The following is a 71,828-nucleotide window of genomic DNA, read 5'->3' as shown; positions in this document are numbered from 1 at the left end:
AAAAATGTGGATGTGTCAAAAATATAAGAGGTTGTGAGGGGCAAGGGGGAGGGGGAAAAGGGTGAGAATTGAACAACAGAAGAGGAGATAGAGAGGGAAGATGGAAGGGGAGGGGAGGGGAGGGGGGATAGTAGGGGATAGGAATGGTAGCAGAATACAACAGTCACTAATATGCCATTAGGTAAAAATGTGAGTGTGTAACCGATGTGATTCTGCAATTTGTATTTGGGGTAAAAATGGGAGTGTATAACCCAATTGAGTCAAATGTATGAAAGATGATATATCATGAGCTCTATAATGTTTTGAACAATCAATAAAAAAAATGTGGATGTGTTACCGATGTGATTCTGCAATCTGTATTTGGGATAAAAATGGGAGTTCATAACCCACTTGAATCTAATGTATGAAATATGATATGTCAAGAGCTTTGTAATGTTTTGAACAACCAATAAAAAAATACTTTGAAAACTTGTTGGCATTTTCAAATCACCAAGGGAGAAAATGCCTTCTTTGACCAAAAGATAATAATTAGAATTCCTGGGAATATTGTACAAGCTGGGATATTATTTTAAAATGTAGGTTTTCTTTGGATATAGGTGTATTGAGGCCCTTGGAGACATTTACCACTGAAAGGATGGTTTCTCAAACTCACAGATCTAAGGAGGATCCATTGCACAGCTCATTATGGGCATGTGTGGGACACACAGGAGGCATCAGGGTAAGTTAGGAGACAGCAGGAACATTGGGAAAACATGGGAAACAGGCTTTACTATGGTTTCTACAGGAAGAAATGGGCAAGCAAGGGCCAACAGGGTTATGGTTAGCTAATGTGAATAACTTCAGGGGCCCCAGAAGTTGTCTAGTACTTGGTCCTGAGGCGATTAGGGTGGGTGGATGGTGGTCCATGGTTTGAGAGCCTTGAGAAAGTACATAAAAAGAGTGGGTGGGATCTAGGGTCTGGATGTCTTGGTTTAGGGATAAAAGATGTGCTTGGACTTGTAAACCAGTCCTTTACAATCTCTAGGCACTGGCTAGCTCTAAGAGAAGTAGTCCCTTCAGGACCAGCAAGCCCAAGTTTTAAAACATCCAGGACCTATGGTTCAAAACAGATGTTGAAGCTTATATCCCATCTAGAAGAGTATGCTTCCTGAGCACTGTGACACATACCCCATTGTTTCCAACAGGAGAAATATACAATGGATCTTCTCCAGTGTGAACTACAATAAAACACACACACACACAAACACATGCACACATACGTGCTGATGAGGTTCCCATTTCTCTCACTAAAAGAGAGATTTAAAGAGCCTCTAGTTTAAATTAGAATGAGTAAGAATTTGCCAAACAGTAAATAGTTCTACTTGGAGAGATCTTTGACATAGGCAATGATGGTAGACAAGTTTTGATTTTCACAGTAATGCAAGTAATTCTGACTCATATATTTGCCCTGAAATACTATGTGTCTTCTAAAAATCTTTTCACATAGGAAAAAAAAGTTCAGTTCATGTCAAACTTTAATTAAAACAAAGTTGCTATTTAAAAGTGTGCTGGAAGACCATACTGCTACTGCTTTTGAACTCCTCTTTCTACCTTTTTACCACAAATGCTTATTATTCCTCTGAATGATATCCAGGCAGCTTCAAGAGAAAATTCACTAATGTGCCCAAATTTGCATTTTTATAGCAGTTTTTCAATTTTTCAACATAGTACAGGAGAACACATTATGACAGCTACCATGCACCCTTCAAAGAAACTGATGGAAAGTAGACAAGACCTGTGGAGAATTTGGATTCACTTTTAAAAATCACCTGTGGGACCTGCCAAATTGCTACTATCTATCTCAGACATGGTGCTCATTAAGAAACCCCATTGGCTCATGATTTATTGATTAGGACCAAATATCCTGGAACACTCATAAATTACTCTTGGAATGTGATTTTAAACATCCTTTCCCAGATCCTACCAATGAACTATACTTCAGATACATTTGTTCATGACTTAATCTATATGAAAATTGTTCTGTTCTTTCTAGTTCATTACTTGGATTGTTTTTATAACGTTATTATGCTACTGGAATAGATTTAAATAACATAATATTTGTTATGAAATATTATTAGTCATATTAAATATTAGAAATTTTTAAAGAGATGTTATTTAGAACCCAAGTTTTAATATTTCAGTAATTTACTGAAGTGCTTTCTGGATAGGAATTAAAATATTTACATGGAACAAGCTATAAACATTTGTATTCCAAAATAGAATTTCCTTCCATTTGGAGGGGGAAAAACTAGATTATTATATTTCTTTTTCTTTCTGTACTGTCCCAGAGATGGGGGACATTTCTGCAAATGCTAGACTCCAAAAACAGTGCCTGTAGTCCATGCCAGTATGGGTTATAAGAAATAAACAAACTAATCCCTAGTTTCCAAACAATTGAGAAGACTGACACTAAAACAATTCAATGCAATATGGAAGCTGAACATAAGTACGACAATCAAACACAATAAAGAACAGATGGACAGATAGCATGATGTAAACAACAAATGTGATAATTTTGTTATTCTTTCTGCCATTCTGGGGATTGAACCCAGAGCCTCACACATTGTAAGCAAGTGCTCTACCTCTGAGCAACATTCACAAACTTTTAAATTTTTATTGAGACAGGGTCTCCATTCTCACTAAGGAATCCTGGCTGGCCTTGAAACTGTGATCCTCCTACCGCAGCCTCCCAAGTAGCTGGGATTACAAGAATGTTTCACTACTTCCAGAAAAGAAGATAATTTTAAAATCTACATTAGAAAAGAAGGAGGTGGAGGAGGAGAAGGAGGAGTAGAAGGAGGAGGAGGAGTAGAAGGAGAAGGAGGAGGAAGAGGAGGAGGAGGAGCAGCAGCAGCAATGGCAGCTGAATGTGGAATTAAGTTAGCAGAAGAAATTTTTTAAAAAATGGAAGTATTTTAAAGATGTGCATTCCTTGCAGGAGCTATTCATTCATTCATTCATCTTCAAGCCCTCTTTGAAAAAAAAAATGTGACTTATTACCTATTATGTGCTAGGATTGAAGAAACTATTGAGGAAAACTCAATATTTTCTTCATCATGAAATTTAAACATTATCTGGGAAGATGAACACCATAAAAGTTACAAAAAGAAGAGGGTGAGAATGAAGTATGTTGGGAGTCTATAACAGGTCAGACGACTGAGGAATTAAGGCATGTGTCCTGAGATGATGACTGTAAACTGTAACCAGAGATATAAAGAATGCATGGGCAGTAGAAAGCAGAGTAGGTGTGTGGAGCAATATAGAGGTGAGTGTGGTCGCTGTGAATGTAGCGGTGGATTAAAGAAGAGGCTCCAGGTAGCAGAAAGAATAGCAGGAACACAAGCTCTGAGGTAGAAAAGAGGATGGCTTGTCCTAAGAACTGGACGGCAGCGTTTTTGGGGATGAGCATGAAGATAAGATGAACAAAAAGTTACAACATGTAGTCTTAAAGTGTCACTCAGTAATATTAGCTTTACACTAAGAGAAATGAAAAGCAATTAGTGAGTTTTAAAGATGAAAGTTATGGAATGACCCTACATTAAAAACAAAAACAAAAACGAATAAAACCCCAAAGGACCATGCTGTTTTTAATGTAGAGGCTTGTTGGACGGCAGAGATAAATGTGTGTGACTAGGTATGAGACTATTTCAATAAATCATACAATGGATAGTTTTTTGGACTAAGCTATGGGACCAAGCTGGGACTATAGAAGCAGAAAAAAAAAATAAAAACCATAACACTTGTATATTGACAGCAGATGGGTAACAAGAAAATAGGAAGAATCAGGAAAGATCCTTAGGTTCTTAGATTAAATAGACTCATCTGTTGGATGCTTTTCTGAAGAAAGAAACAATGGGAGAACAATTCGTGAACAAGTGCAGAATCAATTTTAGAACACTGAATTTGGAGTGTTTTTGTGACTTCCCAATGCCATGCCTTGCAAGCTGTTAGGTACATACAGTATAAAATGTACAGTCAGGAGAGAGGTATATGCCTGTCAGCATTGGCTAGATTATGCCACAGACAAAGTTGAAGGAGTTAGAATAAAAGGTATTTTCTTTTGCTTCTTCTGTATGTCCATTGCTTTAGCAAAGAGCTCCTTTTCAAAGTACATATTCAGGTTCCTGGGCTGCTAGAGATCCTCCCAGTTATGATGCTGCCATCTCCCTTTGGGGCTTCAGTGTTCACTGCAGCAGGGCAAGAGAGACTTGTAAATACATATCAGCTCAAAAACACTCCTGTCCTATAATGACACCTGTCATTTCCATTTCCATTCCATCAGGTGAGGGAAGTCATATGACCTCTGTTGACTTCTAAAAAGAAAAAAGTTTTCCATTACTATCTAGGAGAAGAAGGAAATCAAAAAATAATTGATGAATGCTAATAATGACTATCTCAAGTTGGGTAATATTAATCAGGTGTTCTTAACATGTAGTCACACTCATCATGTAGTGACACTCATCACTAATGGTAGTTAACTGTTTTCCCTTGTGATTCTTCACATTAGTCTGTCTTCTTAAGGCAATGTCCAATAAATTTATGCCAGACTTTTTTTGCAGTTTTAGATGTTAGAATGTGACCTAGATTTTTTTTAGTCACTGGAACCCACATAAGATTTGCATTAGTAAGTGAACATATGGCATGGTTTGGGTATGAAATATGGTTTAGATATGATTGCTCTCCAACCCACCCACATCTTGCACCAACCACCATTCACCTAAAGACCCACGTGCTGGAAATATGATCTCGGTGTGACAGTTTTGCAAGGTGGTGGATCTTTATGAGGTGAGGTCTGGTGGGAGATGATTAGATCACAGGGGCACTGCCGTCATGAAGAGATTACTAAAGCTGTGATTAGATCAGTTGAGTTCCCAAGAGATTGAATCCTTATAAAGTGAGTTTGGCTGTATTGACTCACTGTTTTGTATATGTGCCCAATCTGCATGTGGCTGGTTCCCTTTCTGCTTCTCTGTCATGTCAAGACTCAGACATAGGACCTTTGCCAGGACACACATGCTGTTTGAACCTTCTAGCTATTATAATCTTGAGCTAGATAAACTTCTCTACTTCATAAAGTATCCAGATTCAAGCATTTTGTTGTAGTAACACTAAACTAGCTAGTATCTCTTTCAGAGTAGCTCCTGCAATATGTTGTCATTGCTTCTGAGAGGTTAGTTTCAGAATCATGCCCTCTAGCCCTTTCCAATTTATATAAGTTCCATAATAGCCCTTAAAATTATTTTCTCCTTAAATAAGCTAGAATAGTTTCTAATGTTTGCAACTAAGGATCCTGACTAATATAATATTTGGCTCTTGGAGAGGTACTAGGCTCTTTAGGAAATGAAAATCAGTAGATGGGTCATTTAAGTTGATTGGGCTTGAAGGCATTGAAGATCTAGTTACTGCAGAATTGGGAACTCTAGTGGTTAAAGGCTTTGCATACGAATCAGTTATTTAAATTCTATAAAGTGAAATAGGATTTGTAGTCAAGTCATGGGGAAGCATGTACCTATTTGTATAAAATAAATAGGAAGAACCAAGGATTATAGGAAAAGAAGGAAGGCTTCTGCTTCCAACTGCACTAGAGAGCTTGATGACAGAAAATGGTAAGAGTTCAGACTTAAATTCCTAGTTTGAGGTATAGTAAGAGAATCCAGATCTTAATATGCTAGTGACCAAAGCACTTCTTGTTGTTGCTATTGTTACTACAGCAGAATTGTCATAGCAAATAATAAGACATCCTATCTGTTCTGGGTAGCTGAATCTCAGCTTAGATTGAATCCAAATCTTTGTCAGATTTCTTTGTAACAACAGATTGCATAGAAAAGAGAAGCACCATAGAATCAAAAGAGATTCATTCCAGAGAACCTCAAACACCAAAACCTCATGGACTGTTTTGCCTGCAAAACAGAACTTTTTTACCACTCTATTCAAGCCAATGATGCCTTGCTTCTACATCCTTATGATATGTTCTTTTCAAGGGAAACAAATTTTTTTATGTCCTTTCCTATTATCATCAGTGTTTGTTGTCCTATAGCTAGAATGATCCAAATATTTTAATTGTTTGTTCAGTAATCTGACTGAAACTTGTGTACAAAGATGGCTTATGATGAAAGAAGTAAAGATGTCATTAAATTCCTTTAATTAGAATACATAAGTCCAATAAATTATGAAAATTCTAGCATTGAATTTATCATGAATTTATAAAATTGATTTCTAACTCTAAATCAATTTCCTAAAAGGATCCAGATGATTGAAATGCAATTATTGGTAGAAATATACTGGGAAGAAGAGTCTTATCTGAGTCTTAGTGAAAAACACAAGCACACAAAGCACAGTGATAAGTTACTGAGATTTTCTTGTTTGTTTTGTTTTGTTTTGTTGATGGGGAGATGAGAGTAGGCTTTTGAAGCTACAGGGATTGAAACAAGTTCCCTGATTCCAACCCAATTAATAAAATAAATCTACAGAGCTTGGCATAGTACATGGAATGTAGATATTCCTATTATATACGCCTTTTTCTTATATTAATAACCAGAGACTAACAGAAACGGCTTTCACCTGGTATAAACAGTGGTGCATCTTTATTATTTTGTCTTAGAGCTGTATTAAATATATAAATCTGCGTCATTATTTATTCTAGAAAGAACTTGATTTACTCACAATTTTGTAGAGCATTATGCAGATTCAATATATTGATGACCTCATGAGAAAAGAAATTGGAGATAGGTATTCTAGATTCTTTTAACAATTCATGTATGCATGTATTACATGTATGCAATACATTCCATGAAAATACTGAGTTTAGGATAATTCTCTTGGTCCAACCCAGTTCCCTAGCCTTTCCCCCCTTATTTCTTATAGTTCTCAAGAATAACTGTAAAATACACAAGGAATATAATAACCTGAGATAGTGAGAATCTGACCAGATGACCTAAGTCTTTTTCAGTGTCCTTTGGAAATAGATTGTCTTTGAATTCTTAGCCAAGCTATCACAATGTCATGGAGTACAAAGTTCATGGTGGTCTTTTTTTGTGGGATCTCTCCTCTGTTGTACAAGTGGGATTTATGGTTGAGACTCCACCTGCCCCAGGTGGAATTTTGAGTCTTTGGGACCAGCTCATGATGAATTGTAGGGTTTTGTTGTCCCTTACTGCTTATCTTTAAGTGATTAAACCCATTTCACGTAACTTTTTGAGTTTGTGTATGCTGGGTTTCATAGGACTCAGAGAAATTGGTGACCAGTGCACAGCCTGGTTCATACAAGGATTTTCCACCTTGGAGAACATTCTGAATATACTAAAACATAGTACACAGTAGGATTCATATTCAAATGCAAGGCAAGTTCTTATACTTTGTCCCCTTAATCATGAAGGAAGAAGCACAGTTAGTATTTTTAAATGTGGGGAAAAATAATCAACACATTTCTGTTGGCTTTTAGGATGTTACTTTTTAAATGGCACCTCAGCAAGAGAAGGCTTTTCAGCTGGATCAGACTACATGAGAGCAAACCTATATTGGCCTTTATTACAGTGAATCCAATAATTTCCAAAGTATCTGTAGCAAAAGAGATGTTATACAGAACCTGTGTAAAGTCTTAATAAGAGAATCATTCCTCAGGCACCTAGAGTTTTAGAGCAAAGAATTTCACATTGAACTATCAGGTGAGCAGGTGAATTTAAGAAGAGAAAGATGTGTCAGAGAGGGAGGGGGCCAATCCAAAGAACACAGATCATGTATCCAAAATGAGAGTTTCAAGAGGAAGATGGTCAGTCTGTTAAATGCTCCCAAAGAGCAATTGGTGAATAATAATTATCTAATTGTGATATTGATCTCATTTCCTCATTTTATTATCATAAGAACCCTATCAGAGAGTTAACATTTACCAGAATAAATTAAAGAGAAAGTGGGGAAAAGATAATTAAACAGATAACTATTATGAAATAAATAGATAATTATGATGAAAAAGACAAAATTGAAATTATTATCTGGAAGAAGATGTGGGATTCAAGAAAATATTTTGTTTGCTTATCTGTTTGTAGTATGGAAGGTTGGGACAGTTTAAAAAAAGACTGATGAGCCACTTTTTTTAATGTAGAGAGGATATGACCCAAAATATAGGTAAATTCATCCCTTTGATAGAAGGAAGGCACATATATTTATGGCAAAATTGATAAAGAGGTGAACATAGTTGTATATAGTATGCAGGTTTATGTTTGGTAACAGAAAATTAATAGAATTCTAATTTTTTCTAATGTGTATATAAAGTAGGTGCTGATTTGAACATGTCCCCCAAAGAATATGTGTTAAAACTTAATCCTTATTGCAAAAATATTTAGAAGTGAGACTTTCAAGAGGTAATTAACTCATGAAGGCTCTGCTCATGTGAATTCTGAAAAGTGGATTAATATTATCTCTGGAGTGGTTTCATTATCATGAGATTGAATTATATATAAAAGTGATTTTGGCCTTTTCTTCCCCTTGTAATACTTTTTGCCATGTTTTGACATAGTAAGAAGGTCCCATCAGATGTAATCCCTCAGTCTTAGACTTCTCAGCCTCCAGAATCATAAGCCAATTAATTTTCTGTTCAATTTAAATCCCCAAGTCTGTGGTATTCCATTATACAAGCACAAAAATGTACTAAGACAGAAAATTGGTTTCAAGAAGTATAGCTGTTGTTATATAACAGACATCTGAGATTGTGGAAGCAGTTGTGGAACTGTGTGATCAGTAGGAAGATTCTGGATGAATAGGCTAGAAAAAACCTCCATTGTCATGAATGGAACATGGCGAGCAACTGTGGTGAGTATCCAGAAGAGAAGAGCCTTAGATAGAGCCTGATCTTCTTATGGATTACTTAGTTGATTGTGAAAAGACTTTGAGTAGAAATATAGCTAGTGAAGAACATTGTGATGAGGTCTCTTGTAGAAATGAGTTACAGGTGTTTGAAACTAGAGAAAAGGCCAAGTTTGTTGTACAGCAGCAAAACATTTTACAGAACTGTGTCCGTAACCTCAGACTTGAGAAAAGGAGAACTTAAGAGCTATAGATTAGGATATATGCAGAAGAAATATCCAAGTATCAAAATAGTCAAGGTGCTGAATGGCTTCTTTTAATCTCTTATAGTAAAACAAGAGAAGAGAAAAATGATTAAAGGTTGGAATTCATAATTAAAAGGGAAATAGAACAAAAATTTTTGGAAAACTCTCATTATTGCTATGTAAGGAATAAGAAAGCATGTTTAGGTGAGAATACTAACTACTTGCTAAAGAGGTTAATATGGATAGAAGGAAGCTAGGCTATGTTCATCAAGGCAAAAGAAATGAATTTAAAGGCATTTCGGAGATTCTCAAGGTAGGCCAGGACCTTGAAAGCAAGGTTTCTGGATAAATGCTTGTAGGACCTCAGCATTCACTGACCTAAGCCTCAGGGTTCTGCCCACTGCTAGTGCAGTGCCTTTCAGTCACTTCAGCCATGGCTCAAGCAGGCCCAGTTGTGGCTTGACCCACTGCTTCCGGGAGGTACAATCTGTAAACCATGGTCATGTCTATTTGGTGTTAATTCTGAAAACAGGCAAAATGTAAGAGTTATGGGTTCATACCAACCTCTTTCTGTTTTTCAGAGGATGTCACAGACAGTCTGAGACCCTAGGCAGAGACTTATCACAGGGTTGGAGTCACTGCAGAGAGTCCACATTAGGGCAATGCCTAGTGGAGCTGTGGGTTAGGGGTAGCCCTTGAGACTCCAAAACTTACAGTCATGCTCTCCGTGTAAAACCCTAGCTTGGGAGAGTTGCAGGCACAAAACTCCAACTCATGATAGCTGCTCTGTGGATAGGCCCAGCAAAGCCATGGCAGAGAGGCAATCTGAGACCTTTGGAAGTCCAACCCCCACCCCAGTGTGTCCAAGATATAGGACATGGAGTTAGACACTATTCTGGCATCTTAAGATTTATAAATCTTTTTCTTCTTGGGTTTTGGACTTACTTGGAACAAGTTATCCCTTTCTTCTTGCCTGTTTCTCTCTTTGGGAATGGCAATGTCTATCCTATGTCTCTCCCACCATTGTACTTTGGAAGTGTCTATCTTCTTTAATTTCACAGACTCTATCTGTGCAGGAGGAGACTCTATCTATTTGCTGCAGGAGGAATCATGGCTTGAGTCTTAACCATATCTTGTTCAGATGAGTTTAAAATTTTTCTGGAGTTAAAAAATTTGAGTTGATGCTGAAACAAGTTAAGACTTCTGAGAATTATGGGATGGAATTAATATATTTTGTATGTGGAAACACAAATGTAAGGCCTAGGGGTGGGATGTTATGGCTTGAATGTGTCCCCCAATGTTTCTATGTTTGAAACTTAATCCCTAATATGAAAATGTTGAGAGGTGGTATCTTTAAGAGATGGTTAGGTCATAAGGGCTCTGTCCTCATTAATAGATTCATATTATTATCACAGAATTGAGTTCATGTTGTCACAAGAATGGGTTTGTTATGAAGGTGAGTTCAGTCCTTTCTGTCTCACCTGCACGATGACTTCTACTGTGTTATGACACAGCAAAAAGGCTCTACCAGATGTGACCCCTTGATCATGGACTTCCTAGCCTGAAGAATAATAAGCTCCTTATAAATTACCCAGTCTGTGGTATTCTGTTACAGAAGCACAAACGGACTAAGATGGCAGGGGAAAGGTTATCTTCTAAGAAAGAGGAAAGTGAGAAGTCAGAGGTGTGAGGAAAGAAGAGGTAGTTTGAGAGATGCCTTGAAGTGATGAAACCAAAGTAGTGAGAAGAACAGAAGAGATTCAGTGTTGTGGCTAAATTGAAATTGATAACAATGAATTTTAATCATTCAGTTAGGTTTTCTTATGTGATTTTCTGCAGGAATGTTCATTGGATAAGTTAAGCATGCAGAAGACAAATATCTGTACACATTCTGAGATGGAAAACCAGAGACATACAATATCTGTCACTTTGTCAGAGGAATGTAGACATGCACATGCTAAGATAAAAATCAGTGTGAGCACAATGTAAGCAAGGAGGAAGACGTGATTTATACTAAGGAGGGGTATTTTGTAAAGAAGATGACCATTGAGTGTATAAAAGCCTTGGTGACTGTGTGTGTGTGAGGGGGAGAAATATTCAGGATAAAGGCACAGATCTGTGAAAATATCTTAGACTTGATAATCCACTCTCTGTAAATTCTGAATAATGTAGTTGAAAATGGTTTCTAGATATTGCTCATAAAATAAATATTAAAATATGATTGCAAATTCAATTTATTTAGGTATATTGTATTGCTTTCTTGTCAGTGATACCTGGATTAACTGGAGAATCTAGGTAGACTTACTCAAGATATTATAGATACATTCACACATTCAGTAATACAAAGCAATAACCAGTATGTTGATATGGCAACATTTAACTGTGCACAGAGCCTCGGGCACACAGATATCACCAATTGATCAAACAAACCAATAAACTAGCACTTAGCTTTAGATGACTGTAAACAAAACAAAGCAACAAATAAATAAACAAAAACTATGTTTCTTAGAACATGCTGGGATTTTACTTTGCAATGAATGGTCAGTGCTAAACACATCAATATTTTAATTAAAGATTAAATAAATGAACATTACATAAATGTTTCTTATTCATAGATTACTTAGGGGCCCTGAATTATGGCCAAGGTGTCTGAGCTTCACTTCTTAAAATGAAATACCAAATTGAGTTTACTGAGGCTTAGTACAAACTAGATTTGCGTAATGTACAATTTGCAAAAGTTAAATAATTGAATCTAGTGTATTTTACAAAAACAGTCCTGTGTATATAGAAAATTTTCACTTTAGTTCTATTATTGGTGCTTAAGTATGTTGGGTTTTGTTCTGCACATTCACAGATTTGGATCAATCATGATCTTTGATGTCTTTGTCAGTCTTCATTGCCATGACTAAAACATTTAATAAGAACAATTTAGCAGAAGAAAGACTTACTTTGGCTCATGGGTTCAGATAACTCAGTCTATGGTCAGCTGCCTCCAAGGCAGAAACATGATGAAAGAGCATGCAGAGAATGGTAGCTCAGTTCATCTCAGCAGGCAAGCAGAGAGAGGAAAGGGCTGAGGAGAAGATAAACCCTTCCAGAGCACATACCTGATGACTTACTTCCTAAAATTAGATATCTCCCAGTAAGTCATCCAGCAATCAATGGACTAATCCACTAAATAGGCTAATCCAGTGATGAGGTCAGAGCTCATGAGATCTAATCATTGCCTAAAATCCCCACCTGCTTCTTCTGGGACTATGCTTTCAACACATGAACCATTTAGGGGACATTCTAGATCCAAGATGTAACACCTCCTGGGTCATGTCACAGCCTTATTATTCATTCATTCTAGCCTTCTTCTCTCCCTCCCTTCCTTTTCTCCTTACATTCTTTATTTCTTTAATGATCTTTTTATAATAAAACAACCATTCATTAATCCAAAACAAAACTATGAAATCACAGACATCACTTACATATCAGTGTATGTTTATCTTGGCTAATCCATTCTCCCACCTTCTGCTAACCTGGAGTTAGCATCATCCTGAAAGGAGAGGAGATATAGGAGGTTGGATAATAGGTGCTAACATTGTTTTATGTTAACTGCTGGACAATATTCCATCTGGTGAAGATAACACATTTCAGGTATTGCTATCACAAACAGTGATAGCATATTTTAAAATTAATAAATGTTCCCTTTTGCACATTTTCATGGTTTCTTCTGAGTATTATACTTATCAAGGCAATTTCTGCATCATAGGATACTCATTTATATTTGCTATGAATCTTTTTCAGGCTTTAGTTGTCATGATTTAACACTAAAATAAGGGAGGAAAAAGAATAGGGTGAAGTTTTCTTCTTCAGTGGCATTTTGAAAATAACATGGTCACTTTTTGGCTTGAAAGCATCCAGTAGTAAATAATGACTGTAGAAAGGTTACTTACACATAAATGGGCCTGCTTATACTTTGAGAAGCTCATTTCATCATGATGTCCTTCATTTCCCTGTACTCACTTAGAAGTAAATAATTTTAATTATAAATAAATTTTCATACTGACAGAGTTGTAACATAATATTTGGCAGGTACATGGTTCTACAAGGAGATGAATAAAGGTCAGTTATATCTGGAAATATTTAAAATGTTTACTCTACTATAAAGTAAAAGTTTCAGGGAAGACCTCTGTATTACCAACTACATCACTTCTTGCCTTCTTAACATTTAAATTTTTAGGCATTAATTTTTCCATTGTAATATACTTTTGTTTTGGCATTATCTCTGTCCATTTCATTATTTTCATAATTATTAGGATGTAAGTAATTTTATTTCCAAGGATGACGCTGGTGAAAGTGAAATCATGTTACACTTTCTGGCATCAGGAGTCAAGGGTAGTTCTTGTTATGTAATCATCTGTTCAGAAGTGTACTCTGCTTGTAAGCTAACCTCTATGATTTATGTCTTTTGACATTCTAATGGATTTTCCGCATTCCCTTTGAGTAGCAGCCTGACTTGATGGTAGTTCTTCAGACTATTAATAAGTTCTGGCATCATTCTGCCATAATTGATCCATTTACTCCTGTGCGTCATTTGCCTCATTATGAGAAGAAAGTATAGGTAAAAAAAATATTTGAATGTAATCCCTTTGTGATGACATTTAAAGTTGCTATGAACTACCCTCTATGCTATCAGCAGAAGTATTCATGAGCAAAAAGGAGTCATCTGTTCTTTGAATGATACCAAGTTTGTAACAGCCACAGCAAACAGTGACTGTGAAAAGAGATATAAAGTATTATTACTCTGTATTTTTATAATTCCCTTTTTAACTTCTCTTGAGTAATGAATGGAAGTGGGAACCTAATGTAGTTCCCTGTGTATAGAATACTAGAATATGGAGCAATTAATATTATGCTCATCACTACCTGGTCCTTCTCTCTTACAACTAAATGCATCTCACAGAAAATAAAATATGAATGTAAAATGTTTTCATTTATTTCCTTACTCAACATTCAAAATTATATATACCCAATATAAAAATCTTATGTCCTTCTTCCCTTTATGTCTGAACAATACATAAAATCTCAACCATTCTTTTCTCAAAACAGTACTTCCTTTTAGGTACAAAATGAAAAGAAATAACATGACACTTTTGTCACAGATAGCTGTACAACTCCTGATGCAGAGCTGTCCTTTAGTGACCTAATTAAAAATTAAAACAACAGCAAATTGTCAAGGGTGGAAAAGATTGGAAGTCCTGCAGTCTATATATTGTATTGATAGTCTATATATAAAAATGAATTGAAACACAAAGCTAATTTTAAAGAGGATAAATACAAAATAGAATGTGTTTTAGTACAAAAATTTATTTTATACATGGAAATGAGGTTTTTATATCAGGACACAAACTCAGCCTAATGTATGATGAACTTAATGCACTTTGTGCTGTTATTTTACTTGTAATTACTCACAACTCAGTTTTTTTTTCCAAGGAAAAACACTTTCAGAATTTCAGCTCATTCTTCACCAAGGAAATAGAATCTAGAAATAAGCCAGCTAAATGAGAAAACACAATGGTTACATTTCTAGATATGGATATTGTGTTCAGTATGGACTCTGTGAAGGAAAGGAAAGCAGAGGTCCTAGAATGGAAGTGGTGGTGGGTGCTTCAGAGTTACACCCACCAACTTACTTTTGTGCAGATCATTTACAGTGTGCAAAGTGGATCACCATTGAGAATATGCTCCAACATTTCTAACTCCCATGTGAGAAACCAATAATGTTTACAAATTAGTATAGTAACACAGTCAACAATTATTGGCCACTTATATGGGCCAGAAACACAGGACTTACCAGTGTGAGACTAGTTTGAAACTTGCAATACCTGTCTCAGCCTCTTGAGTTGCTGGGGTTTATAGGCATATGCCACTATGTACAGCCTCACATTATTATTTTTTTAAGCAGCTCTTGATCAGTCAATTAGCTAAAATTATGACTTGGGCTCATTGCTTAATCTTTCCTGTATTTGTCTGTCATCTATAAAATGCAGGCAATGAACTGAATGGTACCAGGGTTTTTTTCAGTTAATAATTTGAAATTTTCAAACATACAAATAGTATTATAGGTAATAGCTTACTGGAGAAATTGGAAGATTTCTGTTAAGAGTTCTTATATATTCTTGGATTTCAAATCCAAGGGACAGAGGTGGTGTATCTTGGTCTTCCCATTACTGAATTGCTAGTGATGCTTTCAGTATTTAAAATTCACAGGGTCCAAGGGTATAAAGAATTCAAGTTCAGTTTAGGCAGCCCAGATTGGGAGATAGTTAGTGCATGGTAGCTTATGCTTCAAGGAGTAGTGATGTTTAATACAAGGTTATTAACAATATTATGGTTCACAGGAGATCTATTCTGATTAATGCAGTTGTCAGCAAGTGGCTGGGGTGTCACTGGACGTCTGGGAGCTCTAGAGGAGAAAATACTTGAAAATTTGTTCTAGCTATGTTCTGGAAGGCACTCATAGGAACAAACAATGGCAAGAGTACTAAAATTTAATTTTAGGTATTTTAGGGATCAGCAACCCTAAGCTAAAGAAACTGTAGTTAACATTAAGCAGAAAAGTGATGTTATTGCTTAAAGAGCATGTGGTAAATCATAGGTTTTACTGGAAGCTGGAGGATCAGGTTTAGGAAAAGGCATAAATAGAGTCTAGCAGCAAGGATTGCTCAATGGTCTCATAAGTATGTTGTCTTCATAATAAATGAGCCATAACTTATTTCATTGATTCTGTACAGAATTCAAATTCCAGACAAGAATTTTCCTCAGCTCTCAACTCTATATTATCCAAAACAGCATCTTGATTTTTTTTTCAGTCATAAGAAATGACTTTATATAGTAGGTGAATGAAATTAATAAAAGAATATTAGGGTATTATTTCCCAAAGAAGAGAAACTAATATCTACTCTTCAGCTGAACACCCAGAATCTACTTCACAGCTTCTTAATTGGTAGGAAAGGGGTCTCCTAAAGATTACTGATTTCAGATCTCACTCCAGACCCCTGAAAGACTGATATATCTATGGCATATTAGCAGAGTTAAATGACATTGGAAGTTATGAAATTTGCTAACAATTATGGTTTATTAAAAATTATAGCTAACATTTATTATCATAATCATCATTCTCACTATTAAATATAAGCTGAATGGGAAGAGCTTCAGGCAGAAATGGAATTTCAGTTTGGTTTAGCTCTAAGTTAATTTAGACTTAATGTAGAATACTTGGAGTAGAATAGAATATGAATAAACAAATTTACTACTACATCTGTAATTATCTCTGTGACTCTGGACAAGTCACATAACCTCTCTGAAACTGTTCTTCATTGATAAAGTATGACTAATAGAAATAATAACATGGCCTACTGTATGGAGTATCATGAGGCTCAAATGAGGTAATATATTTAAAGGTCTTGAAATGGTCCCTTGCACAGAAAAACACTATATGTCAGCTCTTATTCTTAGTGGTACGTTTAAAGTTCACAAGTGCTTTTCACATATATCACTTGATTTCACTTACATAAAGAATCCTATGATAAGATTAGCCTTTTTAAAAATTTTAATGATGACAAAGTGGAGGGTTTACTCATATGAGAGACTCATTTCTTCATTTTTAAATCCTGTTACTATTTTCTTTTAGATCTTATTAGGTGTATAGACATTTTCTCTGAAATACCTCCATAAAGATAAATTAGGAAAGAGACCAAAAAATGTTGACTTTTAATGTTGGCTAAGGATATTTAATAAAAATGCATAGTTACATTTTACAATTTTAGTCTAATCATTTATGCATGCATTCAAAAGAAACACATTCTCTTAGCAGAAGTACAGATACTTTTTGTTCTTCACACTTTAAAAGTGAAAGATAGATGTCATTATAATGAGATAACAATGGTATTGAGTTCCTTGTCCTAAGATACAAGATGACCTAGTCAATAATGGCCCTCTGTCTTCTGCTGTACCCCCACCTCCATTCTTTTATTTGTACCTTCTACAACATGCTCTCTTTTAGGATTCACCATTGCTTTAGTGGTAAGCACAAGTTCCCCAAAGATTGTGTAATATATTGCCAGTTGACAAGGCAGAGAACAAGTAAAGGTGTTCATATCTCTTTTTTCAGATTTAAAGAAATGGAGTAAACAAGGGCTACTTAAATGAAACTTTTGGGAACATATCGTAGATATGTTTTTAATTAATTACTTCCTTATATGTTTTTCCTGATGGTCCAAGGAGATACGAAGACATTTTCTTATTTCACAAGATGGTTTACAATATCAAGTAATGTCAATAGGATCATGCTGATCAGTTCTAATCATGAAATAGAGATAAATTTTCTTGTAAGAAAAAAGGTATGATTTTGGAGCCAGTTTAGAGAAGCTACGCTTCAAATGTATTATTTATTTTCATGTCTAAGAATTGGGAATTAACTCTAATCCACGTATGGATGTCTGATTTTGATCCTTGCATTTTGAAAGATTTAACTTGCTTTATCCTCAGAAAGTGTTACACTGACTTGAAAAACAAACACTAGAGTAAACTTACAGCTATTTCATTTAAATAAATGCCAGCAGTTGGAAATCTTTGCATCTTAACTGCACTTATTTTATTTTCCCAAATGTAAAGGAATGTTTCCATTATTCAATTTTATTTAATCTTGTGCAAATTTACCACCACTATAATTATTGCAAGCACATGCTGCATATATCTAAAAAGAACATTTTGTGAAGAGTGCAAACTGGAGTTTTACTGTCAGATTATTTTATTTTTTTATACTGTTTCTACTGCCAAATTAAGATAAGCTGTTTGTAGCTGAGTGTCAGGAGTGCAGAGAGCTTGTTGACATTGTTGCTTACTGCCTAACTCAATCCTGGCTCTGACCAGTTCCATGACCTTAGGCAAATTACTTGAATGGCTCTGTGCTTGCATCCTCATCTATTTGGAGATAATAATATATTTATCAGGTTGTTAGATGGATTAAGTAATCAATATTACTTAGTAGAGCTCCAAGCACATACTCAATAAATGTTAGGTGTTACTATCTATCTGCCTTAATCAAGAGAGGGTGCAAAGGTGCATAGCTTGTGGCATATATGAAAAGACATTCGAATAAAAAGAAAAATGCCAAGATCATAGTGACCAGAGTTTTATTTTTCATGTTTCCATTGGGAATAGTATCCTCATATTCATTTGGAATTGGAGACATTCTTTCATTTCTAGATATTTCCAGTTCTATTTTTTGTTTTGTGTTTTTACAATTGGAGGGCTGCATTCTCTCAGATATGCTCATGTTTTCTTCTAGGTTTTATTAAGTTGAAAGATAAATGTGTAATCTGCGGTGACAAACTTCACTTCCACATTGTAAAGGTCATCTTCCCAGGAGAGTCGGGTTCTGGAGCTCTCCTGGAGGGAACACTGTGCCGGGTAACTCCAGGGTCTGCTCTATGTCCTCCAGGCAGGTGAGGGCAAAAAAGCACAACAGTGCCAATGCTGCTTATGATGCCATCTCTTAAAAGTCAAACAGGAACCTGAAGTGGAATGGCTTGGTTCCCTGCCTTTGTGATTATGTCAGGGTGTATCCTGATGTATCACAACTAAAGAGAATAAATTTAAAAAATAATAAAATAAAAATAAAGTATTCTCATTAAAAATAAAAACAACAAAAACCCCCAAGCCCTCCAAAGGAAACACAGGTAAAACAGAAGAAAGGAGACTTTTCCCAAAATTTTTAAACTTTGTTTCAGGGGATTTGGTGCTCTTACAAAATGAATGCTGAATGTTGAGAGAAGTCTATCCCTTTCCTTGATGGTTGAGTGTCTAACATTTCTCATGTCCCTGAATGATTAATCATTCATGATCATGTCTTAGCAGTTGTTAAATCTAACAGCAGCCCTGTCCCCTCATAAGGTGTCAGGGGTGCTATGCTTAAACTCTGAAGTTCACATGGCATGGCAAAGGCCCAAAGTAGGAGAGTTAAGTTAAACACAGGAGTAAAATTAAATTAAGCATCATTTATTAATTATTTCTATCATACTATGTTCCAGAAAGATTTAAGAAAGCTAGAATTTCATCTGTAGGGTTGAGAAATATGTTTACAACTAAGTTATAATTACCATATATATAATTATTTCCTAGAAAAAGAGGAATTTGATATTATTAGGGTAAAGTAACATCAAGTCTGAATGTCTCTTCATGTTCAGTACTCTATGCCAGGTCTATGAAAAAGCTATAACATCTCTTAAACACAGATTACAATAATTTTTAGAAGTACTACTGATGGGAAATCATTATGTATTTCAATAAGGGAATTAATATCTAAGTACAAACTTGTTAATTTTTTAAAGTGCTATTACAGTCAACTGATATATTTACAAATTTATAAATTCACTTATTTTTAAGTGAATCATGAATAATCAGTTTCTAAAAAATCTTTTTTTTAGGCATACCCAGGGAAGGTTAAACAATCCAATTAAGTAACTTGAGGTGATTGAATTTCCATTTTCTGAATAATTTTACATGTATATTCAATCCTTCTGTTTAGCAAAAACAATGAGAACACATTGGTAGACATTGGAAGCACCTGTAAGATTTGATAAAACAGATCACTGAACAACAGCATTTCTGATTATGCAGTATGTCTTGGTGAAGGTTTAAAATATGTATCGTAGAAGTTCCCAAATTATGCTAATACTGCTGGCCTGGAGATCACACTTGCTCAGAGACAACTACGGTTAGTATAATTGCCAGGTAATATTCTTGCCCCCTGGGCTGGCTATGGAATACTTACAAATACTAACTGAAATAAAGTAAAAGTTCACAAACCATATAAGCAGCTGGTGCAAATTTATGTTAAAATATCAAAAGAAAATTTTACAAATTCAGTGTATATACATATCAATTATAAAACTGAGTTATTTCAATGTCTAAATGTTAGAACATTTTCTTCTCACAAGCTTTGTTTCTTATTAGTGATACATCCTTAAAACTCCTTTTATATGCAAAACGGGCTGATGACATTTCCTTTGGCAATTTTCTGTGTCTGTCTACTTAGAATATACTTAAAAGACTAGGCTATTCACTGCCCAAATACATTTAGTATTGTCTAATTCTACAAAAACTTGAAAAGAAATGAATTCAATTTTAATAATAATCACAATTTTCTACACTTTTTTCATTACTAGTTAAACATCACCACAATTTTCTCATTTAGCAAATTTGGATGTTTGCTTTGTATATTGACTGTTAAAACAATTTTAGGAACCTGACAAAAGATAAAGCTTGGCATTTTTAAAAATTTATGTAAATAATTGGTTTGCACAAAAAGTTGGTGCCTAATATTTGAGAAATAAATAAAACTAGTTACCATAAGCCAGAGCCATTAATATTTTCCCCCTACAACATGGCCTTCATAGAATCTATACATATACTTGAAAATTTAGAAATGAGTATGGCTTTTCCCCTCCTTTATAGAAACATACTTCCTTTTGCTATATAACACCAAAAAATACACTTAAAATTTTAACAGTTTGTGAAATAATTGCATCTACTTATAGACTCAAGAAGAAAACAATCATTTTTGTTTTATTTTCCTGTTTCACTGAGCATTGAGGCTATGTTCTACACTTTCGCACTCATTTAGAACATTATTGTTTGGAGACTATCTGTAACTTAGCTAGACTCTTGATTAACAAGAAACTACAACTCAGAAGAAGCCAAATTTGCTGTTCCTCAAAACAGTGTTAGATAGGACAGCTGGTCTACAGGGTTTGAAGATACCAAAATAAACTAATAATAAGCTAGGAATTTCAACTGTTGTGCCATAAGAGTCATACTTGAGGGCATGTACTACTATAAAGCACAACTGCAAAGAAATTTCATTTGTGAAAAAAATCTCATGAAGTACCAGGATATTTTGCACCTAACAAGCAGTGTAGCTTAGTAGGACTTTGGACTAGGAAGATGGAATTCCTAAGGATAAAAATTAACTCTGCTACTTTCTGTTTGTGTGGACTTGACCAAGTTGTTTAACATTCTTTTATTTGAATTCCTCATATCTTAAATGGAAATAATAATATCTACCTCATATGGTTGTTGGGAGGACCAAATAAATTGTTATATGTAAAATGATAATTGGATGTTATCACACAATAAGGGGGATGTAGAAAATAAAAGCTCATTGGATTTGACAAAGGGAATGAAAGGAAGGGAGGTGGGGATGGGAATAGGAAAGTTAGTAGAATGAAACGGACATAACTTTCTTATGTTCATATATGAATATATGACCAGTGAAAATGTATCATGAACAACCACAAGAATGGGACCCTAAGTAGAATAAGTTATACTCCATGTATATATAATATGCTAAAATATACTCTACTATATGCATATCTAAAAAGAACAAGTAAAATAAAATGCTTAACTTAGTGCCTCACTAGTATTATATATTATTATTATATATGTATCATTTATTATTATTATTCATTTATAACAATTTTATTACATATTTATTTAATGTAAATACCTCATAATTTAATTAATCATGTACTATTAATTTATTATCATATATAAGAAAAACTGTTAGTATTAGCAATTATTATCATTTTTTATCATTTCCTCCATTTTTAGTATTATTTTATGGTCTTCATTTCCCAGCCTTATCCAGTCTCAACACTGCCTAATTCCTACTGTCTCCATTCTTTATATCCCCCAAACCTTAATTCTAAAATTAGAAATTAGCCAAATCTAAATTACTATAATATTATTAACTACTATAATTCTAGGTTGACTTTCTTACCTTTCTTCTCTTTCCCTCCCTCCCTTCTTTCTTTCATTTTTCTCTCTTTTACTGAAACATTCAAAAACAAAAATCTCATTTTATTTTCTTTTTTAACAGCATATTTAGACCTCAACACTAAATTTATTGCACATTTATCTCTGAAATTGATTGAAACAGAAGATAATGAAAGGTTGGGTATCATATTCTTGCCTGAAGTTAAGTGCTTACATAAAAAGAAACCAAAATGGTGATAAAATATCATTCTATTTTATATAGTAAAAATGATCCTTGGGGCTGAGGATGTGGCTCAAGCGGTAGCGCACTCGCCTGGCATGCGTGCAGCCCAGGTTCCATCCTCAGCACCACATACAAACAAAGATGTTGTGTATGCTGATAACTAAAAAATAAATATTAAAATTCTCTCCCTCTCTCTCTCTCTCTTTAAAAAAAATGATTCTAACATCTCGAATCTTCTATAATAAATAAGATTTGTAGTTTAACTTTCAGACCTTGAAAGCTTGTATCCTACTCGAATTAAAAATTTGTTCTAGTCACAAAAGTTTCATAGTTTCATAGCTGATCATTATGTTGGTTGGGTGCAGTGGGAAAAGGGCCACTGTGATGCACAGCTACTTAGGAATCTTGTTAAATAAATATGGAAGAGAGAAGATGGACACGTCACAGGAAGTGGGTTTTGTGTAATCTTACCAACTGAAGTGACTGATGGAAACCTTAAGAGGTTTTTGTAGGATCCAAATATAGAAAGACCTCATCCAGGATTCAGAATTTTTGTGTTCAACTGGTACTTGTGTTAGAATAAATTATCGGTCTCTAATCTCCACTCTCTCCTGTATTCATGCCTTTAGCCACATAGCTTTGCTTTTTCTCCCACTACATGTGGAGTGTACTTTGCTATTCCTTTTCTTTGGGCTTGGTTATTTGATGTACTTGGGCCAACAAGTGTGGGTGCAAGTGACAATGTGATATTTCTCAGCCCAGCCTTTTTCATCTTGCTCAACTGTCACTGCCATAAGAAGAGCTTCCTCTAAATAGCTGCTTCTCTGTCAGCCTAGATCTGAGAATAATCACATGCAGAAGAGACCAAAGCTTGACTTGTAGCAAGAAATCTAACACAGTGTGTTAGGGCTTTGTGCATGCTAGGCAAGTGGACTACCACTGAGCCATAGCCTCAGTCCAAGTCTTTATTTTTTTAAGAAAGCTAAACACCCACCTCCCCCTATAACTCTGGCAGATGATATTTTATATATATTGTAGAAGGAATTAGCAAGGTTTTTTTTTTAGTACTCATGGCATTTAAAAATGACAATTAAAATAAAAATCACATATAATTAATAAAGCAAGTTTATATTTGGTGTACTTCAAATTGCACAATAAGAAAGTATATAATGTGTGCTATTAAGCTTGTTGGTTGTACTTTTAATAATTGAAATGAAGTCAATTAAATTGCATAACTGAAAAATTCAACCAACACTTATATAAAAGTATAAAGTGAATTTTCTGGTTGGATATTAGAATTTATAGAAGCATCAATAACAATTATATACAATTAACTACATTTAAATAATCATAGGAATTTTGTAATACAATCAACAATCAAAGCATGTATTTTTTGAGAAAAAAACAATGCATATTTTAAGGAACTAAATAATACTTTCAAAAAGACTTGATGAATATGTTCATTATATAAAATTAAAGGCTCCGAGTTTTCCAAATATTAAAAAATTTCCTCCTTCTTTTTAAGTACGCTCTATGGTGACACAAGAGATGTAAGCACAGTTATGTAAAAAAATATGTTTTAAAAACTGCATTTATAACTAACTGTTTTAAACACTTTGTATTGATAAAGCCACAAAATTCTAAGATCTCCTTCATTATCTTTTAGAATCTATTACATGAAAATCTTTCGCAATTTAAATATTTGTTATGAGAAAGATAATTAAAGGTCCATTTTTGAGAATAATATAGCTAGACTATATTGAGTGACATAAGATACAATTACATGGGAATGAGGCAAGTAGTCTCACCTGAACAGACTGATTTTAATATAGAAAGATGACTCATAACCTATTTAGCCACAATTGAAGATGAACCTTTAAATTGAATTAATGATTACATTTAGATAACAATTTAAAAACATTTATTTAAAATATTCTTGAAAATATTTATGCACAAGATATTCTGATATTTGTAAATCATTAGGGAATTGAGTTATTTTCAACAATTTCTATCTCTCCTGAGTTCAAGAGAATGCCCAGTCTCCATAAATAAAAAGTAAACAGAGGAAATGCATCAGAGAGCTGGAAGATAGTTTCATCATGGATCTGAAGAAATCTCTTGACTTCCAGGACATCATGCCTTATATTGGCAGTGTGGTCTTTGGTTTCCATTTGAAGAAGCTGCTACAGAACCCAGAACAAGGAGAAAATATTTTCATAGCGTGTCACATCGTAACTGGCTTGTACCTACAAATAAATAACAAAATATATTAAAAAATAGGGATTGATGGGGAAGGAGAAGGGACAGGAAAAAGAGGAAGGGTGGAATGAAATTATGTTATGTACATACATGAATACACCACAGTGAATTCCAGATTGATTTATATCTATGAATCACTAATTTAAAAAAATATAAACAGAACAAAGACCAGAAGGAAAATGGGGAGAAAGGAAGGAAAGGAAAAGGAACGTATTGGGGACTGAAGTTGAGAAAATTATATTCTCTGCTTACAAGATTAAGTAAAAATGTACCCCAATACTATGTATAATTCACTATTAATAAAAATAAATAAAAGAAAAAGCATTTTAAAGGAAAATAAAATCATTTATTCAAGTCCAGTTGATAGTCTTATTACATATGTAATTTTCATAATTGGTATTTTGAGATGTTCTGGCTTAATTAAATTTATCGTGGTCCACAAAAAAAAATGTGAGTGTAGATTAGCTCATTAAGATGCCAAAAAAATATTTTGAGAAAAAGTACAAGTTTCGGATTTATTTAACATTTTCTGTCTTCTTCTCCCTTTGATTGGTGGAGGAGAGGAGAAGAAAGAAGAAAATTTCTTATTTTCAAAGATTTTATAATCATAATGAATGACTGATGACTTATTTTTCCCTTGACAATTTGTAAAGCTTCAAGTTTTTTCTCTGAACTGCCAAACACATTGAGCATCCCTAAACCCCAAATTCCTTAATCCAAAATGTTCTAAAATCCAGAACTTTTGAGTGTCCACATAATAACCAAAAGTAGAAAATTCCATACCTGACTTTGTTTCTGGTTGTACTCAAAATGTAGGTGCACTACAAATACTGTGTAAAATTACTTTTATAATTGCATAGGGTATATATGAAACAAATCAATTCTGTGTTTAGACTTGGGTTCCATCCCCAAGATATCTCATTGAGTATATGCAAATACTTGGAAATCTGAAAACATCTGAAATAGGAAATATTTCTGGTCCCAAGAATTTTGGATAAGGAATACTCAACTTGTAATTAATTACTCAGATTATCTGAGAATACTTGGCATAGAGCCTTATACATAACAATATTGAATGTTGAAGTCAATATTTTCTCAAAGATTTCCAATACATGATTCTTCTGCCAATGGTAATATGAGAATATTTGGGAGTAGGATTTTAGGGCTATGTTTGGATGAAAAATTTACTTCCAGAGCAGGTAGAGTTATGATCATTAAGTGACTAGATGTGGTCTCATGCTAAGTGTATGCAAGGCCTAGAGGAGGAGCATTATACCAAATCAGGTACATAGACATGAAAAGAAACATAATTGCACCTTATAAAATTTATTTGGCCTAAATATAAGGAAAATAAAAGGAAGGCCTAAAAAAGTGGACAATGGTAAGCATAACATGAAACAATAGCAGTATCAGTGCAAAAGCAGAAGGTAGCTTTATTATTTGCTTACTAATTAAGAAATATGCCAGAAGCCCTGTAAGGTAAACAGAATGCTTATCAACATTCTACAGGCAAGAAAACTGGGCTTCTGAGAAGTAGACTAATTAGAACATCGAGTCTGCTGATCATAACCAGGGACATTGTTTTCTTATACATTTCATTTGTTCATTAAAAGTCCATTACCAATGGGATAAAAGAAAGAAATGTGTTAGAAACATTTACCAAATATATTCACTCTGATAGTACAGAAATGAAAGAACATTCTTTTAGATTCAGGGGAATTTACACTTCAACAAGGTGGTCTGATAAACAAATATACCTTTATCATTGAAAATAAATAGTTTCTTTAAAGCTTATAATAGGACCTAACTCCCTTCTGCACACAAATCTTCCCCCAAAAGTAGCTACTATTATGCCACTTCAGAACTGAGCCATCACCTATTCCAACTACAAGCCACAGACTACCTGTGAGTATGGATACTCCAGATATGTTCTCTGTGGCTACAATGCAATCTCTCACATCTTAGACAAAGTCCCTCCTATAGCAAGAGAGTTTGCACTCTGGGATCTAGAGCCATGGTCTTTGAATGTGCCTATGTTTTGGATATTAGCTCAGATAGCATACAGAACTATGCCCTGCATTAACCCTGGAACACTACAACTCTGACCAAGACTGCTCCCATTCTCAGTTTCCTGTTTCACAACTATTCATGCCTTGCATACTGTTAGCAATGCAGCAGTGTGTACCAAGAACCAGTGCCATCACTGGCTGAGGTATCACAGTAACAGTCCCTCAATATGTCCCTATGTTTCAAGGCTCAGGTCTATGGATGCTTTCTACTCCTCACTCTTGTGCTGAGAAAACCTTGAGAAAACCTCAGCAGACTTTCCTGGTGGAAGAAAAGAGTTTGGAAGTACCATAGAAGACATTACCACAAAAGATGCCACTCAATAAGGATCTCAGAATATTCATGAAGACTGATCTCATTAGCAGAGCTGCAAGACTACAAAGCTGTGCTGTCACTGGTGTTGGAACCACTGCCCCACCCAATAAGTATCCTCCTTCTCCATAGCACAAAGGGGAAGGCTTTCCCACACCAAAATTGGCTGTTAAAGTTAGAGATGACTGTTCTATCAAATGCACAGATAACAATGTAAGGCAATAAAAATGTGAAAAATTAAGGAGACATATCCCTAAAAAAAGACATAATAATGTCCCAGTAGCTTATCCCAAAGAAGTGAAGATTTACAAGATGTGTGATGAAGAATTCAAAATAATTATTTTAAAGAAGCTCAGATAAATAGTTCAACAAAATCAAGAAACAATGAATGACCAAAATGAACAATCAAGCAGATAAACTGAAATTGTTTTTTAAAAAATAAAGAAAAATTGAAGCTGAAAAATAAAATAAATGAAATAAAAATGCAGCTGATAGTGTTAATAGAAGTCATCGGACAAAAGAAAAATTTACTGTAAATATAAAAAGAGAATGCAAATAAATGAAGAAGTTGAGTATGATTATGGGATATTATCAACAGAGTAAATCAAGTCAAAGGAGTGAGAAAAGAGGAAGAGAAGGACAAATAAACAGAAAGCATATGCAAATAATTAATAGCTAAAAATCTCTCCAAATTTAGGCAAGTATATAAACATCCAGGTGCAGGAAGAACAAGTCTGCATTCTCACTGATTCCAAACAAAAGTGCACCAAGACAAACTTTAATCAAACAGTTAAAAATAAAGACAAAGAGGATTTTGAAAGCTGCAAGAGAAGCTTATCACATATATGCAGAACCAATATAAGCCAGGAGTATATTCAATGTACTAAAGGAAAAAAATACAAATTCCAACCAAGAACACTTTATTTGGCAAAGAAAAGAGTTCATCATCATCTGAATTTTCTAACAATCAATGCTAAAGAAAATTCTTTAAGCTAAAAGAAAAGGATGTTATCTAGTAATATGAAAGTATAAAACTCAGTGGTATAAAAGTACACAGTCAAATTCAGAATATTCTAATGCTATAAAGGTGACATGTGAATTGATTATATGTTCAATATAAAGGTTAAAAGAAGAATATTTAAAATAATAATATCTACAATAACTTGTTAATGGATACAGAGTATAGAAAATATAAACTATGACACCAAAAATACAAATTGTGGAAATTGGAATAAAATTGCAGAATTTTTATAAGACCAAAGATAAGTTATTTTCAGGTTAAAACAGCTTATTTTATAAACTATAAGACTGTATGACTTTTTATAACCACCTCATGTCTAATCACACAAGAGACAGTAAGAGAGGAAGAAAGGAACAAAGGATCTATAAAACAACCAGATAAGAACAAAATGGAAGCACTAAGTTCTTACTATCAGTAATTATGCTGAATATAAATACATTAAAGTCTCCAATCAGAAGTCAGACAGACTAAATGAATAAAACAAACAAACAAACAAAGACCAAGTAAATGCTGTCTAGACGAGACTGACTTTACCTTTAAGTACATATATACACTGAAAGTGAAGGGATGTAAAAGATATAACATGCAAATGGAAACCAAAAGATGGATAATATGGCTACATAAAAACTCAACCAAAAATATTTCAAATCAAACCTGTAAAATTAGACAAAGAAGGTCATTACATAAAGATAAAGGGTAAGTTATTCAGAACTGTAAGTACATTTGCATCCACCATTGAAGCACCTAAGTATATATATATATATATATATATATATATATATATATATATAGCAAATTTAAGAGTTCTAAAGAGATAGAATCAAATATAGTATTAGTAAGAGATATCAATATCCAACTTTAAACAATGGATAAATAATCCAAATTCAAAATAAATATGAAAACACTGGACTTGAACTATACAGTAAATGTACCTAACAGACTGACTTAAAACATTCAATCCAACAGCAACAGAACATTCATTCTTCTGAAGTGAATACAAAGCTTTCTCTAGGAAAGATCATACTTTAGCCTACAAAACAAGTTGTAACAAATTTAAGATTAAAATCATATCAAGTATATTTTCCCACTAGAATGGTAGGAAACTAGAAAATTCATCATAATGGAAATTAAGGAGGTTCCTTAATTATAAATCTAAAAAGAAGACATTAAAATATATCTTTAGGCAAATAAAATGAAAACACAATAAACAAAAAATGGGATGTATTAAAAGCTCTAAGAGAAAGTATGTAGCAATTAATGTTTATATTAAAAAATATTTCAAATATACAACATAACTTCATACCTCAAAGACTCATAAAAAGAATAAACTAAACCCACAGTAAAAGGAAGAAAAACATAAGTATCAAAATGAACATAAAAGAAACAAAGACAAAAAAAAACAACAGAAAAGATCAATGAAATTAAGAATTCATATTTTTATAAAATAAGAACAACAAACCTTTTGGCAGGCTAAGAAGAAAAGAGTAAAAACTCAAATAAATTAAAAAAATGAAAGAGGAAGCATTATAACTAATACCACAAAAATACAAAGAATCATAAGAAATTACATGAACATTTATACACCAACAAATTTTTTAATCTAGAAGAAACAGATAAATCCCCGGATACAAAAAAACACTAAGAATGAATTTTTATGAAGAAATAAAAAAAATCAGAATAGGCTAATAATAAATAGGGAGACTAAACTAGGTAATTTTCCCATCAAAAATCATTCCAGAAGCTGATTTCTTCACTGCTGAATTCTACCAAATTAAAAAAAAAATGGAATACTTCTACAATGAAAATTATTAAATACTGAAGAAAGAAACTAATTATCTCAAAAGATGGAAAGACCTCCCATTTTCTTAGATAGAATTAAAATTGTCAAAATGGCCATAATACCAAAAGCATTATACAGATTCAATGCAATCACCATCAAAATACCAATGACATTCTTTGCAGGAAAAAAAAAAAGTTCTAAAATGTATTTGGATGAGTTATAGACACAGAATAGCCAAAGCAATCCTCAGCAGGTAGAGTGATGCTGGAGGCATCACAATACCACATCTCAAATTATAATACAGAGCTATAGTAACAAAAAAAGCATGGTATCAGCACCAAAGCAGACATGAATACCAATGGAAAAGTAAACACAGAAACAATTCCACATAATTACAGACTTCTGATACTTAATAAAGTTGCCCAAAACATACACTGGAGAAAAGATAGCCTTTTTAAACAAACAGTTCTTGGAAAACTGGATATACATATGTAGAAGAATGAAAGTTGACCTCTGTCTCTCATCCTGCACAAAAGTGAACTGAAAGTGGATCAAAGACCTAGGAGTTAGACCAGAAACTATGCAACTGCTAGAAAAAATTTACAGGGTCAACATTCCATCATAGAGACACAGACAATGACTTCCTTAACAGGATCCCTTGAGTTCAAGACATAAAAATCAAGAATCAATAAGTTGGATGGCATCATATTGAAAAGGTTTTGCACAAAAAAGGAAACAATTAAGAAGGTAAAGAGAGAACCTAAAGGGTGGAAGAAGGTCTTTGCAAGCTGCTCCTCAGGAAGCTAATAATCAGAATATATAGAGAACTCAAAATATTAACATGAAGCTATATTGTTTGTTGTTTAGGAGAGAAAACTAAGTCCGAGGTCCTGTCTTCCAAGTGGTCTAATCTGTTGGTGATGCTTTCAATTGAACATTTAATTTGTTTCTTTCATTTCAAGGATTTTTTTTTTGAGAGACAGAGAGAATGAATTTTCCACCCTCCATTTTTTTGTCCTGTGTGAGTAGTCCCTTTCTGTTCATATGATATCCCATAATAATTTTGTTAACATGGTGTCAACAATGACCTTTTTTGCCTCTTAAAGAACTCTGTGAAGCTTTATGCCTCAGCAGACCAGATCCTCATAGTGAGTACTCATATTGAGGCTTCAGTCGCATTAAAATATTTTCATACTTGATGGTGCCTCAAATTATTGGGCCATGAGTAGAAATCTCAGTATCCTAGGGGATGGTTTTTGAGTTATGTAGAAGGGTCACAAATGTGTGTAATAGGGTGGAATATATGAAGAGAAATGAAGCTTTCTTATTTCTGGGGAGTGATATAATTTCTCAATCTGATAAACTTAGTCTGATCTCATTGTTTAAATAATTGTTGAGGTAAATCCTCAATGTTCCATAGCTCCAACTCCTCTCCATGACAACACATTGAATGTTGTAGCCTTGCAGTAACACACATGGCCAGGGAGTGGGTCCTACAACTAACTGCATAATATTTTCCAGTCTCCACAGTATGGTGGGTGATCTGCTCGACCTGGGCCTACTACCACTGTGGTCTGCCTAATTCCATGGCCATCCAGGTATTTTGATGACTCTCTTTACAAAAATCTGTGGTGTCCCTGCCACCTGTCACATACTCAAACATTTAGCAACCTGCACCCTTGGTCTCAAGACCAGATTACTCACTCCTTCACCATTTTTTGCACAGATTTTTAAAATATCCTGTACACCATATGTAGGCAGTACAGGAGTCCAGTCATATCCCTGTCTTTTTTGTCTCAATACTTCTGCAGATAATGCACCATGGTGGATGCCACCACGAGCACAACTTTTACTGGAACAAGCAGCTGCCCCACTATTGTACCCAATTTTGAGATGTCCTTAGGTTTTTGTCCCACTGTTATCTGCAAATGTCATTCATCCCGATGAGGAAAAGAGATGAAAGGTGAAGACTTTCTATCTTAACTTTCTTTTCTCCTTTCTATCAGTTTCCTGAACGTAAAGAGATGAAATATTAGGGCAACTCTTTATTCTGTTTATTATGGTTTGAATTTGAAGTGTTCTCCAAATTCTCCTGTGTTGAGGCTGTGCAGGGGATACATCTCCACGGTTGAGTAACATGGATGGCAAGGAACGAAACTATAAGAGACAGATCAGGAAAATCTCATTAGTGCATTTGGGGAAAAACAAAAAAAGTCATTTAATGAGAAATGTTGGTGATGATTAAAAAATGCACATTTTGCATGTTCCCGGTGGCCCTGAGCGACCAAAGGTGGAGAGGCTGCAGTTCATCTTTAGCTACGCACTCCAGCATGTCGAAAAAGCTCACTTCAGCCTTGCTTAAATAAAAGGTAACTTCTTCTTTTTTAAATGTTTTTTTTTCAAATATTGTTTAGTTGTGGATGGACACAATACCTTTATTTATCTTCATGTGGTGCTGAGGATCAAACCCAGGGCCTCCCACAAGCTAGGCAAACGCTCTACCCCTGAGCCCCCGCCCCAACCCCAACTTATTCTTCTCAAGCATCCTGGAATTCACCCGCTAAAACAACCTCTGAGTTCAGGTTCAGTGGCACACACCTGTCATCCCCAGCAACGAGGGAGACCAAGGCAGGAGGATCACAATTGGAGGCCAGCCTCAGCCACTTAGCAAGGCCCTGAGCAATTCAGGGAGACCCTGTCTCTAAATAAAATGCAAAATAGGGCTGGGGATGGGGCTCAGGGGTCGAGGATCCCCCAGATCAATCCCCAGTACCCCCCAAATATTAATTTAAAATATTAAAAAACCACGGAAGGTTGGGATATGAGTTGCCTCCTGAAATCTCCAAGTGTCTCTGTCACATCTCAATGAAGTGTGGTGGAGAGGATGCTGATCCCATTTAGGCTGTGGTCCGGCTGCGCAGAAGCACCTACAACTCCCCCAAACTCCTCCTGTCCTGAGCAGAGGAACCCTGTTTACCACCTCTCAGGTGACAGCCTCCATTCTCTGACCCTCTTTCAGCCAGTCAAGCCCCAAGTTCCTCTCCTGATGGTCTGATAGGAATTATTATTATTTAGTTTTTTGCAGTATTATCAATTGAACCCAGGTGTCCTCGACCACTGAGCTTCATCCCCAGCCCTATTTTTTTTTTTAAATTTTGAGACAGGGTCTTGCTAAGTGGCTGAGGCTGGCCTCCAATTTGCGGTCCTCCTGCCTCAGCCTCCTGAGTCACTGGGATTGCAGATATGTGACACCACACCCAGGTGGCACTGTGAAATCCTGTTGAAAAAAGGAACCTGGTATTCTCCTGGTCTTTCATCCCTTTTTCAGTAAACAGTTCCATTTTCTTTTTTTATTATTATTATTTTTTAGTTGTAGTTGGACACAATACCTTTATTTTATATATTTATTTTTGTGTGATGCTGAGGATCAAACCCAGGGCCTTGCACATGCCAGGCGAGCGCTCTACAGCTGAGCCACAACCCCAGCCCAGTTTCATTTTCTTGAACTTATTTTTCCTTACAATGACTGCTTCATCTTTATATAGACCTTGATATTTTCAAAAGCTTTGGCAATCCGTAATTATTTAGGTAATTACTAGAGGCTCCTCCTTTTTCAAACTCGCCTACCATGAGATGACACCAAAATAGCGGCAGAGAACACCATTCTGCTGATTATTTTGTGCCTAATAATTAATCTGCCTTGTTGGGTACAAGGGCACACATCTGTAATCCCCGCAACTTAGTTGGGAGGCTGAGGCAGGAGGATTACAAATTGGAGGCCAGCCTCAGCTACTTAGCAAGACCCTAAGCAGCTCAGTGAGACCCTGTCTCTAAACAAAACATAAAAAAGGCTGAGGACGGGGCTCAGGGGTTAAGCACGCCCTGGGTTCAATCCCTGGTACTAAAATAATAATAATAATAACAATAGTCATAATAATATAATACCTGCTTTAGTTGAGATCGCACCTGACTTAAAATTGCAGAATCACACTCTTTGCATGACTGATTAGTATTTCCCTCTAGCACCTGCGATGTGTCACTTCATTCCGGGGACAGAAGGTGAGAGAAGAAGGAAGACAGGGGTGGAGAATGGGGGTATTAACCCAAACTCAGAAACAAAAAAAAGGCCCATAAGAGAGGCTGAGGAATTAGAGGCTGAAAACACAAAGACACCCACACCCCAGGGCCCAGGCTGCACAGTGGGGTCTCCCCTGTCCACCTCGGTGCCTGCAACCTTGCAGCCGGGCCCTGTGGGACTTCCACCGTCAGGGACACGCCCACGTCCCCGTGATTGGCAGCTTTGAAATCCAGATCCTCCCCAAGGCCTGGGCTCGCGCCAGCCTGGGAGGTGGCCGGCGGCATCTGTCACGCAGCCCCCACAGCCTGGCGTCAGCCACAACAGAGACGGTCGGGTACTATCACCCAGCCTCGCTCGCACACCTCCACGGCTGCCTGCAGGACCCACCACGGTGCCTGTCGGGCCCGGAGGACAGGGAGCATGCGACAGGGAGCAGGCGACAGGGGAGGAGGGGACAGGCCTTTTTTTTTTTCTTTTAGTCCCAAGGACTGAGCCCAGAGGCACCAGACCCCTGAGCCTTGTCCCCAGCCCTTTTTTAGACTTTATTGAGAGACAGGGTCTCGCTGAGTGGCTCAGGGCCTCTCTAAGGGGGCTGAGGCTGGCCTCCACCTGGCGATCCTCCTGCCTCAGCCTCCAGAGCCGCTGGGGGTCACAGGCGGCAGTGCCCACTGGAAGGAAGGCCCCCGGGGCCATCGAGGGAGCCCTGCCACCGTGCACACCCTCTGCCAGCACCTTCGCCTGGCCGCAGAGCAAGGAAGGTCCCCCCCTCTGGGGCTGACCACGTGGCCTTTCAGACACGTCCTTATGTGACCCAGCTCTGCGGACCGGCTCCTGTCCCTTGCTGAACCGCTGGCCCCCGCCAGCTGCCAGCGCCCGGGCATCCCTTCCTCACACCGCGCATCCGTGGTGTCCCGCCCCGCTGTCACCCGCCCACCCCGTCGTGCCCTGGGAGGCTGTGGATGGGGACCCCCGCCGTGGCCATGTCAGTGTCACCCCTGCCCGTGGGCTGGAGGACGGCGCTCGTGGGGCCTGCAACCCCCCCACGCCCGCCCCGGGGATGCTCGCGAGTGGCCCCCTGCGACCCGGCGTGAATGTCACCGCGCGCTCCCGCAGCCCGTGCACGCGCACACACGCCCCTCGGCCGCGACACGTGCACCTGTCACCTCTCGGGCGGGCGGCACTCGGAGCGCTACAGGGGGGGAGGGGCGGGGACCCGGGGACACCGGCGCGTGTCACCGCACGCCCACCCCGCGCCGGCCAACGCAGCCGCCGCGCTGGGGGGGGGGGTCGCCGTGGCCGCCCACGCCCTGTCCCCGGCGCGGGGAGGGCGGCCCGGGGGGACACGCGCGGCCTCGGCCCCGCCGCCCGCGCTGCGCCTTGTTGGCGGCCCGCGTCGCCGTCCCGCCCCGCCGCCGGCCCGCCCGCCCGCCGGCGCCCGCGCTCACCCGCGGCCAACAGCAGCAGCAGCGGCGTCAGCAACAGCGGCGGCAGCCGGGCGGCCCGCAGCAGCCGGCCCACGGCGCAGCCGTCGCCGCCCGCAGCCGCAGCGGCGCGGCGCCCGGGCCCGCGTCAGGGAACCGCGCTGGCTTCAGCGGCGGCGCGCGCTCTCCTCATTGGCCCGCGCGGCTGTCACTCACGCCTGGCCCCGCCCGGCCTCGAGATGAGGTGGGTGCACGGGCGGCCGCCCCCCCTCCGCAGCGCCCCCGCGTCGGAGCGGCCAATCAGCGCCCGAGGAGGCTTCGGGGGGCGGGGCCTCGCCGGCTGGACCCCGGGCCTCGCACCTGGCCTGGCAGCTGAGCGTGCGCTGCTGCTGCTTCTGCTGCTGCTGCTGCTGCGCTGGCTGCTCTGGGCAGGGGGACCTGGGGGGGTCCGGTCAGCACTAAAGAGAAGCTGGCACTGATGACAACGTGCAGGTGACCACCCATCCCGGGCTCTTGGATTGGGAGGATTCTGGGCCAAGGCCACAGCCAAGGACCAGACTTAGAGCCCAGAGGTTGAGTTTGCTTCTATTTTGGGGCGGGGGGAGTGGGTGGGTTCCAGGAATGGAACCCAGGGGTGCTCACCCTCTGAGCCCTGTCCCCAGCCCCTTTTTCTATTTTATTTAGAGACAGGGTCTCCCTGAGTTGCTAGGGCCTTGCTAAGTGGCTGAGGCTGGCCTCCACCTTGCGATCCTCCTGTCTCGGCCTCCTGAGTCGCTGGGATGACAGGCGTGCGCCACCTTGTGTCAAATGGGCTTGTGAAATGTGTCCTCAGCCCTCCCCGCAGTGTGTATCACGGGAGATGATCTCACACGAGTCTTGCAGGATAAATCCTCGGGAGAAATAGGATTGGCAGGAGCAGAGGTATAGAGGAGAGTGGGTTTCAGTCAAAGGAAGGGACGTGGGCATAAGGTGGCATCACATGACAGTGGAGGACACCTGTGTTGTGAGTATCAGGAGGCTCAAGGGACAGAAGGGAAAGAGAAACGACATTCTTGGTTATTCTGGACCAAGTAAGTAGACCCTTCTCCAGTTTCATCCATTTATCATCAAATGCCATTGTTTCATTCTTCTTGATGGCTGAGTAATATTCCACTGTGTATATGGACCACATTTTCTTTATCCATCCACCTATTGAAGGGCATCTAGGTTGGTTCCACAGTTTAGGTAGGAAAAAGTGGCAATGGATGGCAAGATGAAAACAGAGACCGTAAAATGAGAATTTATGCAGTAAAAAAGACATTCTTATAATTTAATTCATAGAACTCTATGGCTTCTTTTACCCTGGGGTCGACTTCAAACTCCGTGGCCCAGATGATTTGGTGGATCCTAGGCATGTAGGCGAAGATCAGATAGTACAGGATCTCCAATGTCAGCATGACAAGTTTGGACGGGACCCAGAAGCAATTCATGTTTCCACTGGGGCATGATGGTGCACGCCTGTCATCCCAGTGGCTCAGGAGGCTGAGGCGGGAGGATCACAAGGTGGAGGCCAGCCTCAGCAACTTAGCAGAGCCCTAAAAAACTTCGCAAGACCCTGTCTCAAAATACAAAAGGAGAAGGGCTGGGGACGGGGCTCGGTGGTTAAGCACCCCTGGGTTCAATCCCTGGTACCAAAAAAAAAGAAAAAAAAAAGGGTCATCTTCCACTCCTATGGCTGGACCTGCTGTGGGGTGTCCCTGGTCGTGGGTTCCTATGTGAACATGGGAAAGGGACGTCCATTCATTCCCCTGTCTCTCCCAGTCCCCTCCCCTCCCATGTGTCTCATCCAGTGAATTGCTATTCTCTGCCCCCCTATTGTCAGTGTCCCCATATCAGAGGGGACACTCAGCCTTTGTTTTTTGGGGACTGGCTTATTTCACTCAGCGTGATCATCCCCAGCTCCATCCATTGACCAGCAAATGCCGTCATTTCATTCTTTTTGATGGCTGAGTAATATTCCACTGTGTATATGGACCCCAGTTTCTTTACCCATCCACCTGTTGAAGGGCACCTAGGTTGGCTCCACAGCTTGACTATTGTGAACTGAGCTGCTATAAACACTGATGTGGCTGTGTCCCTGTCGTGTGCGGATTTCAAGTCCTTTGGGTATAAACTGAGGAGTGGGGAGGCTGGGTCCCATTCCCAGTTTTCTGAGGAATCTCTACCCTGCTGTCCAGTTCCTGGGAATGACAGGAACACCCCCCCCCAAACAAAACAAAACAAAACAAAAAAAACAGTATAGCCAGATTAGCCTGTGGATCTGAAATGGTGATTGCTTGAAAAATAAAAAGCAAAAGAGATTGAATTGATGGAAGAGGAAATCATGATCCGAAATGCATGTTTCTAAACGACTCCAGGGTTAAAGAGCACATCATAATTTAAATTCAGTTGTGTTGAGAAATTCATGAAAAGAACATTGCTCACAAGGAACCATGAAATACGGCCAGGCGCGCGCCCTGTCATCCCAGTGGCTTGGGAGGCTGAGACAGGAGGATCGCAAGGTAGAGGACAGACTCAGCAACTCAGCAGAGAGACCCTGTCTCTAAATAAAATATAAAAAGGGCTAGTGACAGGGCTCAGGGATGAAGCTTCCCGAGTTCCATCCCTGGGAACAAAAAAAGTAGGAAAAAATAAAAGAACAGAGGCCAATAGATACCAAGATTTCGATTTTATTCAACTTTATTAAAAATCTGAACTACAGAAAGAAAAAATTATGTTCAAAGCATTGCGGGAACATAACCCAGGACAAGAATCCTATTAATTAATATAGGAGTAAAAGTGGTGAACAATCCATGTGCCCTGTGGCAGATTCCTCATGTCCCGCTTGGGGACAGAAGCCACACTATCACAGGAATCATAAGCACTCAAGTAGGAGCCGTGAGTCCTTCTACAACAGGACAGAATTCCAGGAAAAAATCTGCAGACAGGAGGTACCACGGGTAGGAACCTAAGCAGTCAAAGGCGCCCACTTAAAAAGTCTAACGGGCGCTGTGGCGCATGCCCAGTATCTCAGCGACTCGGGAGGCTGAGGCAGGAGGATCTCAAGGTGGAGGCCAGCCTCAGCAAAAGGCACTAAGCGACTGTGACCACCTCTAAATAAAATACCCAATCGGGCTGGGGATGCCACTGAGTGGTCGAGGGCTCCCCGAGTCCCATCCCTGGTACCCCCCACCCCCTAAAAAGTGTTCCTGAAGCAAAAAAGCGAGGCCAGAAAAATAAATACCACCGGGGACGCTAGACATCCCGCCGCCAACCCCAACCCTAACCCCCTGAGTCTCCCAGGAGTTTGGGTTTCACGTGCACAAAGTGACTGAGCGCTTGGTCTGATTTCCCCTGAATATGGTGTGTCATCAGGGAGTCCCTCTCCGGGTGGGCCCCAGGGGGCGGGCCTCAGAACTGCTGCAAGATCAATTTCCGCTTCACGTCGAGGCTGAACTTGTTCATCCTGAAAAGGTCACTGTCGTAGAAGGCAGAGAGGTTGTGGATGTTGATCTGCCGAGCCTAACAGGGGGGACAAAGGACAAGTGTGCGAGTCAGTGGACTTAACGGGCCCTGGAGGAGGCGATGTCCAGAATCCTCGCAGCCCGGGAGGCTGAGGCAGGAGGATTGTGAGTTGGAGGCCAGCCTCAACCAACTTCCGGCTGTTGCTCGAGGCCCATCCGCCAAGCCCCTGAGGATGACGGACGGCTCCCCAGGGAGCCAAGCCCCGGCCCCGACCTCCCACGGGAGCCCGTACCTTGTCCACCAAGTCCTTCTCGGGCACTTCGATGGTGTCCTGCTGGGCTCCAAAGCGGTTACGCTGATAGGTCACCTGCTCGGCCACCAACTGCTTCAATATGAAGAGCAGCAGCTCGTTGTTGTCACGCCGGAAGGAAAGATAGTGGGCAAAGGTCTGCAGGAGGAAGGACAGGTCAGACACCACCCAGCGGGGACCATTTTGGGTTCCCCGCACCTCGGCTCCCAACAGCCAGGTGAGGGGCAGGGCCACACCCAGGTGGGACACCCACCCCCGCCAGTCCCCGGCTCTGCTCTTTTGAGACAGTCTTGCTCAGTTTCTTAGGGTCTCGCTAAATTTTAGAGGCTGGCCTCCACCTTGGGATCCTCCTGCCTCAGCCTCCTAAGCATGTGGGAGGCAGACCAGAGCCCCCAGGCCTGCTTCCCAGAGCTGGCCCTCCCGGCCACGCTGCACGGGGGTCCCCCGGGTGGGACGGCGCCCACCTTCCTCATGCTGCACATCACGCTGAACTTCTGCGTGTCGATGAAGCTCTCCAGCATCACACGGATGGCCATGTTGACGTCGTCCTCGATCACGTAGTTCCGCAGGTGGATGCGCGCGTGGGCCTCGGCCATGCGGATCATGGACTCAATGTGCCGCACGGTGGTGGGGATTCTGTCCGTGGCCTGCACGGGGGGGGAGGACAGGGCAGGCTCAGCGAGGGCGGAAGGAGCTGCCCAGTGAGCTCAGGGCCTCTTCCAACCGCAAACCGGTCCACTCCAGGGGCCGCTGTGCCTCCCGCTTGGTGCTAACGTTGGGCACCCGGGGGGACGGACCCCAGGATGCTGCCACCCCTGAGCCCCGTCCCCAGCCCCTTTTATTTTTTTATTTAGAGACAGGCTCTTGCTGAGGGACTGAGGCCGGCCTCCACCTTGCGATCCTCCTGCCTCAGCCTCCGGAGCCGGCGTGCACACAGCGGCGGCCCAAGTGCTCACCATGGACTCCTTCCTCAGGTTGCTGTATATCTTGGCCACCTTGTCCTGGTCCATCTGGTTGAGCTTGGGGTGCACCTTCTCCTTGGCGTAGATGATGTATTTCTTGAGTACTTCTTGGGGCAGCGGCTCCACGCCGTATGTGTTGGGCATGGCGGGCTCCGGAGCGCTGCCATTGACCAGGCCCCCGTCCTCCTTGTTGCTGGGGTGATGACGCACGTGGCTGCCCACCACGAAGCGGGCCAGCATCTCGTCCTACGGCAGCGGGGACAGGCCCTGAGCCTGGTGGGTCACACACATCCTGCCCACCGTGTTTAATTTATTGGTCCCAGGAATGGAACCCAGGGGCGCCTACCCCCTGAGTCCCGTCCCCAGCTCCTTCTGTATTTTATTTAGAGACAGGGTCTCGCCAAGTTGCTCAGGGTTTTGCTCAGTGGCTGACGCTGGCCTCCACTTTGCGATCTTCCTGCCTCAGCCTCCTGAGCCACTGGGATGTGACGGCGTGGGCCATCTGCTCTTATATTGTCTCCAGGCCGTTTTCAGAGCCCAGAACACGATGCTAAACCTGACAAAGTCTTCCCAGAGCTCACTGCCTGGTGAGAGAGAAGCTATCAACACACTCCAAGTGGGACACAGTGCCACACCCCTATAGGGCCAGCTGCACAAAAGTGCTATGGCCCAGGAGTGTGGGGTCAGCCTGGCCAGCACAGCAAGTCCCCATTTCAGAACAAAAGACGACACGGCACCAGCCTGTCATCTAGCAATTTGGGAGGCTGAGGCAGGAGGATCGCAAGGTGGAGGCCAGCCTCAGCCACTTAGCGAGGCCCTGAGCAACTCAGCGAGACCCTGTCTCTCAATAAAATAGAAAAAGGGCTGGGGACAAGGCTCCATGGTCAAGGGCCCCTGGTATTGAGGTGGCTAGGGAGGCAGATGGTCAGGGAGGGACCAGGGTGGAAAGCCAGATGACCAACCCCAGGGACAGCAGCCCCTGGTCGAGGGGGACAGGAGCAGAGAGGAGCAGGGGACACAGGAACAGGCAGAGGACCGTGAAGGGCACTGGGGAGGGGGGAGCAGATGCGAAGGAAGGAGACTTTAGGACAACATGGGGACAAGGGGACAAGGCTGGGCCTCAGGCCGTGCCCGTGTGGTGCGGTGGTCCTGACCCTGGGCAGGCGAGGCCGTACCTGCACAGGGTCCATGGTGTCCCTCACCACACACAGGACGTCGAAGCGGGAAATGATGGGCTCTGTGAGGTCCACGTTCTCCGAGAAGGTCAGCGAAGGGTTGTAGCGGCCACCTGAAACCCCGTGGAGCCCCGGTTGGCATGCAGGACCCCACCCCGCTCCCCACCTGGAGAAGCTGCTCCCAGTCCCAGAATGGCTGCCTGGTGCCTGCCATCTGCTCTGGACCAGGAGACAGTAAAGGGATTCCTGGAGCAGAGTCCCAAAGAGCCCACGGTGTGGCAGAAAGCCGTTCCCCAGGAAGGGCCGGGTGCGGTGGCACATGCCCATCATCACCAAAGAGGCTTGGAGGCTGAGGCAGGAGGATCTCAAGTTGGAGGCCAGCCTCAGCCACTCAGCGAAACCGTGTCTCTGAGCCTACCAATGGGGTTGGCGGCGGCGATGACGGTACAGCGGGCCTGCAGGGAGGTGACAATCCCGGCCTTGGAGATGGAGATGCTCTGCTGCTCCATAGCCTCGTGGATGCTGGTCCTGTCCTGGTCATTCATCTGTGAGAGACACAGAGGCCGGGGAGCCTGAGGCAGGAGGATCGCGAGTTGGAGGCCAGCCTCAGCCACTGAAGGAGGCCCTGAGCAACTCAGCGGAGACCCTGTCTCTAAATAAAATAGAAAAAGGGCTGGGGACGGGGCTCAGGGGTCGAGGGACCCTGGGTTCAATCCCTGGTACCAGGAAATAAATTAATAAATAAATGAAATAAAAAATTCCAATTCCTGGATCCTGCCGTCCCCGTGTCCTGGAACCCACCTTGTCAAACTCATCGATGAGACACACTCCTCGATCTGCCAGAACCAGGGCCCCAGCCTCTAGGGTCCACTCTCTGCTGACCGGATGCCGCTGGACGTAGGCCGTGAGGCCCACAGCCGAGGCCCCCTGCCCCGTGGTGAAGATGGCGCGGCTCGACACCTTCTCGATGTATTTGAGGAACTGAGACTTTGCCGTCCCGGGGTCCCCACACAGGAGCACGTTGATGTCACCCCGCACTTTGTGTTTCCCGCCTAGAGACAGAGACGGGGGTGGACAGGTGGGTAAGGACCCCAGGATGCGGCTGCATCGTCCCCCAACCCTCCCCAAACCTATGCATTAGATCTTTCCTGATACATTCTTTGGGTGGCCTGGGGACTGAACCCTGAGCCAGGCAAGTGCTCCACCCCTGAGCCCCGTCCCCAGCCCTATTTTGCATTTTATTGAGAGACAGGGTCTCGTTGAGTGGCTCAGGGCCTCACTCAGTGGCTGAGGCTGGCCTCCACCTTGCGATCCTCCTGCCTCAGCCTCCCCAGCCCCTGGGATCACACTGCACCTGGCTGATTTTAGTTCTTTTATGGGAAAAAAAAGAATTAAAACGAGCCACTAGAGAGAGCCACCAGGAGAGGCACGTGGGACCCCCGGGGTGCTCACCTGGGTTCTTGGGCTCCCCACCAAACAGCGCCAGGGCCAGGCCTCTCTTGATATCCTCGTGCCCGTAGATGGAGGGGGCGATACTGGCAAAGATCTGAGGAGAGCAGGGGACACGCAGGTGAACAGGAGCCCAGCACTGACCCCTCAGAAGGAAAAGAGTCACTACCCCTTTTTGGGGGGTGGGGGTAACCAGAGGTTGGACCCAGGGGTGCTTAACCCCTGAGCCCCGTCCCCAGCCCCTTTTTCTATTTTATTTAGAGACAGGGTCTCGCTGAGTCGCTCAAGGTCTCGCTCAGTGGCTGAGGCTGGCCTCCACCTTGCGATCCTCCTGCCTCGGCCTCCCGAGCCCCTGGGGTGACAGGCGTGGGCCGCCGTGCCCAGCTATATGTACATGGATCATGTTCTCAACCTCCACAGCCCCCTGCCCTGCCAGGCTCTGCTTAGCAGCACCTGGGGACACTGTCGTCTCCTTCACACTGTCACCAAGAGTGACATATTCCACTCCTGTGTCTCAGCTTGTTCATGGGCACAGAGGAGACCCGCAGCCCGGGAGTCTGGGGGCTGTTTTGGGGGGAAATGAGGCCCGTGGGCAGCCGGCGATTCTCCTTCCATCCTTCCTCTGCCTGGGGACTGCCCGGGTGTCACTGGGCCGCAGAGATGGCCGGTCCCCGACACCGTCCCGCCCAGCCCCTCTGGCCTCCCGGGATGAGGTAATGTCTCTGCAGGACAGAGTCACCGGCCAGCTCTTGGCTTCCCATGCAGGACGGACGCCCCAGGCTAAGCTTCTCTTCAACCAAGCGACCAGTGCAGCCGGACGTTTGCCCTACGCCGCTGACCAAGGTCCTCCTAGAGGTAACAGGTCCTGGGGCCCAGTCCCATCTGGGGGCTGCATTTCCCGGGGATCATTTAATCCTAACAAGACCCTGGTTTCCTTCTGGTCTACAAAGGAGGGACACTGCCGGGCACTCCTGAGACCCCAGTGACCTGGGAGGCCGAAGCAGGAGGACCACAAGTTGGGAGGCCAGCCTCAACCCAGCGCTGAGCAACTCTGCGAGACCCTGTCTCTAAGATATGAAAAGGGCTGGGGACAGGGCTCAGGGGTTGAGGGCCTCTGGGGTCCATCTCTGGGACCCCCACCCCCCACATCCTGCCACACACACACAGAATTCAAGAGGCCGAACGAGAAGTGAGGCTGAGAACCCGGAGCCACGGGGGGGACAGGAAGGAGTGTGACCAGAGATGCCTACTGACCCAGGTGTCACAGAAGGTGACCCTGACCTCTGACCCCAGGAACCCTGACCCAGGGCACAGGGAAGTCCTACTGCTGATCCCACTGCCAGTACTCAATATCAAAGTTGCTCCAGTTTGGCCACTGAGCCTGAGGGGTGCCCAAGAAGCCCGGGGTCCCCGCTGCCACCTGCCTTCTCCCCGATCTGCTGGTCCTTGGAGAGGCTGGTGATCATCTTCACGTCCTCGTCCGTCAGCTCCCCGATGGCCACCTTGTTGTCCTTCTTGGCCACGTGGTTGGCCAGGATGACAGTGGCAAAGACGGGGAAGCCGTGGGCGGTGTTGAGGGACCCGTCGTAGTTGTTGTGGTAGATGCCGGTCAGCTCCTGGGGACAGCCAGAGGCCAAGTGGTCAGGGGGGACAGGGCCAAGCAACCCCGAGGCTGAAACCTCAGAAACCAACGTGAACCTTTTTTTTTCCTTATACGTTGATTATCTCGGTTGTTTTGTTACAGCAACGAAAGCTGACAGATACACAATCCATCGCAAACAGGAAAAGCTCTTTGCCCCAAGGACTTAGGACCTCATCTCAGGCCAAGTGTCCCTCCTACCAATGACTGCTGACCGCCCCCTAACAGGCGTGGTGGCTCACACCAGTTCCCTCTGGACCTCGGCCCCTTCCCCAGAGCATGCCTGGCCACTTACAATCTCGTCCCCTGGCTTGCAGCTGTCCACCAGATCGGCGAGGAAGATGGCGTCCTTGGAGCGGGGCAGCCGGCCCGCGGCCACTTTGCCCGGACTCTCCTGGATGCGGATGCGCTGGTAGTTCTGATAGATGGTCTGCGAGGGACACAGAGGAAGTCCTGGGGCTCATTCTCCCCACAGACAAGACATTCCTGTCCCTAAAGCGTCCCACTGGGGCCCAGTAGGCTGCAGCATGGACCTGCAGGGCCACCGTCCCCCGAGAACACCCTCTATTGGCTACTTGGGTTCACGTTCTGGTGCTGGGACCTAAGCTGTGTGATCTTAGGCAAGTGAATCCCTCTCTCTGTGCCTTCACAGAATAGAGATGATCATATTGAAACCAAAAACTCAAGACAGGGATCAAATCAAGGAATGGATACGGAGCCCCTGGAGCCATGCCAGGATAGCAAGTGTCAATAAAGCCCCAAAGTGACAGGACCAGCCAGCTGTGCACAGAAAGTTCTCGACTTTCAGCCAAAATTAACCTTTCTGCATTATAACCCAGTTATCTCTAGTGTTTTGTTACAGTAACAGCTGGTAACGAATTAAGATAGTTGAAAGCGTAAAACTTGGATCAGCATATTTGCTTGAGCTTGGATCCTCCAGGCCACTTGGCTGGGTGGTCCCCTCAGCCAGTCACTTCTCTGAACACCCGTTTCTCCCTCAGGAAAGTGGTGCCACCTGCTTCACGGGGCTTCCAGAAGACGTACATTCTGGGTTCCCAGGAAGCGGGGTCTGAACCTGCCCATGAGCAAGACACTTCAGGGGAAGGGCGGGACCCGTAAGGACCCCAGGGAAGGCTGGCGGACCTGGGGAGGTCCCTGGGCAAGACCGGCTTGGGCCTTCCCACAGCAGGTCTTTGGCTGTGGGCGGTCACAGGCAGAAGTTCTAGAACCTTCCAGGCACTTCCTGGCCAGGTGAGTCCAGTTTGGACAACTTATTGGAACTGCAGAACCGCGAGAAAGGAATAGCCAAGCCCGACAGTGGACAGGCAGGGAAGGGGAGCCGGGCACCCTCCATAAGAAACAGAAATCCTAGCAGCTCGGAGGCTGAGGCAGGAGGATCGCAAGGTGGAGGCCAGCCTCAGCCACTTAGCAAGGCCCTAAGCAACTTAGTGAGACGCTGTCTCTAAATAAAATAAACACGGTGTGGTCACCCTGAGGCTGCACCCTGCCCACAGCCCACAACAGGCCCGGGGCCTCTCACCTGTTCCATGTTGACCTCGAAGGGCCCGGCGGACTGGCACTCGGGACAGGAGCCCGGCTTCACCTCCTGGTTCTGGGACTGGCAGAAGGGACCCAGGACGAAGCTGCACTTGTTGCAATTGTACTTGACCATGCTCAGCTGGGGCAGGACGCCCGTGCAGCTGGTCACCACGCCACTGGTGCGGATGAGCTGGTTTAGGTGCAGCTGCCTGCAGGGGAGGCCGAGGCGCATCAGAGGCAAGGAGGGGAGGCTGAGGTGCATTGGAGGCTGGGAGGGGAGGCCGAGGCGCGTCGGAGGCCAGGATGGGGAGGCCAGAGTCGTGGGGCACCTGGCACGACACCCCACCTGAACGCCCTGCGGTCATGACACCGCCCTGGACCCCAGGGTCCCCTCCCAAAGTCACCTCAGGGAGCACAGCTCCTCCACCAGGGGCAGGTGGGAAATGCAGACGTGGATGTGGCTGGCGATGCGGTCGTACTTGGGGTACATGGCTAGCACCACCTCCAGGGCCGCCTCGTCGAAGATCTGCAGCAACTTGGCGGGCGCCTCAGGCAGGAAGTAGGCCAGGACGTGCTCGCGGGCCGCCAGGTCCTCGTAGTTGACCACCAGGCTCTCCTTGTTCTCTGCAGGTGACAAGGGGGACGCTCGGCTCACAGCCCAGGAAGGCTCCCCCCCCCCGCGGAGGTGGCTGTGGGACCTGGATAAGTGACACCTACCCCATTCCCAGCTCCCCAGAGGGGCGAGACCCACAGGGACCAAGGCTGGAAAGGAAACTAGTAGCTCGGGAGGCTGAGGCAGGAGGATCGCAAAGTGGAGGCCAGCCTCAGCCACTTAAGACCCCAAGCAGTTCAGTGAGACCCTGTCTCTCGATAAAATATAAAAAGGTCTGGGGACGGGGGCTCAGGGCTGGAGGGACCCTGGGTTCAATCCCTGGCACCCAAAAGAAAACCCCAGATCTGTAGCCGATCTGCCCCAGTACCTTTGCACATGTCGCTGATGCACTCCTTGAACACGTTGTGCCCGTGGCCGTCCACGTGCGTGCGGAGGAAGTTCTTGAAGCGGTGGTAGATCTCCAGCCGCGGCCCGGCCATGCTCACCCACTCACGCACCGAGTGGCCCTTGAGATCCTCCAGATTCTCGATGCTCTCGATCATCTCCTCATCCTCCTCGCCCTCCTCGGTGGCGCGCTCCACCTGGCGCCTCTTGCGTGCAGGGCGCTCATCGTCCTCCTCGTCGCTGTCTGCCAAGGCCGGGGACAACTGTGTATGAGGCCACTCCCCTGCGTGGTGGCCCTGCCCCGCCCCTCTCACAGTGCACAACCCAACCTACCGTACAGCAGCCCCCTGCGCATGTGCCCCAGGCCCCGGCCGGCCTCCCGGTCTCGCTGCCGCATGACCCGCTCAGCGGCCTCCCTCTGGCTGGCGGTCAGCTCCTCCACGTCCTCGTCATCCAGGGCCAGTCCCTCGGTCTCATAGGCGTCCAGCTCTGGGATGGCCCGGTAATCCCTGAGAGAGCTCCCAAATGGAACCAGTCAGTGACCACCCCCGGACCCCAAACCGCACCCAAAGCCTGGAGCTGCCCCCAGGAGGCTCAGGAACCCCAGCCCACCACCTCCAGGTCGGAAAACCGTATGCCTGTCACCCCAGCGGCTCGGGAGGCTGAGGCAGGAGGATCGCAAGTTGGAGGCCAGCCTCAGCCATTTAGCAAGGCCCTGAGCAAACTCAGCCAGACCCTGTCTGGGAGGGGCACTGTGACTCATGAACTTGTCCCCCACCCCCAGACCCTGGACCCAGCTGTTCTGAAAGGCGAGAAGGCACCCGACCCAGAACTTTCCAGCACCCTCAGTGAGGTCACCAGGACAAACGGGCTCCCTGCCACCAAGCCCAGAGCCCGCAACGAAGGTACCTCTCCATGCCGTCTCCAATAAGCTCCTCCCCATCCTCCTCTTCCTCCATGGGCCCCTCGGTGCCCAGCAGCCCCTCAGACTCATCCTCAAAGGGAGGAAGGTCCCGGCCAGGGCTAGAGGTCAGCGCATCGGTCCTCCGGGAGCTCCGCCCAGGGCTGGAGGTCAGGGGGTCATTGGCTCTCCGTCGCCGGGCAGGACTGGATGCCAGGGAAAGAGACTCGGATGATTCCTGCAAAAAGAAGGTGCCACCATCCAACACCCAGCGGACGTCTGAGGAGACGAGTTGCAACCTCAGGACCTTTGCACTTGTGGTGCCACGCTGCCTGCATGCTCTCAACTGAGCAAATATCTCAAGTGACAGTTGGGAAACAACTTGTCACAACCCCCCCCCCCAAACACGGCGGATCACTCCCATTACCCTCCATTTTCTTCCCCACCCACCAGCCCAGTTTCCCCTCTGCACTTCTGACTTTCTCAACCCCTGCCTGGCCCAGCCCTTCCTGAAAATGGAGAAGGAAGGACAAAGGAGAGGAATCCCCCCACAACCAGCCCACTCCACTGCCCACCCCCACCCTGCCCACACCACCTGCCAGCATCTCACTTCTTATGGTTCCTCCCAATCTTGAGGCCCAGGGAAACCAGAGTCCTGCCTGAGCACTGCCAGGAGCTGAGACCCCCGGCTTACACTCAGTGGATGCCCCAGGAGGAACCCAGGCTGCCTTGCCCAGCCTCCCGTCTCCAGACACCTGGCACCCCTGGAATACACACCCTAGAATGAACCCACCCTAGGAGTTCCCTGCCCACTTGCTACCCCAAGCTCTGCCTTCCACCCAGGCTGCCCACTCACCGTCAGGAGGCATGGGAGGTGCTGGTGTGAAGTGGGTCCCAGGTTTGTCTGGAATAAAACAAATCTCCAAGTTAGGGCCCTCTGAGCAAGGCCTTCCAGAGACCACCACTCCCACTCTGCCCTTCCCCCATAGCCTGGCTCAGACTCTGGAGAAGAGGGCAGGGGACCTTACTTTCCTCTGCCCTTCTAGCTGCATGCATGGTCAGGGCTTTACACCCATCACCTGCCAATGGGTCCCCAGTAAAGTCACCTGATGTACCAAATAAGTCCAACCCCCCCATTCCTAGTGCAACTGCCCCTTTCTTACTCCCACAGGAAGTTGTTTCTGCCCCATCAAGATGGGGGTCAGCTGGCCAGGAGCCCAAGGACAGGTCTCAAGGGGTCCAGAGCAATCCATTCCATCCCCAGAAGAATGTGTGGCCCATTCAAGCTAGTTGTGGCCCTTGGCCTGGCTGTGACCCTGCCTGCCCTGTACCCTTGCCAGCAGGGAAGCAGGACTTGGCCAGCACAAGCTGGGCCACTTGGACCCGCTCAGCCGCCACGTACAGTTGTTGAGGAAGAGCAGCACCGGGAAGCCCAACCTAGAGGTGGCCAGCAGGATCAGACAGACGTTGCAGGGGATCATGAAGTTCTGCACCACCAGCGAGGCGCCAGGCTGCTGCGGGGGGGGGGGGGGCGGGGGGGGCCGCTCCAGCGGCAACGGAGGCATGGCCTGGGGCTTGGCCTCTCTCTTGGGGAGTGGGGGTCCTCACGGAGCGCCCTTAGGCCTCTTCGGGGCTACTGCCCCCATTCTAGGACCCCTGGGGCAGTGGACAGCTCCTGCGCTCTCAAAGTTCACCCCATTCACCGCCTGGGGCACGCCCGGCCCTCCCCGGCCCTCCAGGCTCATAACAGGATGTGCACAGAATAATCCAGGAGCAGAAATCCCAAATGCGGGCTCCGAAGCAGGCGAAGGAGGATGGAAGAAGGCCAGGGCCACCCCTGCCGCCGCAACCCTTCCGCCCGCCAGCCGGGGAGCTGGAGCCAGAGCCGGAGAGACAGAGGCTGGCGGGACCGCGGGCGCGGGGCCTGCTGCTCGCGACTGGCAGAGGCGGGAGCGCGATGGCAGCAGCGGGAGGAGCAACAGCATCGGAAAGAATAAAGAGCCGACAGCGGAGGCGCTCGCCCGCCTCCAGCAACAGCGGCTGCCCTGGCCTAGAGCGCCCCCCAGCGGCCTCCCTTGGAACTCCGAACCGGAGAGGAAGGCAGCCAGTCTGGAATCCCTGATCCATAGTAGGGCATCTACACACAGGCCCCGACTTCTGCTCCCTCCAAACTTGGGGGCACCATGGGTTGGAGAGGTCCCATAGCCTGGATCCCCACGCCATCCTGACTAGCCACCTCTGTCCTCCTGAGGCCAAGGTGACCACCTCCCTGGCTAACACCTTCACTACCCTGGACAGATCTCTGAGCACCCATGCCCCGACCCTTCACTGGTCCTGCTCACACCCCACCCCACAAGCTTCCACCAGTGCCATGTCCTTTCAGCACTAGGGTTCTCCTCCTCTAGGCCAGGTTGTGCACCCTGCCAGAACCTGGTGCTCACTCCCCATAGCACCACCCAGGGGTACCCACATGCTCTGCTGTCAGCTCTATATGCCCTCAGAAGGTCTCCCTTCCAGCCAAACTTCTGCTGCCACAGTTACCAGTGCCACCTTGTGGTCACTTGAGCTCATGTCAGTCCACCTTGGGGAAAAAAGCACTGATCACACCCACCTCCCCGTAGTCCCTGGTCTGTCTGTGGGGCTTTTTCTGCCCAGTCCTTGAATGAGTCCTTCCCAGGCCCAGAAATGGCCCCACCCCCACATGGCCTCCATCCCACAGGTAGCCTGCTGGAGCCCCCAACCTGCCGACTGCCTCCTGGCACTCGCACTCCACCCTGTCCCTCTGCTCCTACTCCTTCCACTGCCACAACCCACTTGGGAGTCACCCCTGCCCATCACCTGTGTTAGGGACCTTCCCATCTCTTGTGGCCCTGAAACCCATTGTTCTAATGAAACTTTGCAAGAAGTCCCGGTCCCTGGCCACCTTCACTTCTGCTCTGGGGAGCTCCTGCCCCAAACACTTCTGGACCCCTCACACTGTCCATGACACACTAAAAAGTGTCCAGGCGGTGCTGGCAACTTCCTGCCCAGGGCAGGGTCTGACTCCTAGAGCCAAAAAGCCGATGGAAGACTTGGTGTGGGGCACCCAGAGTGGCTCATGCGGGCTTTCCCATTTGCCTCTCATTGCTGGGTGGCAGAGGGCCTCCCAGAAAGTGCCAGAGGCCAAGCCTCAGGAAACACTAAGAACATTCTAGGTATGCTCTGCAGGAAGAAGCTAGGAATAGGGTAGAGGGGCTGGGGGCAGGGGTGTCTGAGTGGTAGTGGGAGCCCCTGGCAAAGTCTGGCTCCCCCAGAGACCCTGGGATCTGATCCTGCAGGAGTGCCAACAGGCTGGCCTGGATGCTCACATGGGAGCCCGAGATGGCCCAAGCCAACACTGGGAATGGGGCTTAGGGTCCTTTGGTATCAGCCAATAGGAAAAGGAACAAGGTTGGCAGCCCAGCCCCACTAAGCCCCAGTCAGTGTCTTCTCCCCCAGCAGGGGCAGGATGTCTTGAGAGACAAAGAGCCACTGAGGCTCCAGGCCTGAGGGGGAGGGGAGCTCAGGCTACTAAAGCTATTTTGGGATCTTCAGACAAAATCATTCAGCCTGGAGCAGCCCACACAGGCCCATGCCCTGGGAATGAACAGAATACTGAGCCAGGAAACAGTCCCCCACAGCAACAGCAATCCCACACACTAGCATTCCTCTGGGGCGTGCAGGAACTCCCACCCTCCAAGTCTGCAGCATTGGGGTCACACGCCCCCATCTGCCTGCACACACTAACACCCGCCCCATACAGCCTGTGTACACACTTAAGATCTGGCTGGGAACTTCCAAGTAATTCTTTACCTGTCCCCAAACAGGTACTCACTACCCTGAACAACCTGCTATTCAGGGTGGTGAGTAAGTGAAAATTAAGGGACAGAGGCACAGAGGGCTAGCACACAGAATAGCGACACTCCAGAAGCCTGCAGTTCTTGACCCCACCCTTTACTTCTCAGCTGGCCCCACCCTATCACAAAGGAGCCCTAACCAGCCAGTCTGCAACCCTGGCAGGGCTCAGTGTCCCAGGCACAGCCTCAGGGAGGCTATGTTGTAGCAGTTTCTAACAGCCCAGACAGTAGTGTGGCCTCTGGGGTGACATCTGCACACAGCCCAGGGACAGAAAGAGGGCTTTTCCACAGATTCAGAGGAAGAGCCCCAGACAGAGGCAACTGCCAAGGCCCAGGATGGGAACTAGCTCAAGAAGCTGCAGGAGAGCAGGAGGCCAGTGTGGTGAAGCCTGGGGAACGGAGACAGTGGGAGGGGCAACAGGCACTGGCTGACAGCTTCTCAGGGAAGATTTGGGAGGGAGTCCGACCCTGGGCCTCTGCCACAACAACCAGGGGGTGCCAGGTGAGCAAGGACTATACAATATGCCCTTCCTCTCCCAGGCAGCTCCAAACCCAACTCAGCCAGGCATTGTCCATCTTCAGGAGGAAAGAGACTGTGTGGAGATAGGTGGAACCCAGATGTGGGTCAATGCCTCTGAGAGTCCAGCTGTCCTGAGCTGGGCAAGAGGCACCAGACACAGGGGAGGTGGGCATAATAGGGCTGGTACCACTCCATGGCCAAGGGCTGAGTTTTAGGGAGCTTCCTGGAGGTGCTGGCCAGCTGGGCACTGGGATGTACAGGGAAGGGAGAGGTACAAAGGACCAAAGGTGCAGGAAGGAGAGGGCAGAGGCAGACCCTAGAGGGGAGAGCTTTGGTGCAGGCTGTCAGGGAGGAGCTTCCTCATGAAGGAGTGCAGGATCAGCAGAGGAGGTCAGTCAGGTGAAAAGGAGGAGGATCGGCTTGTTCTCCCAGCCAGGGGATCCTGGAAGCATGGCTGCCTTTCTGTCCTCTTCCTCCCCATGCTGATGGCACCTTTCTCCCACCCTCATCCAAGGCACAGGGTGCAGTTGCTGTTCGCTGCTTCCCTGAGTATCAGTGCTCACTCTCCCCAGATTGCACTGGGACCTCACACCTGTGAGCACGATGCCCCACAGGCCAGGCTTCTTCTCCAAGGGCCCAGCGTGTGTGGCCAAGGGAAGGGTAGGGAGGGTTCAGGCCAACCTCAGGCCTGACTGCCCTGCACCCTGTCTGGCTGTGTCGGGAGGGGAAGTGTCTGCATCAGCCTCAGGGTCAGGCAGGCCCTGAGGGACTGTCCTCACTGCAGCCCCACCAAGCATGCCCTGCATCTCACCACCTCAGCTACTCCCACAGGCAGAGCCCCCAGGTAAAGGTGCTGGGCTCCTGGCAGGCACAAGGCCCAGCTGGACAGGGCAAAGGGACAGACTGGACCATAAGCAGCGAGCAGAGGTGATACATGTGCATGAAGACAGAGGCCTCTCAGACCCAGGCAGAGGGCGCCCACTGCCAAGACTTGAGCGTTCTCCTCCCAGGCTGAGCCCAGGGACACTAGCTTCTCAGGTGCAGATCTGGGAGGGAGTCCGACCCTGGGCCTCTGGAGATGGGTTCCACTTCTCTCCACTGTGACAGAGCATCAGGAACCACCACTGCCAACCAGGCCAGTAGAAAGTACAGAACGACTGCACACAGCTTGGCCCCAGGCACGCACCAGCACAGCTGGAACCATCCTGCTGGTGAGCAGCTCTGCTCCCTCTCCCACGCTTCCACTCCATGGAGTGGGGTGTGTGTGCAGGGAAGCCTGGGAGAGGCCATCCCCCTTTCCCAGTCCAGCTGTTAGCAGCCCCTGCAGGGGGCCTTCCTCACAGGAAGTTCTCAGGATCTGAGCTGGAGGGAGGGGGCCCTTCACTGGGGAGGGTCCCTCTCTACTGGAGGCTTCAAGGAGACCTTCCCCAGCCTGCGCCCCAGCAGCAGAACATTCAGGGGGCAGAGGCCTCTTCCCAGAGGGAACTCTCCCTGGGAGGATCAAGTCTGCTAGACAAGGCTACCATAGTGACTGCAGCAAGGCCTCAGAGCTGGGGAGCCCCGTAGGGAAGAGCTGACAGAGGCAGGAGGGCAGTTCCCACCCCATCCAGCCCCCCCAGCTCTGATGTGAGCAGCTGGCCTGGGTCCCACAGTGGAGACAGTGGAAGCTGCCCCCCACCCCCTGTCGCCATGGGTTAGGCTTTGATCATCTAGGTTTGGGGGATCAGCCCTTCTGAGAGGAGCAGAACAGCCAGGTGGGGAGAGGCAGGGAGCTGGCAGGAGCAACCTTCAGTGTGGGAACAGCCCCATTTTGACCTCCAGTCTCTCCACCTCAGCCTCTGGGGCTGGGAAGTTGGCCTCTGACCTGTGTGGGTGTCGCGAGTAGGTGGCCTCTAACCTTGAATGCAGCCCCCTGCGAAGTTTCCCACCCACAGGGGTGCTGTGAAGGTGCAGGCAGGCCCCAACAGAACGGACTCCCTCTAGCACCCATGGGGGCAGCCCAGGAGAGGGAGGGAGGCTGGCTTCAAAGCAGACTTTTCCACTTCCAGTGGGGGGGGGGGACGGAAGGGGGGCTCTTCTCTGGGTGGGGATTAGGGGAATGGGGTGGGTCTGGAAAAAGCCAAGAGCTGTTTCCATCCTGCCCTCCTTTGCCTGTGTAAGGTAGATCACCCCACAGAATCCAGGGCATTCCCCACCCATCCCAGAACTGCCCCAGAAACCCAGGGAAGCCAAAGACAAGACAGACCCACTCAGGTGCACCAGCAGCACCAGCACCCGGGTGGGAAGGAGGCAGCCCCTCCCCCAGCCACACAGGCATCTTGCCTGTGGCAGGCAGTCTCCAGTGCCAGCAGCCTCCAGCCTGGACCTTCCTGGGGGAGGAGCCTTGAGGGCACTAGGTGTGGCCAAGGGGTAGGCTGAGAACCTGGAGTCTAGAAGAGGGAAGCAGGGACAGGGAGAAGCTACCTCCCATCTGCAGAGGAATGTGGGAAAGCTGGGGGGTGGGTACAGAAATGGAGTACACAGTAGAGAGCATCCTCGGCAGTCCAGAAGCCTCCCCTAAGAGATCAAGAGATCGGAGAAAGGAACCTGGCCTGGGGGTCAGGATGCCCCCACCCTCGAAGCTCAGCCAGAACAGATCTTCCTGGATGTGCTCCTGCTGGCCCACCTGCCACTTGAGCTCCGCCACCTTCTGCGTCAGCCTGATGCTGTAGGATCTGATGCGGCCCTTGTCGATCCTCACCAGGATGCTCAGGGGGCTGTCACAGTTCTGCACCATCAGCAGGACTGTGCTGCCAGAGGCCAAGCCCTGGCTGATGAGAGGGACCCTGTCCTGCAGCACTGGGCCACTGGGCAGGGCCAGGTGCTGCTGGAAGGCAGGCACTCCAGTCTTCTGGAAAATCTGCTGCTTCAGGTCCAACAGCATCGTGGAGTCACTCAGGGACACATGGTGCTCTTCGCCCCCCAGCATCTTCACCTCCAGGTTCCAGCCCTGGGGGCATCACCGAGGTTGGGCTCCCACACTGGCCACAGGTCCTGGGTGCTGTTCTCTGCTGGCTGCCTCCTCCACCCACTCGGCACAGGAAGGCCAGTCTCCCACAGCCTCCACGTTCCTCCCACCACCCTCCGTGTCCCCCTGTGGGCCCATCCCCTCTCCTCACACTTGGGAACCCGGCCAAGCTCAGGGCTTGGCAGTGGGTGATCTGCTGCTGGGAGACCCCAGCAAGGGCAGGGAGGAAAGTGGGCTGGAGTAGCCCAGCTGCCCCACTGTGCCATCTACCTCACCATGGCCCTGGTCTCCAGTGCTTGGTCCACCTCAAGTGCTCAGGAGTTGGCTTCCTCTCCCCTCTAGCTGCTCCACAGTCCATTTATGAGTCTAAGCTACACACGTCAGAGGGCGGTGCCTCCCACAGCCCTCACCAGTGGCTGGTAGCCTTCAGTTTCAGTTTCCTTTTCCCAGTGCGTGCCCCAGCATGAGTGAAGAAACAAGACAGAATGACAGGGAGATACTCTGGACCCCGTCCCTGCCTCCCAAGGCTCCACCAGGGTATGCATTTAGAAGCTCGTAAATGTCCAGCACTCAGTCTGCCTACAAGATGCACAAAAGTCATAGTAAGGTCTCCTTCATGGCTCAAATTATTGTAGAAATGTTGTGCACCCTCAGGGCCACCAGAGCTACGTAGCACACAGGCCTTACATGCAGTCTCACCCACTCCACGTCCCAAGGGTGTGTCAGCAGGGGTGGAGTGAGGGGCCCCATGTGCTTATGTGTGTCAGTGCTGCGTGAGGGGTGATCGTGTGCTTATGTGTGCCTGCCCTGTCCTCCTGCCATTCACTTTAGCTGACACTCAGCACAAATACTGTGTGAAGGCCTCAGGGACCCATGTTCCTTACTCTGGGAATCTGGGCCTTCATTGGTCCAGCCCAGCATTGCTGGGTAGAGTTCACTCTGTGTACAATTCACAGGCCCTGTGAGCCCTTGGGCCAGAGCCCACCAGGACGTCCTGATAGAGGCACTAGGCTATGCTGTCTGCAGAGCTTTGGGGCAGAGGTCAAAAGTGCAGAGGGGAGTGGGTTCAGGTGGGGTCTCTGCCAGATTGCCAAGTGGAAACAAGAGGACATCTGGGCAGTTCCTTTACAAATAAAACCTTGGGTGGGATGTGTTGAATCATCACGGATGTTGCTGGAGGGAAAAGGAAAGGGCTAGAAGGAGTCAGGTGGTCAGCTGCTGCTCTGACTCACCTGAGAGCCCTCTCAGCTGTTCAGGCTTCAGGGTGGATTCTCAGTGCTGGGGTAGTGGCTTTCCTGACACACCCTGGCACATGGCAGGTACCAGTGTCTTAAGGACTGTCCATGGGGCATCCCATTGTGGCCATGGGTGTGGATCCAGCTCTTACCCTGATCTGGTGCAGACCAGGCTGGGCTCTGGGCTCTCTGAGCCATTCCTAACTTGACATGGCTACCCTGTCCCTGGGCAGCACCATTGCCTGACTGCTCCGCTCTGCTACCACCTGCCCTGGAATATCTACATACCTTCCTGTCCCTAGAAACTTATTAAGAGTTGGACTACAGATCTGGGGGGCTGAGGCAGGAGGATCACAAGTTCCAGGCCAGCCTTAGCAACATAGCCGGCAATGTAAGCAACTTACAAGACCCTCTCTCTAAATAAAAAAAATTAAAAGGGTTGGGGATGTAGCTCATTGGTAAAGTGCCTCTGGGTTCAATCCTCATTACTGAAAAAAGAGGGTACTCTTCATCAGAGAGAGATACCTGAAAGTCTTCTGCTGAAGCAGCATGGGTAGACATCTTTGGTCTTCAGCAAGCACTGCCCAAGCTGGAAGGTAAGGTTAGATCTAAGGGTGCATAAATGGGGTGTGGTGCTGTTCTGAGGACCCTGCCACTGATACAAGGTTGAGGCAGAGTGCCCATGGACACAGCCAGGAACAGGCAGTGGTCACACAATAGAGGGGTCTGAGATCCTGCATCCCAAGTGCTGGCTGCCTGAGATCTCCTGATGCTTATCCATGTTTCTCCTGTGAAGTGCCTTCTCTGTACACCAGCGAGGGTTCATGGGGAATTTTTGCTGTCCGGGGCCCCACAGGGCAGGATTCAGGCCTAGGAGAAGCAGATATGAAAGCTCAAAATAGAGAAAACTAGTCAGAGTTGCCTGGTAACAGCATTGGCCTTCTCCTGGGTAGAAGGATACAAGAAAAAGCTAATGACCACCTGCTGAGAGCCTGACACTGATGGCAGCCCAGGTGCAGGCCGGTGTACCAGATGCCCCCCAATGTCTCATGTCCTTGCCCCGGTGTGGCCTGTGTCAGCATGCACACGGCATTTGGGGTGAAACAGTGGTAAATGTTCAGGAACAGAACACAGAATAGCAGCATAAACTCAGGTGAGTGACAGGGAGCAGTGGTGCACACACAGGTGTGTAACCCAGGGACAACGAGTGGGTGTTCAATGCAGAGTGCCTGACGTGGAGCATGCTCCCTCACACAGCTCAAGGCTGCCCAGTTGTCTGGGGCTCTCCCTTCAGTGTTTCTTCATGCTATAATACTGTCACCCTGTGCTCAGTAGGTCACACCTCTGAACCAGCTGCATCAAGAAGAGGGCATGGGGGCTGGGGATGTGGCTCAAGCGGTAACGCACTTGCCTGGCATGCACGGGGCGCTGGGTTTGATCCTCAGCGCCACATAAAAATAAAATAAAGATGTTGTGTCCACCGAAAACTGAAAAATAAATATTAAAAAAAAGAAGAGGGCATGGACTCGTGAGGCCCCACCTGGAGGGCCAGCAGCCCCTTCATCAACACTAGTGTCTTTGTCATGTCAGCGAGTGTTGGAGGTAGGAAGCTTGGGTGGACGAGATCGCTGTCTGGCTTCCTGATGTATAGATCGAGTCTGACTCCGGGCTCCCATTGCCACCCAGCCCCAGTCCTTGGGGGGCAGGTTGACAATGACATCCTTTGAGGTGCACTGGTAGCTTTGTGCATGGATGTCCTGTGAGGCCCTCTGGATGTGTAAGTTCCTATTCCTGACTAGCCAGGCTCCCCTGGGACCATCTCATCTCTTGCACTGTGTGAGGGAAGGTGGGGCAGCCCTGAATGCTGTTCCATGGGACAAGGACTCTGCTGCTGGATGGCCATGACCCAGGTGTGGCCCCAGGTGGGGATGTGTTGAGGCCCTGTGCAGAGCCCATATGCAGAAGCTCATGACCTGATGACAGCCACCTGGAAGGAACGGTGCACACATCTGCAGCCATACTTCACCCGTCTGCATGAACGGTCAACACAGGGCCTTGGGAACCCAGACAGGGTTCATCTATGGCTGCTCACTCCAGGGGTGTGTGGGCATTTGCAGGCCAGGTGCAGGGGCTGCCCAGTTCCCTAGAACCTAGCCTGTGATGGCAGGAGGGACTCAGGGCTCTGGGCACCATCTAGCCTTCTGAACAGTGCAGAGTCCCTACTCCCACCCCAGCCCCCACCTGCAGCACTGAGGCCGAGAGTAATAAAACACCCACCTCACAGGAGACAGCTTTATCTTGTTGATCGGAAGTCTGCCAGCCCAATTTATGATGGAACATAAGATCTCCAAATCTGAATTTATGTGTCGTAGTATAACGAGAGGTCAATGAGATTGAAAGTGGGCTCGTGAGAGGAGCTGGCAGGCTCACTCCCAGGTGCTGTAAGGAAACCTCACAGTCTTTGTCCCCAACTCCAGCCTGGCCCAAGAGGGAAAGGACCTCAAAGGAGAGCCCTGCCTGAGAGGCACACCGGTTGGTGTAAGAGGGAGAGAGAGGGACTCCGTCAGGGCAGGGCCACGGCTGTGGCACGAGTCTTGGAGAGGGTCAGCCTGGACCATCTGTGCTGAGGATGCAGATCTTGTGCCTGGTCTCAGGCCTAGCCCTCAGCTGTGGGTGAGCCCCTGGCTCAGAAAAGTCACAGCAGAGCTCTGGCTCTGGCCCAGGGACCCACCACCAAATGGAGTTGCCATGGGTGACCATGAACCCATGGCCCCCACCCAAGCCCTCTGGAGCCCTCTGTCCTCATCACCCCCTGGAGTCAGGGGTGGGGTATGAGGAGGGTTGGCTTTGTCTTGGGTGTGCACCTGGCCAGCAGGAGGCTGGCTTTCTGTGCCCCAGGGCAGACCCTGACTTTAGGATTTATACAAATAAATGAAACAAAAAGTGCTGGCAGCCTTGATCTGATTACAGCCATTCATTCTCTGGTCGTTAATAATTTGTGCAATAAAGGGTTGCGGCTGCTCCAGTGTGGGGGTGGCTGCGGCTCAGCCTTCCCTTGGCGCCAGCGCCAGCTTCAGGAGATGGAAACATGAATTATTAGTTTCTTATCGCTCAGACCGCCATCGCTCATGCTGCCAGGACCTGGTGGGAGCTGGCGGAGGTCCCCTGCCTCCTCTGCTGGCCCTGAGCTGCTGCTTCTCTTGGAGACTCCTGGTGGGGCTCAGCACTACCCCACCCAGCCCCTCTGGGAGTGTGACCCCTGGAGCAGGAGGCTGCAACAGGCATGGGAGCTGCAGCGCTGTGCTCTGAGCCTCAGATCCTCTCTGTAAGTGAAGCCAGACCTCACCCACCAGCAAAGCACTTGCCCAGTGAGGGTGGGGTCCTTATCAGTGTGCTCTCCAAGGGCCTCAGACTGCCTAGTCCCTGACCAGAAAGGAGAGGAAGTCCCATCCGGGAGCCACAGTGCCTGAGATCAGAGCTCCATCACCTGCAGGACAGCCAGGGCTTGAGGAAACCCTGAGGAAAGGGATGCTGTTGGCTGGGGTCTGGGTGGGGTAGCAGGGAGTCTTCTGTGGGCTTTGTGCCTGGTCTCCTGGGCTTTTTGTCTGCACCTCCAAGTACAGCTGAGGTGTGTGGGCTGGGGGCTGAACTCCAAGGCCACAGCCCAGGTGGTGACAAGGTGGTTACATGTCACATAAGCATGCACCCTCCTGCAAGGCTCCCAGCTAAGCTGGGGAGTGCCAGGCTAAGGCAAAGCTAGGGTGATGGAGGAATGGGGACCTGGCACTCACCTCGGCCTCTTGCCTGCCAAACTCCGTGAGGAGCCTCCTGGGCTGCAGCCCTGCTTCATCTCTGTGAGGATGTGGAACCTAGAGGGTAGGCATTGCGCCCAGGACTGTTTGCCCACCACTTCCTGGCTGTGTGGCCTTGGAGAGACTGTCAGTTCTTCCAACCTCAGTCTGTAAAATGGGAATGAGGATAAAGGAGACAAAATTAGTATTTATTGAGTGTCCGTGGGGTGCAGGTATCATAGTGGAGTGGGGTGGCCCCTGCAGGCCTGCGTGCTGGGCAGTCCCATCCTTCAGGCAGCATTGCTTCAAAAAGTCTTACCACATTCCATCTGCTTTCTGTTTTCTTAACATCTGGACAGAGTTGTAGTGAATGTTCCAATGTACTTGTCTCCTCCCAGGTCATCTCTGTCATTTCTGGGTCACCTTCAATTGACTGGTTTCCTCTTCCCCTGCTGGGCTGTGTTTTCTGCTTCTTTGCACACCTGTGAGTGTGTTCTCTCTCTATCTCTCTCTTCCCCTCCCTCCCTCCCTCCATGTTTATTTTGTTTATTTATCTTTATGTGGTGCTGAGGATCAAACCCAGGGCCTCATACCTGCTACACGTCATCTCTGAGCTAGCCCTCTCACAGTGTCTGGGCTGCACAACATGGCTGACCCCATGCTCTCTGCAACCTGCTGAACACACCCTCAGCCCCAACAGCTGCCAACCCACTTTTTTTTGGTAGTACAGATGGATAGAATGCCTTTATTTTATTTGTTTATTTTTGTGTGGTACAAAGGATCAAACTCAGTGCTCACACATGCTAGGCAAGCGCTCTGCTACTGAGCTATAGCCCTACCAATCCAATTTTGCTATGGTGTTTTGGTTAGGCCTGAGACTTCCTGAACATTGCCCAGGGAGAGATTGAAGGGGCTCTGTGGGCAAGGGCTGGGGGGCTGCAGCCCCTGCAGCAGCCAAGTCTGGCTACTTTCTACCTCTAGGGCATAGCCTTTCTTCCACCTGCTGTGGCAGAACAGGAAGCCCCCACCCTGCACCTGGCACTGAAGACCACTCATCAGGGCCTGAGACACAGAGTAGCCCTGGGGTCCCTCTTTCTAACCCTGTGCATCCTTGATACCAGTTTTGAATGCCATTTCTGCCAGGAAGCTTCCTGGATCCTCCAGTCAGAAAGCATCCTGTTCCTTGAGTTTCAGAACACACCCAAACCATGGTATTCTGACTCCCACAGAAATCCTGTCTTCCTCTAACTGGACAGGAGCCCCAGTGGATGGCACTCAGGCATTCTTGGCTGATGGTTCTTTAACTGAAACCAGAAGAGAACAGCCAACCAAGGGCACTGTCCTTCTGGCTGGGCTGTGGGCAGGGCTGAGGGCAGGGCTGAGATCTGCTTGATATCTGAAGGTATAGAGGCTCCAGGCTTCCCACAGCCCCAGACTGGGCTCTCAGAGGGCTGCTCCTGAAGGGGTCTGCCCTTCCCCCATTTTTCTGGTCCCTCTACTCCTTGTCCCCTGTGGCCTGTCTAGCCACTTCCCTGGCTACCACACCACACCCTCTACCTCAGATGGCTTCCTCCAAGCCCCAGCTCACACACAGAATCCCTTACCCCTGGGAGCATACCAGGCATGCACAGTCCACTGACTTGGCCCTGGCCAGGCTGTGCATTAACACAAAGACAGCTGGCTGGGTTTCCCTCACCCAGGTTTGGAGCCCCTGAATGGGGAGCCCCTACCCCCACTCCGTGTGGTTGCCTCTAGACTGATTTCATTTATCACTGACCGAGGATGAGTAATTTCATTGTGAAGCACAGTTCAGGGTGATACATGAGGGAGCAGGGCAGGTGGTCGCCTTGCTGTCTTCCCCTCCAGAGGGAGGTTGGAAGGAGGATCCTGCCTCTCCATAAGTGGAGGCTGGCAGTTGGGGAGGAAAGAGCCCCATCAGGGTGGTTGGCCAGGCCAGGTGGGAGTGAGGAGGCAGGAAAGGCAGACCAGGTCTCCCTGTCCAGTTAGGGCAGGACAAGGACATGGCCATCCCCCACGTCCTGACTAGGGCTGAGGCTGAGGGCCCTACAGGTGGGAGTATGGAGGGGCAGATGTGTAACTCCAGCATCCAAACTGAAAAAGTGGGGATGCTTTCCTCTGAAAATTGCCACAGCAATCAGCTTCTCTTTGAATCCACGTGTTTCTGTTTTGTTTCCTTTTTCTTTTTTTTTTAATTTGCAATACCGTGAACTGAACTCACTGAGCCAGACCCCCAGCCCTTGTCATTTTTAATTTTGAGACAGGATCTTGCTAATTTGCCCAGGCTGGCCTTGAACTTGAGATTCTTTGTCCTCAACCCTGCTAATCCACGTGTTTTTAACAATGCCCATCTCACCAGCTACTGCACACCCACACTTCAAAGTAACATTTGCCGGCTGGGGCTGGAGCTGGGGCTCAGTGGTAGAGCACTTGCTTAGCATGTATGGGGCAGTAGGTTTGATTCTCAGCACCACATAAAAATAAATAAAATAAAAGGTATTGTGTTCATCTACAACTAAGAAAAATATACAAAGTAACACTTGCATTGGTCTCTTCCAGGTGTTTGGTGAGGGACCCTGCATTGCTGCTGGTGGGATTTGGGGTTCTGACCTGCCCACCCACTCCTAGGTCCCCAGCCTGGGTGGGATGTGTGTGGCTGGGTGGGTGGAAGCTGGAAGGCACAGGAGGCAGGGAGCAAGCTCACCCCTACTGCTTATGGTGGGCAAGATTCTGGGGTCTGGGAGGGCTGAGCAGACCCAGGACTTCCCTCCCCTGTGGTCAGCCAGCAGCCTCCCTCTGGCAGGCAGGTTAGCCACCCCCCCACTCACGCTGGACATGGGTCAGACCGTCCTGCAGGACCTCTCAATCTTGGCCGAGAAGCGTGGATGGTGGGTGCCTCGCTGTGTGACAGTCCCTGTCAGTCACCATGGTTGAGAGCCCAGAGAGAAGCGGGGGTGGCGACGGGAGGGGGCGCTGGCTGGCGGAGCTGTCCCCAGCCCACCGGCTGCGTCCCTGGAGGCTGGTGGCTGCAGTGCCAGGCGCGTCCGGGAAGTCTGGGCAGCCGCGCTGCCACTGCCCCTGGCCTGCCCCCAGCCTGCCCCCGTGGGCTCAACCCTTAGTCTCTCTGGACTAACCCTCGTGCCCAGGCCTGGCTTACCCCTTATGTCTCCACTGGTCTAACTCTTCTGTCTCAGGGACTAGCTGACATCCGCTGTGCCTAAGTTGGCCCCAGTGGGCAGCCCAGGAGCAGCGCTTACTGAAGCTTCAGGCTGGAGAAAGATGCTGGCCCAGGTCACTGAGGACACTGCCCCTCCCACCTGTCCCCTTTCCCCAGGGTCTGCAGCCAGGCATGCTGTCTTCCTCTTGTACCACAGGGATACAGTGAGGACACACTGGATAATGATGATTTCTACTAAAATTTTAGTATGCTGGGCTCCCTACCCAGCTCTTCGTGCAAATCATGAAGCTTGTCAAGATGGCCTGCCCAGGAAACTGAGGCTCTGAGAGGCCAGGACTTGGCTCAGCCCTGGCAGAGTGGTAAAGCTGGATCCTGCCTCCTGCACCAGGGCTAAAGGCATTCCCTCCCCTCTCTTCTGTCCCCTGCCCCTTCCTCTTCTCCCTCCAAGCAGATGGTGCAGATATTGAAATGGACTTGTGGAGAGGTGGGCCTCTGGATTCTCAGAGTCTATGAGGAGGGTCTGCGATGATGAATCCCTGGGAGTGGGAGTATCTTTGGATCTCAAGGAGGAAGAGTCCACAGTCATGAAACCCAGAGAAAATGGACTGCAACAGTTCCAATCAGGTGAGACTCAACCTCTCCTTGACTCTGGATGGGCTAAGGGGTAGACATTGTACCAACCCCTGTTGCCCACTGCAAAGCCAGCTTGAGTTCTCACATGAGATTTGCATTCGAATCATAGATAGGAACCTTAAAAATAACGTAAAGGTCAGCTGCTGTGGCACATGCCTATGATCCCAGAGACTTGGTCCAGAGTTATTAGGATAATGAATTTGAGGCCACCCTTGGTTACTTAGCAAGACCCTTTCTCAAAAACAAAAGAAAACAAAAACAAAAAACAAAACACACAGAGAGAGAGAGAGAGAGAGAGAGAGAGAGAGAGAGAGAGAGAGAGAGAAGACTAAGGATGTTGATCAGTGGTAAAGTGACCCGGTATTAAATCCCCAGCACAAACAAACACACAAACAACAAAAACTAGAACTTTAAGGGGTTAAGGTGTAGTTTAGTGGTAGAGCACTGCCCAGCATGCTCTACCATGAGGCCTGGGTTCAATAACCAACACCAGGGAAAACAAAAGAAAATAAGACATTAAGGAACAGAAATCATTGGTCAACCAGAGAATGACAGAAAAGGCTTGGGCACACTACTGGAGACAAGGGAGAGAGAGAGGTGCTCCAAATTAGGGCTTCTAGGGTTTCCACAGTCTCAGCCTCTCTACTACACGTATTCAGTTCCCCATGACTTGGCTGAGGTCTGGGTAGCAAGTGTGTGCAACAGGACGTGGGCCTTCAGCCCCTCCAGTCAAGGAGAGGTTGAGTCTCACCTGGTCAGAACTGTTGCAGTCCATTTTCTCTGGGTTTCTTTGTCTGAGGCTTGGGAGGTCTTAGCACAGCTGTGGCCCACAGGTGGGCAGGGATACCAGGGGACCCAGAGTCCTGTAGCACCTGCAGGGCAGTCCCAAACCATCTTCCTGGCTCCTGTGCATTTTAGGTGGGTGGTGGCTGGCTAAATTTCTCAGCATCTCCCCAAGTGTCCCCCTCACTTGTGACCTTGGATTCCAGTACCCAGTATCATCCTAGGTGGAGACAGCTGGATTTACTGAAGTACGGGAACTCTCTCCATTTTTCTGAGGAGGAAAGAAGAGAGGATGGGAAACTGGTTTCTGAGAGCCAGGTCACATGCCAGGAGGACCTCTGGCTGCATACAGCCACCTCTTGCAGTAGGAGGACAGTAGAGTGAGCACATGTGGAGGGGCTGGGGTCCAAGATACTGACCATGAGGGACAACTATGCACCCAGCCAAGGTCTGCATCTTATGCCACTATCAAAGCCTACGGGTAGATGAGGATGATTCCATGGGTTATGATGCACTGCTGTGGTACATCCTTAAAACTGGCAAGAGTGGGTTGGCAAGTGAGGAGGGGCTTGACCCAGAGGATAGTGCTAGATCTGCTCCTGAAGGCGGTGGAGCCCACTGCCCATGCAGGGTGAGATACTTGCAAACTTCTCTTCCTATACAACTGACCAGGAGGTCAGAGAGAGGCAGAGTGAAGAAAGTCAGGGTCAGGGTGAATTGACCCTTGGCCTGATTGATGAGAGACTGAACATGTTTAAGGGCCAAGGGGCTGAGGTGGGGGCTGAAGATCCAGGAGAGTTTCCCCAAAAGCAAGGTCAGACTTAGATGGGAGGTGGACCCCCAGCATCAGGCCAAGGGCAGGAATGCCTGATGGGTGGGGGTCTGTTCAAGGTTGGTGAAGGAGGAGGAAGGCTGGGAGGGAGTCAGGGATTCTGCCAATGGCTTGGTAAGGTGCAAAGGTGCAGAGGTTGCTGCTAAGTGACTGAAGCCACAGTGTGGGCAGAGGTGAGCCATCGGGATCTCTGCAGGGAATAGTGTCAGGAGGTGGAGCTCGTCTGCAGCTGGTGAGGGCAGATTAGGTAGAGAGGAGACGCAGCAGAAGGGGGCTGCAGGTGGAGGGAGAGTAGGGCTCTTAGCCACAGCCCAGAGAGTACTGATCTGGCTGAGGATGGTGGGGCTCGAGTTCTAGGGACAGCTGGGTACTAGCACTCAGGCACAGCTAGATGGCTGAGTGTGGGGCACATATGGCCTGCATGGCTTATTTTTTATTTTATTGAGACAGTATTCACATTACAGGGGCTGGGGTTGTGGCTCAGCCATATAGTGCCCACTTAGCATATGTAAGGCCCTGGGTTCGATCCTCAGCACCACAAAAAATAAATAAACAAAATAAAGGTATTGTGTTCAACTACAACTAAAAAAAATATTTAAAAATTCACAAAACATAAATTTAAGCTCAAAGTGAAAAATTCAGTGGTGCTTTTTGCATTCACAGTGTTGTACAACTTGAAATTTCACCTAACTCTTGACACATTTCGTAGCACCAAGCAGTCACCCCTGTTCTTCCTTCCCTCGAACTGGGTAACCACAACTCTACTTCCCGTTTCTATGGATTTGCCTGTTCTGGACTCTTTTCTAGATGGAGTCCTGCACTAGGTGCCCTCTGGTGTCTGTTTTTGCTGATCATACTGTTTTCAGAGTTCATCCATGTTGAAGTATGTGTCAAGCTTTATTCCCTTTGGGGCTGAATAGCATTCACCCTGTGGATGGACCACAGTTGTATCATTCATCCACTGACGGCCCTGGCGTGCTCCAACTGTATGGCCATTGAGGGCAATGAGGTTGTCAACATTAAGTGTTGTTGAGCACTAGTTGCAGTCCTTTCTGGCAGGTGCCAGAGACTGGAATTGTGTGTCCTGTGTGATTCTGTGCTTAACTTTTGTGAGAAGTTGCCCTTCCACATTTCATAACCTCACCAGTCATACAAGAGGGTTCCAACTTCTCCATATCCTCATCAACACCTGTTATTTTTCTTTTTAAAATTCAGCATTCTAGCAGATTTGGAGTGGTACCTGACGCGTTGGTTTTGTGTTTATTTTTCCCATCATTCAGGGGGTTCAGAAAGTGGAGTTTACCAGCGGGGTGGGAAATGAAAGTGTCCTGCCAGGAATGGGGTGAGATGAGGACAACAGACCTGTGGGGATCACACAATACGCTGAGGAGGTCAGGTGCTTGCTGTTGACAGGAGCTACTCACTACTGGACCAGCATGAGAGACAGCCCTTCCTCCTCTATCCCCATAGTCCCTGCAAAGCTGGGTCAGTCCCTAGATGTGTGCACATGGTCAGATCTGCAAACCTGTACCCTGGAGTCACAGAGTCAATGCAGGGTCTCCCAGAGTGTGGGGAGGGACCCAGGGCAGGTGTCCTGACCAAACAGCTATGGACAGATCCTTCCCGGAACATGAGTCTGGAATTAGGGTCCAGAAAAAAAGCCCACACTTTGGGAGCCTTGCTATTGTTAAGGCATTTGTCTCACCCTTACTTTCTACACATACTCTGGGAATTCCTGCACACACTTGGGCAGTGCTACAGGAATTCAGGCAGGTGCAACAGGGCTGGGAGGAGGATTTTTGCCCCCTGGGGGCTGTGTGGGAAGCCGGGCAGGTGTCAGCTTTGGAAAGGGTCATGGGCTTGGTCACCTTGTGTAAGAGTTTGTGCATCTCGGGAGGCCATGATGGTGGGGGACACTCTCATGCAGGTGGCACTGGGGGCCAGCACCTAAGCCTCAGGCTCTTTCTTGGATTTCTCCTGGGAGTGAGCAGAAGGAAGGACACAATGTGGGGACATTTCCTGTACTAGATGCTGATGGGAGGGTGTCAGGTGAACCTCATTGATGGTGTGTGGGAAGGGACCCCACGCTCAGATGCTCAGCCCCTGACTCTGGAGGACCACAGATACCTGTGTCCAGAGAAGATGTGTCCTGCTAGAGGCTGTGCTGGTTCCAACTGCCAGGCCCTCCCCTCTGCCACTGTGATCACTTCTCCAGAGAAGAGTCTAGGCACAGGCAGAGAGGGCTCCAAAGGTGGGAGGGCTTGTTTCCTACCACCAGACCCTGAGACTGGAGGCCAGCACCCTGCTTGGCTGTATCCCCTGCTCTCTGAGCCTCCATCTGCTTTGTTGATCCAGGTTTTCTCATTTCCATGGCTGGGTTCTGTCTGGTGACATGGAAGTGAGAGGAATACAGGCTGCAGTGGTCTAGCAGGAAGCCCATCTATCTCCCTAAGGAAGCCCTCACTTCCTAGATCCTGGGTCTAGCTGCTGCAAGCTGTACAGAAGGGTCAGTGTGCCCTCTGGTGGCCAGTTCTGTCCTTGCAGGCTGAGGGAAAGAAGCAGAGGACCCTCTCTTTAGGCCTGACCTCTGACTCTGTTCAGCTTAGCCCCCAGCTCAGTGTCCAACCTTGTCTTTGACATTGTAAAAACATTCTGGCTTTACTTTCATCCTCAGGGAAGCCACTTACCATGTGCTGAGGCAGCCCCAGAAGAGGCTGGTCCACAGCCCAGGTCTGTCCACAGCCACAGGAGGGAGCTTGGAAGTGGAGTTCCCAGCCTAGCCTTCAAATGAGACTGCAGCCCTGGCCACAGAGACCTCGGGCCTGGGTAGCTGGCCAAACCACACCTCAGATTCTGATCCAAAGCAGGTGTAAGATAATCAATGCTTATTGTTTTATGTTTGGGGGCATGGGGCCAGAAACATGCCACCCTGAAGCATGTCTTTGGCATATTTCAAGGTGAAATACTGAGAAGCTGCTGAAAAGATGCTATTTTGTAACTGAGATTTACATCCATCCATACTAGGAAAAATGGCAGATGCAGATAGGACTTCCTGTTTGACACTCATTCCCTTTCTGCCTGGAAAAGTTTCTTCTGCAGAAAGAAGATGGGGCTCTGACACCTGCCCAGTCAGAGGTGGTCACATGTGGCTGTGCTGTGGAAGTTATCAGACAACAGGACAACCCTGGCTCCCTCTGCACCTCCCCCAAGCTTCTGCAGCCAGCACCACTGCCTGGGCCCTAGGAACCCAAAGCCCCCATCCACCATCCTGCTCCTGTGTTTAGGCATATAGTGCCTAAATTACCACATAACTTCCCCATTAATCTGTCTGTTGCTCCGTTTCCTTCGTATCTTAAAATTATCAAAACTTGAGAGGGAAAAGAATAAGTCAAGAACTTCCCTACAGGGCTACTTGGTTGCATGGTACCAGGTGACTCACCCAGGAGCATGGATGCTCCTGATGATGAGAGCAGTGCAAAGACTTGGTTGGGAGCATAAGGCTGCTTGGTGTGTGTAGGCATGAGAGGCAGCATGTGAGACGGTGGCTGCCCATGAACTCCTGACACTTCACAACACAGGCACCTTCCTGGGCCGGGGAACATGTGCTCCAGAGGGAAACAGACCATGAACAAAAACCACCACCTACAGGAAGATTCAGATCATAGTGCAGGGAAGGAAATACCAAGGAGATGTTTGCAGGGCCTGGGAAGTGAGGTTGGATGGTCAGGCAACTCCTTGGAAGGAGTGACATTTGAATGGAAGGGGTGGGGGAGATAAGAAGGATATATAATGAAACAGACATTATTATTAGTGTGTGAATATATATGACTGCATGACCAATGTGATTCTGCAACCTATATACTCAGAAAAATGAGAAATTATATCCCATCTGCTTCAAATTTATGATATGTCAAGATCATTGTACTGTCATGTATAACTAAGTAAAACAAACAAAGAACATTTGAATGGAAACCTAGGTGGTGGGCGGCAACGCTCTGGACATGGCTGCCTGCAGAGGAACAGTGAATGTGAAGTCTGAGTGGTGCCTGGGACAGTAGGGAGGTCAGCAGGGCAGGAGCGGAGAATGAGAACATTGAGGTCAACAGGTGGGTACAGTCAGCCTGAGGGGTTGCAGTGTGAGCAGCTGAGTGTGGCTGGGGGTGCCCCGAACCACCACGGGACTCAAAAGACTCAGGGGCTCAGAAGAGCTCTCTGCTTGTGGACACAGTTTGCCAGAGCCAGAGGATGTGGGGACGAGGGACGTGGGCAGGGCCAGAGCACCAGGGCAGGCCCTGTGGGCCGCTTCCAGCAGAGTCCAGCACCTGCACCCCTGCCCGCCATTTCCATGGGGGAAGCCAGGGGAGGGGTTTAGTGGGCACTGAAGATGCCTCTGCGAAGACAGCTGGTCTGGAACTCCGGCACTGGGGGGCTCCCGAGAGTGGGAGGCGCAGGATGGGAGCCATGAACACATGCTCCAGGCGCGTGTCGGGGAGAAGCCCAAGGAAGCCGGGTCTGAGGGAAACGGAGGAGAGAGCTGCAGGGGAACATGCCGCCCCTGGGATGAGGGAAGAAGGCCCGGCCTCTGACTGAGGTTCGCAGAGGCCAGGGATGAAAGGCCAGAGGTTCCGGCGGACACCCGGGAGGCGGGCTTCCTTGGTCAGCACACAGCTGACCGGGGAAGTGCGTGGGACAGCCCGCCTGTGACAAATGGAGAAAAAGAAACTCGCCTGGAGTTTCCAGAACAAAAGGACCCCAGAGGGAGTCTCACCTGCCCAGGACAGAGGCCCTTCTACCCCAAACGAGCCCCACCCACCCAGGAAGGCCCCACCCACTAGGGTGAGACCACGCCCACTCAAGACAAAGCCTCAACAGTTGGTGATGAGACCACACCTATTAGAATGAGGCCCCGCCCACCCTGGCTCTGGCATTGCCCTGCCCACATTCACATTGATACCTCTGCAGTACCACAGGGATGTCATCTCTGCCCATGGCCAGACACCAGCCCTCGCAGGTGCCCAGCCGAAAGCATCAGACCTGGGCCAGAGCCTCTGGACATTTCCAGAAGGCAACTCCTGAGTACCAGAGTGGGTGCTGGCCACCCACTGCTGTTCCCTTTCCAGAGTGACACAATTTATGAGGAAAGTTGGGACCCCACAGGATGCTGCTGGGCTTCAGGCTTCCCCTGCTGAGGGGCAGAAGTAATGGCTAGAGCGTCCACACCCCACATCTGTTCTGTCTCTCACCTCCTCCTCTCTCTCCCCAGGCCACAGCCTCTTGTTTCATTAACAAGAGTCCAGTGTGCCAATAGTCAAGGGGTTCTGACAAGTTCTGGGCAGAGCCAGGCCTTCATGTACAGGGACTGGCCTGTTGTAGGGGCAAGAGGGACTTTGTGGACTGAGCAGTGGAGGTGACCTTCAAGCTGCTGTGATGGCCATTCCATCACTAGTCACAGCTGGAGCCCAGAGACAACCAGGCTCAGCCTGTCCAAACTTGTTCCCACTGCTTCTCCGTATAGGCCACCTGTTTCCTGCTCCATAGCCCAGGGTGGAGAGCACCACAGCCCAAGGGTTCCATGCAGCTTCTTGCTTTCTCTGGGTACCACTGTCTTAGTTTGCTAAGGTTGCTGTGACAAAATGCCACAGATGGCGCAGAGCAGGAATGATTTCCTTCGGGTTCTGGGGTCTGGAGGTCCAAGTCTACTATGTGAGCTGGGTCAATTTCTGGAAGGGCCATTTAATCACCTCCTCAGGGGGCCCACTTCCAAATGCTGCCCCATGGGGTTAGGCTTCAGCCTGTGGATTTGGGGAAACATAGCACCCACCTGTCCCCTCAAATCTCTGCTTGGTGTATCATGTGTTGTGTTCCCTCAGATTCATTTGTTGGAGTCCTAATCCCCAGTCCTCCAGGATATGGCTATGTAGAGCAGGATCTTCAAAGAGGCAATCAAGGTTAAGTGAGGCCCTAGTCCAGTAGGCCTCCTGAGGAGAGTAGGATAGACTCACAGAGGACATAGGGGACAGAGGGCACCTGCAAGCCCTGTAGAGTGGCCTTAGGGACAGCCAGCCTGTAGCACCTCCATCTCAGACTCCAGCCCCCAGGGCCGTGAGGGATGTGTGTCTGCTGCTTGAACTGCTGTCCTGGGTGCCTTGCTAGGTTGGCACGAGACTGTAGCCCATGGGTGTGGGCTGGCATTTCCTTCAACCCTTCCTCATCCCACAGGGGTTCCCTTCAGATAGGCTCCTGGGACTCAGGTGGGAGGGATCACTATTATCATTATTTGACCCCACAAACCTACCCCTCTTTCATCTGAAGCCAAACCCAGTTTCTCCTTATAGGGAGCGTGGTCCAGACAGTGCCCACCTGCTCTGCTGGCTGCCAGGACCCAGGCTTTTCTCAGCAGCAGCTCAGGACGCTGGGTAAAGAGGAACC

The 71,828-nt window shown here is 46.7% G+C and overlaps 1 protein-coding gene across 1 annotated transcript; it reads right to left on the bottom strand.

The window, feature by feature from the left end:
• Window positions 1–37,889: 37,889 nt before the first annotated feature.
• LOC143387959 (DNA replication licensing factor MCM2-like) lies at window positions 37,890–48,744 on the bottom strand. The gene is made up of 17 exons (XM_077108592.1): window positions 48,691–48,744; window positions 48,384–48,431; window positions 47,536–47,765; window positions 46,960–47,135; window positions 46,610–46,870; window positions 46,034–46,253; window positions 45,631–45,838; window positions 44,386–44,520; window positions 43,876–44,067; window positions 42,455–42,548; window positions 41,804–42,054; window positions 41,421–41,547; window positions 41,003–41,115; window positions 39,822–40,073; window positions 39,330–39,512; window positions 38,848–39,003; window positions 37,890–38,612 (listed from the first exon to the last, which is right to left on the bottom strand). The coding sequence occupies exons 1-17, from the start codon at window positions 48,715–48,717 to the stop codon at window positions 38,502–38,504; spliced, it is 2,784 nt and encodes a 927-aa protein (XP_076964707.1). The 5' UTR covers window positions 48,718–48,744; the 3' UTR covers window positions 37,890–38,501.
• Between the last annotated feature and the right edge of the window lie 23,084 nt (window positions 48,745–71,828).

The sequence above is a fragment of the Callospermophilus lateralis genome, unplaced genomic scaffold, assembly GCF_048772815.1.
Source record: "Callospermophilus lateralis isolate mCalLat2 unplaced genomic scaffold, mCalLat2.hap1 Scaffold_96, whole genome shotgun sequence".
Lineage (NCBI taxonomy): Eukaryota > Metazoa > Chordata > Mammalia > Rodentia > Sciuridae > Callospermophilus > Callospermophilus lateralis.
Note: the sequence above shows the minus strand (reverse complement) of the source record. Positions and strands in the feature narration are given on the sequence as shown.

Bases quoted from the DNA above. Each gene is read 5' to 3' on its own strand.
- LOC143387959 (XM_077108592.1), bottom strand. From the start codon at position 48,717: ATGGGGCAGAAACAACTTCCTGTGGGA. The intron at 42,549-43,875 runs GCAGGTGGCAGC...TGCTCTCCTCAG, and splicing joins ACCAGCAGATCGGGGAGAAG to ATCTTTGCCAGTATCGCCCC. The intron at 40,074-41,002 runs GTACGGCCTCGC...CCGCTGCCGTAG, and splicing joins ACACCATGGACCCTGTGCAG to GACGAGATGCTGGCCCGCTT.